We start from the raw sequence: 72,089 nt of genomic DNA on the forward strand, positions 1-72,089 counted from the left end.
GAAACTACTGCATAACCTGTTAGGTTCTGTCCTGTAGGACTCCTTTTGCATGAGCCATCCACGTAATATGTCACCTCGGCATCATCCAAGGGAACATCCGTGAGGTCTTTTCTTGGCAGTGTTTTTTGCTCAATTACCTGCAGGCAGTTATGGGGTGTGCCATCCACAGGAGTTGGGAGCAAGGTAGATGGATTCAAAGTAGTACATCGTTCAATTGTCATGTGAGGTTGGCTCAGCAATATAGTCATACAAGAAAGATGCCTAGCAGGGGAAAGATATGCTACTTTTTCTTGCAGTAAAATGATTGCGACTGCATGAGGCACTCTCAATGTGAGAGGGTGGAATAACACTACTGAGGCTGAAGCCTGCACTGCCATTGCAGCTGCAACTACTGCTTGTACACAGTGGGGTAGAGACCGTGCCACTGGGTCCAGCTCTGATGAATAATAAGCAATGGGGCGTTGTTTGTCCCCATGCTGTTGAGTCAATACTGATGTCATATAACCTTGCTTGCAATCTACAGTTTGAAAAAAACGTTTGTGATAATTTGGTAATCCTAAAACTAATGATGATGCTATCAATTGTTTCAGTTTGCAGAAAGTTAATTCTGCTTCTGGTGTCCACTGTATTAAATCTTGTGCTGACATAGGCTTCTTAAAAATCAGGTCAGTTAAAGGTGCAGATTCCAAAGGATAGTTTGGGATCCAGCTTCAACAAAAATTAGTCGTACCCAGGAAGGACATCATTTCCTTCTTGGTTGTGGGTTTTGGTGCTTGTAAGATCGCTACTTTTCTGTCCTCATCTAATGTTCTGCCATCTTTGGATATTACATATCCAAGGTATTTCACTTGTTTTCTCCAAAGCTGCAATTTATTTTTGCTTACTTTGTGTCCTTCAACTGCTAGGAATTTTAATAATGCTATAGTATCTTCCTTGCAATCTCGCTGGGTAGGGGCGGCCAGCAGAATGTCATCAACATAAAGTAAAATTTGACTACCTCTCGGTGGGATAAATCCCGCTAAATTGCTTGCCATCTCTTGTGAGAATATCATTGGGCTTTCACTATAGCCCTGTGGTAGTTGTGTATATGTATATCGCTTCCCCTGAAATGTAAATGCAAACCAATACTGGCTGTCAGGGTGTATTGGTATAGAAAAGAATGCGTTGCTGATATCTACCACAGAAAAATACTTCTGTTGAGGTTTTAAATCATTCAACAAGGTATGTGGATCTGGCACCGTAGGTGCTCTTGGTATTACTGCATCATTTACAGCTTGTAAATCTTGGACCATACGCCATTCTCTGTTTGCTTTTTTAACTGGGAATAAGGGTGCGTTACATGGCGAATCAGGAGATTCCACCAGTATTCCCTTCTTAAGTAAAGCTGCTATGATTGGTTTAATACCTGCCTCTGCATCTTTTCTCAAGGGGTACTGTCTCTTTTGTGGTCTAAATGCTGATTTTGGCGTGATAGTAACTGGTCCTGCTGTGCGAATAAGTCCTACGTCTGACTTTCCTGTTGACCAGAGAGTTTCTGGTATGTCTAACAAAGCTTTTTCTTCCTCTTCTAATAAGATGGCTTCTCAGCTGTCTTTGCTGGACTGCAAGTGTACAGCTGGATGTGTTTGTGTTATCCAGTTCAGTTTCTGTCTTTGTATTCCCTGTTCTGACAGTTCTGATTCTGTCTGTTTTTCCCATTTTGTGATTTTTTCTCCTAGGTTTATCCATTTTAAATCTTCCTCTTTAGTTAAACTAACATGCGGTAATAGATTTGATTTGTAAAGTGAAAAGAACTCCTGGGGTAATGAACAGCTAACTACACTGTTCCCTTTCATGTCCCAGTACAAATTACACAGTACTAATCTGTTTGCATGATTTCTAAACAATTCTTGTTCATATTCTTTGTCAGGTCCTGGTGTATTACAATAATACAGAGTACAGTGCAACAGGTGTTGTATGTCAATACAAAGGGAGGGGAACTTACTGATAGCTACATTCATTAACTCTTCAGTTACTGCTCCAGGGCCAGTCGTAACTAAGTCCTGGCTGTACCAGTAAAATGTCTCACCTTCCATTTGCACTGTAAAAGTATTAGTTTGTCGCTGTGCTTCCATACCCTGCATGGTTGGAACTACTGCTATGCCTAATAGTTGCATAAGATCTCTGCCCAAAAGGTTCACTGGGCATTTTGCAGAAACAACAATTTTGCTTTTCTGGGTTAATCCTGAAACAGGATCTGTTATTGTAATGTTATGGGAGAGAGGCTCCCGATACAGCTGTCCATTAGCTGCTTTTACTAGTATAAAGTCATGTGATTCTGAATTTTCTGGTAGTTTGGAGGGGTGTACCAGGGTTCGTGATGCCCCTGAATCGCACAAAAATTTGACTTCCTTCCCTTCTACCAGGAGTGTCACTTCTGGTTTTGTGGCAGCTAGATAGAGCTCTAAGCTCAGTAAGGCTAGGTCTAATATTTCGTTTTCTTCACTATCGGTAGCTTCCTGCACTTCCTCTATTATCACATTCTCTGCTCCTTCTATCACATTCTCATTTGACCTTTCTCTATTATTCCTATCTAGTGATTCCTGACTTTCATATAGTCAGTCCTCACCTTCATCGCTTTTGTCTTCATTTGCTGCCTTCTTATTTTTCCTGCAATCCCTTGCCAAGTGTCACTTTTTCCCGCATTTGAAGCACTCACCTCTTTTCTTTCCCCCTTCAAAGTCCTCTGATCGCTGATCAGATTGTTGGTTTCCCTGGGCATTCTTTTTGCCCTTTTGTCCGGACTATACTAGGTTCATAGGTTCATAGGTTTATACTAGGCTATCTGCCCTAAGGCATTTATAAGCCTAGCCCAAATTTTTGTGGCTTACGCCACCCCTTATATGAAAAAATACTGTGCCCATTAGTTTGTTGTGCCTCTGTCAGCAGTGACACAGATATGATTCCTGGGGTAAACCTACGATCTCCCATCCACAGGTCTAGATTTCTCTTGAACAGAGTCAGCGAGGTGCTCTGCCTCACATGGACCGGGATTTTATTCCACAGCATAGGGAGTCTCTGAGTGATAAATCTATCCCTCCAGCACGTCCTATTTATATCCGTGCTAAGGTTTAAGTCGCTTGCTCTAGTGGTTTTGGTGGATTTGGATTTTTTGAGGTGGAGCATGTCCATTAATTCCGGGTTGGACATGGCCTTGTATGTCAGGCACATGTCACCTCTGAGCAGGCGGTATCGACTGAATAGAGCTGGAGTTTCTTCAATCTGGCTGCATATGACAGATTTTGGAGTCCCTTTATCCTTTTGGTGAGGAACTTTTGGGGTCTCTCCAATTGCTGCAGATGTTGGGTGAGATACATCCCGAATGGGGCATTGTACTCGATCATTGGTCTGATAAGTGAAGAGTACAGGGGAACAATGACCTCACTAGATCTGGATGTGAATCCCTTCATGATCAGGTGGGCAGTGTAGAAGGTCTTTCTAACCACTTTAGCAATGTGAGTGTCAAAAGAAAGGCCACTGTTAACCTGGGTCCCCAGGTCCCTGATAACCTCTTCTGTGCTTAGTGGATTGCCACCTATATGGTAGCTTGAGGTTACCTTGTTTTTCCCAAAGGGTATGACTATACATTTTTTGGCGTTTAACTTCAGGCCATGGCTCTGGCACCAACTATCTGTTTCCGTGAGTCCCTTCTGAAGGATATCCATGTCCGATGCACTTTCCACTATGGCGCCCAGTTTGCAGTCGTCTGCAAACTTTCTCAGCAAGTCCTCCCATGTTGGCCTGTACTTCTGAAGTAGATGCCAAACAATAGCCAAGGACCGAGCCCTGTGGGACACCACTTGTGACCGGCTTGGAGTCTGACACAGCGCCAGCAACTCTAACCCTGTGGGTTCTGTCCTTAAGCCAGTTTGCAACCCATCTTGTGACATATGGGTTTACATTTAAGCTGGTAAGTTTTTCTACAATACCAGTGGGGTATTGTGTCCGCCTTTGCAAGGTCAAGGTAGGCTGTATGGACTGCCTTTCCTCATCAATGGCCTTGGTGACTGTTTGAAGAAGTCGACCAAGTTCAAAAGGCATGATCTTTCCTTGACAAAGCCAAACTGGGTCAGGTCAATGTCTGCAAGTCCCTATATCTTTGTTTATGAGCTCCATTATGATCCTCTCCATAGCTTTGCAGACTAGACTTGTTAAGCTTATGGGGCAGTAATTACCAGGGTCCGTGGAGGTGCCGCCTTTGTGGAGTGGGACCACAGTTGCCATCGCCACTCCTTGGGCACGTATCCTGTGGTAAGGCTGAGATTAAACAGCTGCCTTATGTGCGGGTTTAATTCCTCATTTAGCTCGTGTAGCACACAGCGGGGACACCATCGGTCCCATTGATGCTGTGTTTTTAGCTTTAGAGAGCAGCTTTCACCTGCGCATTTGAGATGTCCGGGAGGCTACACTCGGCTGGGATAGTTATCTCTCCTTTAGGGGAGAGGGGTGAAGTTTGCACTGAACCTGTCTGCCAGTATGTTGGCAATGTCTGTGGGTTCAGTGATTTTGTATCATTTTGGACTAATTCTGAGCATATCTGGGAGTTTCCACCCAGGTTCCTAACATAGCTGAAAAAGGCCTTATGATTGTCCTTTGAATCCATGGCAATTTTTCTCTCAAAATTGGCCTTAGTTGATTTTATGAGTGCTCGTATTTTTTTACTAATAATGATCAGGGGTGACTTCCCTTTTATGGATTTTGTTCTATCATGTAATAGCTTTCTCCTCTTATTGTAAAGTTTGTTAATGGCTGGAGTCCACCAGACTGGACGTTTGCCCTTTGTGGAAAGAGTCTTGGTTTTATTTGGGATTGCCTGATCCATGCAGTCCTGGAGGTGTTCATAGAAGGCATTTGTAAGTAATAAACTAAATAAACTTCTCCATCTTCCACAGCAAATACTTGAGCTTTCTTTTTCTTTTTGTTATTAAAATGCCTTTCGGCATGTCTAGCATATTCAAGCAGTGATTGTAATCTGCTTGTACGATGGTCTACCATATGTTTAGTAATTAAACTACTTATGGGTGCAATACAGCCTTTCAAAAATGCATTGTTTAACTGCTGCTCATATGGGGAATCTTGTGTCTGGTCTTCAGGCACCTGCATTCCACAGTGATTGTTAAAACATTCTAATAATCTGGCAAAATATCTATCAACAATTTCACTTTCTTGTTGGATGCATTGATTAATGCAAGTACAGTCTGCCCTAGGCTTCCATTTCTCAGAAATTCGGTCTGTCAGGCCTTTTACTCTGTTATCTAGTTCTGAGCTGCTATGTGGGAGGGGCCTAAGTGCAGCATCACGGGGATTCCAGTTGCCACTGATCATGTGCCAATCTGGACCTACTATTTGTCTGACTACTTTTTCTACTTCCTCTCCGTTTAAGTGATAACTTAATCTCATGCCCTGTAAGTCTTCTAAGAACTTTCTAAAATTAACTTTTGGATGGGGAATTCCCTCTGTGGCTTTCCGGATGTCTTCCGGTGTCCACAGTCTGTATACTAAGAGAGTTAGATCCTGCCCTTCTTGTCCTGCCTGAGGATTTGGTACTTCTATGAGTGGGCATATCTCTTCTTCACTCATAGCCCGTGAATTTCCATTCATTTGATATAATTCAATATCCCCTTTTAAATTACGTGTTTGAGACCTAGTCTCGATAGGATCTCTAACAAATGGTAGTGGTTTTATAGGAATAACTGGATATCGTGGAAGTGGGCCAGTTTGTTCTTTTGCTTCATAGGGAACTGGTAAGGGAACCGGAACCGGAGGGGGCGAAGGGGCCGATGTTATAACTAAGTTATTGTCCTCTTTGTCTAGAAACATTGCTTTTGAATTTTTATTCTTTTGTTCTCTTCGGTTTACTTTCTCAATCCACCTGTGTGCCTGAGGAACTCCTAATTTACGCTGTTTTTTAACCCAACCTTTAGAATCGGTTTTTAGCTGTCTAATAAGTTTGATAAGCGAGGATCTTTCTAGTTTCCCATCAAACTCATATTTATTAACCCATTTAGTATAATATCTAACGTTGTCGGCGTGTTGTGATTGCATATATTTTGCGTCTTCGGTTAACGGTTGGCTTTGGGGTCTTTTTGTTTTTGTGCACGTATTACCCATTTTGTTCTAACCTTTTAAATGTTACGTAACCCTTTTATTTTTAATGTGGTACCACCAAGTGTTTACAGTCCCTTCAGACTACCTGCCTACTTATTCTGTTTCCCTGATCTATGAAAAAGATAGCAATATTTCTGTCCCTGAATTTTAACAAAATTCTCACAGAACAAATACATTCAAGTCCCTGATCTAAAACAGAAAAAAGTAGATTCACCCTACCTGAGCCTCAGCGATTGGTCACTCACTGTTCAAACGAAACCCGCCTTCAGTCGTAGATCAGAAAAGTGGCTGGCCTCTTTTGCACGACAATTCATTCGGAGGTCTTTCAATGAAGAAGATCCAATGTGGTATCTTCCCTGTGCAGTTTCATGCCACCTGGCCCATCTTATCCCAGGCTAAATGAGGGTTTCCGTTCCGAAGGACCAAAAAATGTCAAAGAAAATACTTCAAAAGACCAAAAGCATAAGGTTCAGTTCAGGTATCTTTATTCTTGCGCAAGGAGACAAAAAATGCAGTTACAGAGTTTGTCTGACTAAAATCAGGAAGTGTCACAATTATTATACCTTTCTTTCAAGGCATTGCCCACTACAGCTGATGTAGCAGACCACCAGTTCACAATTCTGTTACTTTACAGATGTTTCTCACATTTCTAGCTGACTCTTCAAAGTTTAAAAAAGATTTTTCAGTAAACAGGATGGCCTTGACGACCACCGGTCAATTATAACTTTCTTGCTATGTGATGTTACAAGTTTAGGTATTATGGCTAATTCAAGCACAATGCAAGTACAGATTTCTGAAGCAGTTCATTGTTTATAGTATCTAACTTTCTTGCAGCTTGTGCACTTTTTCATTTGCACAAACAAAGCTTATTGCCCATAATGAATGGATCTACAGAAATTATTATTATTCTCCATTTAATTTCCTGACCTAGCAGAAAATCACCTGCTTTCCAGTACATTTCCAAAGCATAAACATGTATTTTGCTGTGCTAGCAAACTAGGTCAGAGTGCATCTTGCAGTGTCAGAAAGCACAATTTCAGAAAAGCATGTTTTCAGTTTCAAATAGAACTAATGCTGCATATAGAATAAAAACGTGTTAATCTTCCCTTATTTAAAATAAGCATTACACACATATGTTAATTACATATTTTTCTAACAATATCCTTAATGAATATGGACACATCTCCGCCTTTGGTGTTCCATTCCAGGTTACATGGCTGAAAAGTGTGGTATGAGTTATAGCCTGGTAGTGCAGGGGTGCTCTCTGGAGCCTTGAACCAGGTCTTAGTCACTGCACAGATATTGATATTCTCCATTTTAAGGAGTGCCTTGAGTGAGTGCATTTTGAGATTTAGACTTCTAGCATTGAGTAGCATTACCCTCAGTTTTTGCTTGCCTGTTCCTGTTACTGTGGTGAATTTGTCATTTGAACCTTGCCTAAAAAAGGCACTATGGGGTGGCAAGAGCCTTAGCCAGTATCTGGAATCCCAGGGGCGACAGGTGCAGGCCATCTCTGGCAAAGCATCATGGCTTGTCGACCATGTCATCCCAAGCAGACAGATACTGGATACCCCTAGAATGACACCAGAAGCTCAGCCAATTGTTGAAGTCAATCATTTTGTCCTTGTACTGCGTTATCATTCTGGGCAATGGCAGAATGCTACTCAGGGCTAGGGTCATACCTGCCTGGGCTACAAGATCGGAGAGCTCTTCCATGTCTCTTTTCATGTAGTCTAAGGAGGTACATCTCAGGTCATTCACACTAACATGGACAATGACAGAGTCATATTTGTACTTGTTGTGGAGTGACCTGAGTGTGTGGATTATGTGGCAGATCCTGGCACCCGACAGGCAGCTGATAGTAACCTTCTCCTTCTTTAGCCTGGTGAGTGAGACATCAGTGTGCCTGACTATAGTGTCACCTAAGACTAGTGTGTTGGATACATTGTTTTGCCTTATTGGCTGTGGTTGAGTGGCACACTGAGTCTGTGGGCTATTTTGGCAAAGTTCAGGATATGTATTGTAACAAGTATGTGCTAAATTCTGGCAGCTTCTAGCCATAGGAGTAGTGTGGGAACCAGACGTCATATGAGAATATGTGGGTGATGTCATTCTGCAATTCATCACTAAAAATGATATTTTAGTAGTAGGTGAGACAGAAGTCTCAAGACAGTCTGTTTTTGGGAACCTGACAGCAAATGATCCCTCGCCTACTTCATCTTGCCTTGCTCTGTTAAGTGACCAGGGAACAGTAATTCTTTAGATCACTCAGGAAAATATAGTGGGATTAGTTAAGTACTGTTTTTCTGTATGTGTGCGAAATCTATTCATCTGTGTTATCTTAATATTTCCTGTGACTGAAACTCTGGTGTTTATTATAAATAGATATTCCGTATTTTCATGTTCTTTTATTATTTATTATTAAATATATTTAAACTTTTCATTGTGGCTGGTTCTTTAGAGAATATTTTAACCTTTACGAGTACTCATATCCATTTGGTGACTCTGTGGCCACTCCTGAAAGACTTACTGCATTGGCCAAACACTATCATTTGTATTAATATTAATTTCACTCAGCATAATTGGGTACCCTTATAAGTGCCTTAGAGTAGCTTGCTTTGGAGTTTCTAGTTGCAGTAACTACCTTATAGTCCGGGCAGAAGGGGCATAGCTAGTAAATCTATGCCAGATTTCCCAGGCGCATGCGCGCGTGTGTGTGTGTGTATGCGTGAGTGCGTGCTCACGTGCATGTCAAATCTCAAACAGTGTGTGTGTCAGCTGCTTGGAGCAGGGATATGAAGCACTGGTTTCACAGAGAGAGTGGTGGAGGACTTGGCTTGGACACTCAGCTGAGGACTCAACTCTATAGCTGTGCCAGTGGGGAATCTTACTGTGGACCCAGAAGGAGACAGAGAGAGAAACCCAGACCCCGGACTGAGTGTGTTCCCTGTGTGGTCTTAAATGAAATTGTGCTTGATGCAGAGAGTTGCATCTGGAAATACTGCGTACATCCATTTTTGTTCCAAGTGAACATCCCTCTAAAATTTCAGTAGTGAGGTTTCAGGCTTCTTGATTACTGGCCCAGAGATGGGATGTCAAATATTGGTGAGCAGGGCTGTGGATATTAATTGAACTTCTGTAGCCTGTAGGCAGTTGTCACTGAAGGTGGGTGTACTCTCAAGCAGACACAAAGTAAACATTCAGAGTTTCATTCTCACAGCAGTTTTATTTATTTTTTGTTAGTTTAGTTTAGTCAGGGAAAGCAGGTAAAATATGTCAGCATAGGATTATGGCAAGCTGACAAAGAACCAGTTGGCCAAGGTGTATGAAGCCAAAGGACAGGTGCATGCCAACCTGACTAAAGAGGAAATTATTTCAGCCTTAATCGCAGCTTAGACCAGCAACCCAGAGGATAACCAGTCTGATGATGGGAAATTGCAACCCTCAGAAACAGGAAAGTTCACCTCTTCCTCAGAGAAATTAAAAGTCCATGTGGATTTAAAGAGACTTGAAATGGATGCCAAATGTTTGGAATTAGAATCAGCAGGGAAACTGCAGCATTTGGAGGTCAAAGAAAATGAGAGACTGTGGTGTTTGGAGGCTGAAGAAAATGAGAAGCAGTATCAACATGACGGAGAGATGCTGGCTCTTCATCAGGGACCTGGAGGTAAGGGGGAAGAGAATAACCAAACCCAAGAAGCAATAAAGGGCAGTAAATGTCTTCCACAATTTACAGAGGGTGATAATTTTGATAGTTTTTTTCATATATTTGAAAGAGTATGTAAACAGCATGATGTTGACCAAGGGCTCTGGGTACGGTTCCTGACCTCCTTACTCCATGATAAAGCTGTAACTGCTGTTTCTAAATTGTCTGATATTGATTGTTTAAGTTATGACAAAGTAATGTCATGTGTACTAGAATGCTTTAAGTTAACACCTGAAGCTTACAGAAAAAAAGTTTTGTGAGCAGAGAAGCAAGTCAGATGAAAGTGTGTGTGATTATATTCCTGAGTTAAGCACTTTCTTTTCATAGGTGGGTGAGTGGGTGTCAGGTCACCACTTTTGAAGGGCTGGCAGCAGACCTTTTGGTGAGGCAATAAGCCCTTTCCCAATTTGCCTGAAGACATGAATATCTGGTTGCCAGACCACAAGTGTAACTCTGCAGATGAGCTGGGGAAAAAGGGAATCTCTACTTAGCAAGCACAGGAAGGGTATACCCAGTGCTGCACATGGATATAAAAGAACCCATGGTGAGCAGCCTAAGCCACCACAACACAGTCCACCAGCAACAGAGGGATATTCCCCCTTTTGGTTGAAAATACAAGTGTACAGAATATACAATGAGAGTAGATAAGAACCTGGTAGAGCATTGCAAGATATTTCACAACTGAATAAGAGTATATAAATGTTAAGTTTTCCATATATACATTCAAGCAAATATACATGTAAGAGTAAGAGTATACATACATATATATGCATACACATATATACACATATACACATACATACACACACACACACACACACACACACATATATATATATATATATATATATACACACACACACACACACACACACACACACACACACACACACACACACACACACACACACACACACTCATATATAGGTTATTGCTCACACGTGGATAGGTATAGTTAGATGGTGTTGTTTGTATTGTCCAGGGCAGATGGGGTGTAGAAATAATAAGCGGACGAGGCTTCAGGGGGTCAATTACAGTTGCATAGATGGTTGGTGAAGAGGTATGTTTTAAGTAGGTTTTTGAAGGAGGGTGTGGAGTTTTGTAGTCTGAGGTCAGGGGGAAGGTTGTTCCATATTTTTGCTATTTCATGGGCACATAGTGATTCCCCAGAGTTGTTTTTGCATGTGATGGTTTCGATTAAGGCTTTGTTGGAGGACCAAAGTTGTCTATTTGAATTGTAGCAGTTCAGCATGCCAGTCAGGTCAGGGGGTTTCTTGGGATAGTACAGAATTAGATGAGCTAGGCTGAGTTGATGATATCTTAATAGGTTCGGAAATTCAAGGCAGTGCAAGGCTTGTAGGGAAAAGCAGTGGTGGGATCATGATTTGGCATTGGTAGCAAATCTAGCAGTTTTGTTGTAACAGATGGAAAGTTTATTAAAGTCATTTTTGTAAAGATTAGTTAGAATTGGGGATGCATAAAGTAATGTAGATAGGAGGTGGGTCCTGGCTATTGCAATTCGAGATTCAATGGTTCGATAACTTTTACAGCGATAGAGGGAACCTAGCATTTTATGGACTTTAGTGATGGTTGTTGATATGTGCTTTGTGAATTTGAGTTGCTGGTCAATGGTAACTCCTAGGAGTTTAGCCTCAGTGACGGGGTGATTTGGGTTTTGCTGGTAGAGAGTATAGAGAAGGTAAGGCTGCTCGTTTTAGTAGAGTGGAATAGCATTAGTTGTGTTTTCTTGGGATTTAGTATCAGTTGTGAGTTGTTAAGCCAGTTCTCTATTTCAGAGAAGGCTTCTTGGGCTTTTTGTTGGAGAAGTTGGATGTTGGGTGCAGAGCATATGAGAGTTGTTTCGTCAGCATATTGGACTATGTTGGCTTTCAGGTAGCTGAGTGGAGTTGGTTTGTGAAAATATTAAAAAGAAGGGGTCCTAGGATTGATCCTTGCGGCACACCTAAAAAGGTTGGGAGTGGGGGGGATAGAGAGTTATGCGATTTGATGGATTGTTGGTTACCTAAATAGCTTTTATACCAGAGGAGGGTGGGGTTGTTAAGGTTGAGGTTAGAGAGACAAGACAGTAGTTTATTATGTGAGACTGTGTTGAATGCCTTGGATAAATCTAGGAAGGTAGCTGAGACAAATTTACCTAGATTCATATCAAAGGTAGGGTATTCCAGGCCTTGGCTACAGAGCAAGAATTTAGAAGCTGTCCAGCAAACATGATTGGTTTTTATACCAGCAAAACGTGCTGATTCTCATATCTGACAGCCCTAGTTGATTGGTAGGCACTGAAAATCTGGCTGAGGGCAGAGCAATCTGATGGTTTGAAGATCATTTTGTGGGCTGTAGTCAGTTGTATGTAGTAGAGGTAGTGAGGCAGATCAAGTCAGCTGAGAGAGTACAGAGCAGTACAGTGGAGGGTAAAATCTTTGGAGATAGAGGCAAATTTAGAGACTTTGCTGTAACAAGTTTCAAGCTTAGCTTTTAGGAAGGATGAGAGATTAAGCAGAGGTGCACCATAGAGTAGAAGATAGTAGGTAAGTGGAAGTGAGAACTTGTTTTGTGGAAGCCATATGGAATTTTTGTGCCTATATAGGATCCCAAGCTTTTGGTGGGTCTTGCTGCTGCAATGGTGTATGTGTATGTGTATGTCAAATTTCAGGTGTTGTATATAATCACTCCTAGCAGTTTTGTCTGAGTAACAACCTCAATGACTGTGTTAGTTTGTGAGAGTATAGTAAACTGGTCTTTGTTAAGGGTGATAGATTTCTTGGATGTGAAGAGCATGATTTTGGTTTTGACAGGATTGAGGGAAAGGTGATTGTAATGCATCCATGTCTCAGTAGTGGTGAATGCTGACTGGGTTAGCTGTTGTAGTTTGGTTATGGAATTAATTTATTCACTCCAGAGCAGCTCAGAAAATGCTGCATGCTTACTTCCACCATAGGAACAACAGAGCAGCCTGAGATAATTTTCAGAAAATCCATTTGTAATACCATACAAAAAACAAATGTTCATAACTTTTTAACCATAAGAGCTAGACTAAAAAGGTAAACGCGGAAGTTGTTCAGCAGACACAGACTTTTCAAACAGTGTCAATGGTGATAGTGCCTTTCTAAGTCATTATTAAATATTTGCCAAGGAATGTTGATATTGTGCATATTTTTACCTTTTTGGTACAACAAATCACAATATCTTGGTGAATGTACCATTTAGACCCATACAATTTGTAATTAATTTGTTTGTATGAATGTTAGGTTTAAAATGATACCTTAACCATTACGGTGTGGTGCTCCATTATGGAAATATTCACAGAAATAAGATTAATATTATATTTTTCATAATTGATAATTAAACAAAGCATAATATCTCATCACCTTTAACAGACAGAGACTACATATCAGTATACAAGTTGCGTGGCTCAATGTCAGTTTCAAAATGATGACTCATATGTGTCATCACCATGCTCCCTTGCAAAGATATGTGCATAATAATGAGAAATATTGCAAATGTATAATTTTTATAATCCTACAAGGCTAAACAAGCTGTGATATCTGTGCATGTTTACAGCATACAGACACAGTTTTTTTACCATGTTGTAAGGAGCAATACTGTCTTCAAAATGAGGTATTACTTGGGGCATTGTCATACTCCCTTGCAAAGTTATTTACCAAAATATGTAAAAAATCATAATTTCCATAAACTAAGTCCTAAACAAACTTTGATATCTGTACATGTGTACATCATACAGGCACAGTTCATTTACCATGTTATAACTATTAATACAGTCTTCAAAAGGAGGTATTACTTAGCATACGGACATGCTCCCTTGCAAAGTTAATTACCAAAATATGAAAAAAAATCATAATTTTCATAACTTTAGTCATAAACAAACTATCTGTATATGTGTACAGCATACAGGCACAGTTATTTTCTCATGTTGTAAGGACTATCTTCAAAATGAGGTATCACTTGGCACAATTACATGTTCCCTAACAAAGTTATTTACCAAAATACGAAAAAAAGCATAATTTCCATAACATAAGTCCTAAACAAACTGTGATATCTGTACATGTGTACAGCATACAGACACAGTTATTTTATCATGTTGTAAGGACTAACACTGTCTTCAAAATGAGGTATCACTTGGCACAATTACATGTTCCCTACCAAAGTTATTTACCAAAATATGAAAAAAATCATAATTTCCATAACCAAGGTCCTAAACCAAATATATCTGTACATTTGTCCAGCATACAGTCGGAGTTCTTTTTCCATCCTGTAACTACTAATACTGCCTTCAAAATTAGGTATTACCCTGATGACATGTTCCCTGATAAATTTATTTAGCAAAATATGAAAAAATATCATAATTCTCATAACCATGTTCCCAAACAAACTGTGATAGCTGGACATGTTTACGGCATACAGATACAATTCTTTTTATATCTTGCAAGTACTAATACTGCCTTCAAAATGAGCTACTACTTAGCATACTATGGTCCCTGACAAAATTATTCGTGAAATATGAAACAATATCATAATTCTCATAACCAAAGTCTAAAACATAATGTGATATCTGTACATTTGTCCAGCATACAGAAAGTTATTTTTCCATCCTGTAACTAATAATACTGCCTTCAAAATGAGGTATTACTTACCTTGATGACATGTTCCCTGACAAAGTTATTTAGCATAATAGGAAAAGAAATCATAACTCTCATAACTATAATTGTAACCAAACTGTGATATGTGTGCAGGGTGGGTATTGACATATTCGCTTGTAAGTGGCACTCTACTCAAACAGTTGTTCTTATTCAGCATGTTCACCATCTCCCTACCACAGTTATTTGCCACACTATGAAAAATATGATAATTTACATAACAGAATTCATAAGCAAATGGTTATCTGTACCTGTGCACAGCATACAGATAGCTCTTTTACAATCTGAAAATGAAGTGTTACTCAGCATGTGTACAAGTTTCCTAGCAGTTTTGTGACTCCCCTCAGCAAATCAAAGATCTTGAGACACAGCATAAGGGTCAAAAGCATACAGTATTATTAAAGTTACATGCTTTAAAAGAATGGAAACAGATTATAAAATAAGTTGGCATATAAATGTAGGCAACATCATAGAACATGTAGAAAGTTCAGTACAGGCAAGATGTTGTTGTCTTTCGGCTTTTCCTGGTTAGGGGCTGCCACAGTGGAACTCCGGTCCACTAATGATTGGCAGTAGATTTTGACGAACACAGAGGTGCCAGCTTGACATTCAACCTTCAACGAAGGCACGCCCATTTATGCATATCTTTCGAACGCCCACCCAACCGAGGGGAGGACATGCAGACTCCACACAAAAGGCACTCCCCACACTCCAGCTGAGAATCGAATGGGAGAACCTCTTGCTGTGAGGCAACAATGCTACCGCTGCACCAGATACAAGGAGTAAAACCTGTGATTCATTATACTTAGCATCCTGTTTAGCTTTTGTCTGTTTTTTTTTTTTTTAACAAAAATGAACGCATGAGGGAGGGCGGTGTAATAATTAGTGAGCGGATTCCTTCTCTTTTTTTGGAAGCACACCTCTCAACCTCTTACCAAGAAAGCTGGTTCATTTCTAAATTTTGATGGTACAAATTTTGACAGTTGATACAATAACAAGTTTTGCCTAGTAGCACAACTACAAAGGTTTCAAGACTGCACGGAAGTAACTTTAAAAAAGCTATGGAATGAGACCATCTTACCATACTGAGGACTTAGGCAGGCTCAGTGGTGAAAATTGGCCGCTGAAGTTAGGGTTTTTTCAAGGACACACTGGGATCTCCACTGCAGCTTTTCAATAGTACCTGAATGGCATGATAAATAGAGGGATACAATAGATAATTCCACAAAATCCAGAAAAAGAAAGGGAACATCTACTGTAGGACCCCCTATTTATTTGGACAAAACAGGGGGGGGGTGTTAAGCAAGAGGTGACTCTCAATGGCTGCCACCAATTGCTTGATGAAAAGCATACTAAACTGGCTTGATGTTAAGACACAAATACAGGCTGCATTGCAAGCCGATTTTCTAATTAAAGTCAAATATGAAGACCACAAAACTCCTCGCTGAAACTTAAGTTGACAAGGTAACTGACAAATTTCAGTTATTTTTTCAACTTCATTTTCAACAGTGGAGCTATAATATGCCTGCAACGTTACTTACGCTGGGAGAAGGCACTTGGATGTAACAGGATGTAATTACTACTGTCTCACAGCATGCTCAGTGTTAAGCACAGAGGCGCCATGAGACAGTAGTTGGGGTTAATGAGGTGCATATAATTGCTGAGTCATCAGCATATTGAATAAGTGAGCACTGATCTAGAGAGGAGTGGAAACTATTACTAAAAATACTGAATAACAGGGGTCCAAGTATAGAACCTTTGGGGAACTCCAGTAAGTGTATTGAGTGACTGAGACCTGGTTCAAGGCTCTAGTGAGCACCCCTGCGTTACCAGGCTATAACTCATACCACACTTTTCGTCCATCTAACCTGGACCAGAACACCAAAGGCGGAGGTGTGTCCATATTCATTAAGGATATCCACACTGCCAGACTAGTTGTGCAGTATAATGCATCTGAGGTTATCCAAGTGCAAGTAACTCTGGGTAAAATTGCAATCCAAATTGTAGCTTGCTACAGATCCCCCACCATGCCCCAAGATTCCCACTCCTCTTTTCTTGATATACTGGAAAATATTAGGGTTCAACCAAACACCCTAATAATGGGTGATTTCAACTACCCTACCATTAACTGGGAAAACTACTCATGTACCAACGCCTTCACTCAATGCTTTTGGGAATTCATAAATTCCAATGCCCTGGATCAACTTATCCACACCCCCACCAGAGGCAACAATATCCTAGACCTAGTCATTACCAATATGAGTGACCGGTGTTCCACACCTGAAGACATCTCCTCTTTGGTCAGATCCAACCATAAGCTAACCACCCTAGATATCCACATCCCGCCCCCACCCATCATTAAGAAAACCACGGTAAAAGAATTTCTCCAAAGCTAACTTCATGCTTCTTAAGACAGAAGTGGCGAACTTCATGACACCCATGCAGATGGACAATACAGTTAAAACTGCTGAATCCTACACAAATGCACTCTATAAGCACATACACGAGTGCATGGATTGTGCTATCCCAAACAGAACCAAGATGCTATCCTCCAAAAAAAGGAAGCCAATCTGGTGATCCCCTGCCATAAACAAACTCTACAACAGAAGGAAGAAACTGTTGCAAAAGAGAGTAAAATCCCATGAATGGAGGAGCTCCCTGGTCAGCCTCAGTAAGAAGCTGAGATCTCTTATAAGATCCTCCAAAGCTAGCTACGAAAACAAAATTGCCACTAATTCTAAGAGCAACCACAAAGCATTCTATAGCTATCTCAAGAATCTCAATGGCAACACCCAGATCTGCTCTGAGTTACAACACAATGGCACAAAAATTACAGAACCAACAGATATTGCCAACATCCTGGCAGACAGGTTTGGTGCTAACTTTACCCCCCTCTCACTCCCTAAAGGGCCCATATCTATACAGGAAGAATGCAGAGTCCATCTAATCACATCTATGCAGGTAAAAGCTGCACTCTCTAAAACCATAAACACAGCATCCATGGGACCGGACAACATTCCAGGCTGTGTTTTACACTAACTTCAGAACGAACTGGCTCCCCACCTAAGCACCATGTTCAATCATAGTCTCATGTGAGGCTTTGTGCCCACTGAATAGCACACAGCAACAGTTATTCCACTCCACAAAGGGGGAGCCACCACTGATCCTGGGAACTATCGCTCTATTAGCCTGATGAGCCTGGTCTGCAAGGCCAAGGAACGTATCATCATGGAACTCATAAACAAAGACATTGGGAACCTCCACACTCTGGGGTAAGAGACAGTATCAAATGTTTTTGAAAGGTCTAGGAATACAGAGGAGACAATTTTGCCTGAGTCATGGGCTCCGTTGATTGTGTCCATGAAGGATATGAATGTGGTTGTGTTACTGTGGCCTGGTCTAAAGCCATGCTGTGTGAGAGACAGAGTTTGGTTATCAAGAAGAAAGTGCAGGATTTGAGTATGAATGCATTTTTTCTAAGATCTTAGAGACTGGAGAGAAGCTTGAGATATTAGAATTATTGCCTGCTTTATAAAGAGGAAGAATATAAGCTTTTTTCCAGATTTTAGGGACATAGCATTCTTGGACAGATCTGTTTAGAAGGATGGATATAGGGTACGCAATAGATTCTGCAGCTAATGTTAAGAATTAGTTTCCCCTCAAGTGTTTGGCAGTGTTCTGTATAGACTCAGAAACATTGAGTGACATTTTTCCTATAAAAGCACAATTTAAATTTCTCCAATACATAGTTGCACACAGGACAACTAGTTTGCAGTGACAAGCACTGTCCCCATAGTTGCAATCTGCATACTCCTGTTAGTGATTGATAATCTCACTCCAGCTGTCTAATCAATAAAAAAGCATATGTTGCCATGGCACATTTCATTCCCTTTATTTCAAAACATCCACCTTCCACCAGAAACAAATATCAAACAAAACATCCACACACACATACTAGTGATTCACCAGTCATTTGCACTCCTCACTGGGGGATTTTGCCCAACTTACCCTTATACCCACAAGCTTGACTTTAAAGTCAACATTCTTCCTTCTGTTATGGGGCTTCAGACCCACACCCCTTGCCTACAATATTAACACTCATACTCTATAAATGTATAGGAAGCATGCCATTACTTCTATATTTCAATTACTTGTGTCTCAATGGATTGCTATTAGTTTTCATTTTCAACACTTGTATACATGAAGGTGGCAGGTGTGGGTTAGAATGAATAATAATCTTCTTATCTTTCTTTTTTTTTCAAGTAATTTTTATTAGTTTTATAAACTTGAAAAAAAAATACAATTTAAATATAACAAAGAAATGAAAAAGTAACTATATACAAGAGTCCACAATAGATCGTTCATTTTTTGCCAATGTTTTTCTGGTGAGTCATATTATAAGTCTTTATGTTTAAAGTTGAAAGTTCTCTCTTGCATACACTTTTAGCTAAAATAAGAAAATCATTAAAAGACAAAGCAGTTTTACAGTTCCAATTTTTTGTAACTATTTTTCTAGCTATTGATAAAGTTGACCAAAGGAGAGGCAGGTGTGATCTGGGGACAACATCTGGTACTGGAGTGTTAAGCAAAATAAGTGAGTCAGATATATAACATTTATCAGTCCATAATGCCTGAGAAAATTTTTAAAATTCATTCCAAAAAGAAACAACCAAATTGCATTTTAATATCATATGTGACCAATCTGTTTCTGACTCAGATTCACATCTCCAGCATTAAGTTTTCTTTGCTTTAAACATCAGATCAATTTTACTGGGAATTAAAAAAGTTCATATGAATACATTTCCAACTAAATATTCCCCAGTAAAGAGAGGATGTTGTTTTTAATATCAATTTCTTGTTGTTCAATGAGAACTCTGATCCATTAATCTTTGTAGAATAATTCCAAAAGGATGAGTTCAGATTTATAGATTTGGTCCTTATAATCCTATGTATTACCAATATATACATTTTATTATGAAATGGGGTGTAATTTATATTAATTAGAAAGTCTAGTATTTCAGGGATGCCCTTTTCTTGATAGTTCATTATTTTAATTTTATCATTTACATATATTATACAACTATGAATGTTTATCCAGTTATTATTAGATAAGCAGTATTTGGAGAGAAGATATTCAGTTGTATGTAGTTTATTGCCATTTAGGGACTGATGCCAAAATAATAAGTTACTTGTCTGAAAATATGACATCTTATTTTTATTGAATGTTTCAAAAAAGCTTTTAGTGTTATGTATGGGTAATAAAAGAAAGAACAGGTCCTTAAGAATATAGTTGGTTTTGAGATATGTTTTGAAAATATGAATGACATAGTCAACTAGCGGAATGGGTAAAAATATCTGTGTGTAGTTTGTAAAGTGATATTTTAAAGTCCAATAGAATTTATTAATTCCTAGTAAATTTAGAGGAATTAAGACTATATTTATTGTTTTGGATTAATTTCTCGTGTATAGAATTCCATGCAGAATGTTGTGAAGAGTTTAATCATAAAGCTACTATGTTTATAATATTGGATTTTGCATATAGTTCAATGTTAGGAAAAGCTATCTCTCCATTTTCTCAGCTTTTAGTATGCCATTCAAAAGATATTGTCAATTTGTTAGGATATGAAGAAATTTAAGAAGGGTGGAGTTTAGTTTATTTAAAATATTTTTGTGGGAAGAAATATTAATGCCTGTATATAAAATAAGATTTTTGGAAGAATAATCATTTTTATTAAAGTAAGTCTGTCTTCTATTATAAAAAAAGATTTGTTCTATTTGTCTGTTAGACATTTAACTATATTAGTTACATTTGTGTAGTTGGTCTGAATTATATTTCTTGTTGAGGGAGTAATAACAATTCCAAGGTAATTAATATAGGTATTGTTCAAAATGAATTCAGTATGACTATGTAGGAAATCATCATTTTTTATTGATTGATAGGTTCTTGTTTTATTTTTGTTAAAGTTTAAGCCTGAGATTTTTTCAAAATGTTTTAAATAAATAATAATTTTATTTAGAGAGGACTCTATGTCTCCTGTAGTTATTAGTATATTGTCAGCAAATAGCTAAATCTTACAGCTGACTTCCTCATCAATTTGAAAACCATTGATCATACAATTAGTTGTAAGAGAATTAGCAAGAGGTTCAATAGCAATAGCGAATAATAACAGAGATAAAGGGCAACTTTGTTTTGTACCCATTCAAACTTTGAAGGATTTAGACATAAAAGAACCAATTTTAATAAATGAATGAGTTATTATATAGATTAGTGATGAAGTTAATGAATAATTCAGAAAAGTTATATTGTTTAAGTACGTTAAATAGATATGATCTGCTAATAGAATCAAAACTCTATTTAAATCTAAACTAATTATTGTTAGTTCTTTTTTGTTTTTGTTGGCTAAGTCAATTAGAGTATTTAATCTGATAATATTATCATAGACTTTCCTATTGAAAATAAAACCTGTCTGGTCTACATTAATTAATGTTGGTAATATATTATTTAGTCTTCTGGCAAGGATGGAAATAAATAATTTATAATCAACATTCAACAAGGAAGTAGGTCTGTAAAAGAAACAGAGCTTATTATCTTTATCTTTTTTACGTATGGGAGAAACAAGGGTATAACATCAGGATGGGGGAATCACTTGTGAAGTTCTGATATTTTTAAATACAATCTGTTAAAGTTTAACAATATTATCTGGTATAAGTTTATATATTTCAGGGATTAATCCATCTACACCCAGGGCTTTGTTTGTTTTAATACTTTTAATTTGATCTTTAATTTCTTTTAATAAGATAGGTTTGTCAATAATATTTACTTGTTCCCTAGTTAATCTTTGATGTACATTATCCTTCAAAAAATTCTTAGTAGCAATGTAATTATCTAAAGTTTTAAAAGCATTATTGACATTTTCATAATGATTTCTAAAACATTTGAATATTTCATTTAAATCAGTTATTTCTCTATCTTTCCCCCTTTGGTTTATTCCTATTTCTTTAATATAATTAGTGTTTTTTTCTTTGATCTTATAGCTAGCTTATGTAAACTTTTGGGGTTAACTGAATAGGAACAAATTTTCCATTTTTCTAATTGAATTGTGATTATAAGTTGCATTGTATCAAGATATTTTTGATTCAGTAATTTTAATTCAAGATTAATATTTGTATACTTTGGTTTTGCATTTGCTTTTAAATTATCTATCTTAGACTGTAAAGTTTTTAGTTCTTTCTTCCATTCTTTCCTCTTATTAAGATACCAACTTTTGATTTTCCCATACAAATAGGACTTTAAAGAATCCCAAAGCATGATGTCTGTAACTTCACCATTGTCATTTATTTCCATAAATTGATTTATTTCTGTAGTAAACCATTCCTTAAAGTCTTTTAGCTGAGTAATATATGCAGAAATTCCTGTGTTATTGATTAAATTATTAGTCTTAAAGGTGAAATTAAATGAAATAGCATTATGGTCAGATAATGGGCAGGATGTTATTAATACATTATCAGTTTTAGAGTATCAACTGTTAGAAGTGAATACTTTAACTATAGTCATTTAGGTACCAAAACAAAATTAATAATGTGTGTAGAGTAGTGAATTAGCAGATTTTGAACTATATATGTCTCTTAAATTTAAGTTATTAATAAAATTTTGAAATGCTTAGCTGAAGATGACAGTTTAACTTTTTGTTTATTAGTAGTACCAGCTTCTGACAGAACACAATTAATGTCTCCTGCTATAATTAATTCACCTTTAAGATGCAAAGTAATAGTAATAGTTTTTTGATGATTTTTGTACTTATTCCTGGGATCCAGTATGTATTAACTAGTGTATAATATCATTTATTGAGTTTGATTGTAATTATTGTTAACATACCATCCTTATCAATAAATGTGTAAATAATTTTAGGTTCAGGTATGGAACATCTCCAAAGGATCATTGTGCCTCTCTTTTTTGACTTAAAATATGAACCAGCCAGTATATAATAGTCTTTAAAGAATATTCTATTTATGTTTTCTTTAATCACATGAGTTTCTTGTAAAAAAATTATATGAGCATTGTTTAACATTAGGTATTTATTTCAACTGCTTCTTTTCATTGAATTATTTAAACCATTGATGTTTAGAGATAAACAATTATGTATGACAAAGAGAAGTATTCAAGGTTGCTTTACAGAAAATCAGAATAATTCTGCAAACTCCAACTAGTTCTGCAAAGCCTAATAGTGACTATTTTGACTGTAAAACTAGAGGGTGATTGTTCTTTACAAAAACCTACTACCCCCTTCTGATCATTATAGCTGCTTTTTGTGTATTCCAGATATCTGAATTAATTATGCAAAATGACCCATTCCAGCTTTGTTCCATGAAAACAGTATGCACTCATTAAAACATCCAAGGGTGTTTGTAAACCACAGTGATCTTGCTAAATAACAATAAAGAGCAAAGAATAGCTGTACAGAATTAATCCCATGAAATCTTATAAGGATAACAAAAAGTATATCAATTGGGTAAAGAATTGTGGTTGAGATGTCTTATCTGTTATAAATAGAAACATCTTAATATATTAAAGCACCTTGTATGCTTAGATTTGGTAAAATTACAAGATCTATTAGTAAACTCTAAATACATTAGAAAATTGACGTTTAAATAGTATATAGCTGATGCATGTACTAATCATTAGGGATACTGTTAAAGTTGTTCATTACTTAAAATATAACTAACTGCCTATGGACCTATTAGGAAGCTGAGGCTATGTTGTACTCATCATAGTATATAACCATAAATATTTTATAAATAGCAGTTTTAAATGCCCTTAGGCTAAAACTGTTGCTATATAACACAGACTTTTCAAAAAGGGTCAGGAAACTCTCATGAAATTCAAGAAAGCTGGAATGTAAACAATTAACTTCTGTTTTACTACACATTGCTGTGGGGTATCTAGAAAGTTAAGGTTGTAGTACTATGAGAAGGAATACACTGAATGCAGTCTAATACATATCTACTCACATATTTATCCCAACAAGAAATCCAAAGAATTTCTGATATGTAAAATAACCCAGTTTATTGGCAATATGTAGGGATTCATGGAAGGTAAACTAAAAAAGGAAGCTAAAAATGCACAATTCTCAGGTTGTTATGTGTGTGTGTGTGTGTGTGTGTGTGTGTGTGTGTGTGTGTGTGTGTGTGTGTGTGTGTGTGCATGTGTATACGTCCAAAAGGTACAGGTTAATTTTTATAACCACTTACACAAAAATTAAGTAATACCTTCATATTACTGAACATATTCTACATCAGGCCAGCACACATGTATACATATAGACATACATAGGGACATAATTATAAAGACAGAAAGTTTGAGGCATAGTGATGCAAGATTAACACTGTTTAATTATGAGGTGGTGTAAATTAAAAGATCAAAGTAATGCCAGCAGTATTTCTGGTGATAATGCAATTAAGAAATGTAAGGTGAAGAAAAATGTTTGTTTTACTAAAATGACTTACTTACTGTCTGTAAAAGATGCCATTCATCTTTTAATCATCCCATTTTCCTTTTTACCCTCTCTTTTAGAATTATTGGATCTGTTAATCCTTTTTATGAAAAAAGCAAGTGCGCTTTAAGTGTTATCGGAGCTAGTTTAATTAGTTGTAATAGCTCCATGAGGATGTATGCTTCAAAGTGCTCTTGTTTCCTGTATTAGTGAGGTCAAAGTTCACTAATGCTGAAAAGACAGAATCTGCACAGCTAATGTACACTAAAGCTGTCATTAGGCAGCTCGAGATGAAATCTTTTACTATTTCTTGTAATTTGAAAGTAAGGGCGGGAAAATGACTATGAAAAGAACTGAAGTGAACGTATCACACTATATCAGCTCACACTTATCAGATTGTCTCAAAGAAAGATAAGAAAAAAAACAGACTTTTTAGAAAAATATAAAAAACATACTTTTTAAAACAGAAACTTGAGGAAATGAGTGAATGGAAGTGATGTGAACATAATCTGATGGAGAAAGAAAAGAAAAAAAGGATACTTTACATAATTAAAATTTAGCACTAAGGCAATCTATGAAACTAATATGAATTGATTTGTGATTATAACTTTTTATACCCATTCCATCTAGCAGTAAGCAGATGAACACAACACAAACAAAAGGAAGATATACAAGCAATGAATAAGAAAAATGAATCATTACCATTACCATGTAACAACTAGAGTATAGCAAATATTTGCAATAAACATTGTGACACATATCTTATTGGCAATAGATTTCCTAAAGTTAAAGATGTATCATTGCAAGTATCAATTTGTGACAACTTAAAAAATGTATTAAAGGTAGAAAGATAGCAGTGTTTAGAATATATATATATATATATATATATATATATATATATACACACACACACATATATATATTTAGTTATGCATATGTTTAAAAGATTAGGATTGTAGTCTGATACCATATGTTATATATTCCCCCCTTTTCTTTTATTCTTTAGCAACATATATTTTATAAAAGGAATTAAAACTGGAAATAAGTAAAGGAAACCATGACAATAAAAGACTTTATATTATAAGGTGACAGTAGTATAGCGTCCTGTTTTCATTGCTTGACAAATGACATCAGATTAGATAAGACAAACAGAATAATATAAAATAAAGCTTTACTTCTCTTTCATCTTTTTAGTATTTTTATCCTTTGTTGTCCAATTACTTTTAGATACATGTCTCTTTAAACTTGTGTTTGCCCAGTCCATAAGCTTCTATTTTGTCAAATATTTTATTTTTCTTAGTGTATTCCATGGCTTCTTCTAGGGTGTTGAAATGTTTCTGACCATCTGGAAAGGAGATCCTTAGTTTAGCAGGAAAAACAAGTTGAGCTTTAATGTCTATTTTCTTCAGGCTTTTGATGACAGGAACAGCTTCTTTTCTTCTAGTCATAACTAATGAAGTGTAATCATTGTCAAATCTTATGACATTATCTTTTAGCTTCAAGAAGAACAGAAAGGCAAGGAGGCTAGATTCAATCCACAAAGATTTATTCACAAATTGATGTAAGCGCTTTCAGTTAACAAATATACAACCTTCCTCAGACAAATCATTCAAAAAATGATGAAAATTTAAATGTAAAAGCATGGTGACGTCATCACATCCTAATCCTGAAATTAAATCAACAGTTGCCCTACAAAATATGTTAAATATGTAAAAATATATAAATATATACCTATATAAAATATAAATACATAAAAATATATAAATTCTTATTGCCCAATATGGTGATCTCTACTCATAGAATGCATCCTACTAAGAGGTCTGCATTGGCACTATCGAACATCTCTTTAGACTCTCTGCCTGCCTCTGGAGCTATTTCCACTTCTCCACATCCTAGCAGCAATTCTAATCATGTTTTTGCGGCTTAGAATCCCCCAAATGATGTTTCTGGGACTTCTACTATACCTTCTCTTATTGAATGTCTTAATTCCTCCATTCATTTAAACTATAATGCTGTTGTTACGAACGGTGTTATGGGATCTGGTAATCCTTGAGAGTTGCATACTATTATTGACAATTTAAAGCTTTTTGACATTAAGCTTTTTAAATACAAAAAATTACAGTTGGAAATCGTTTATTTGCAAGAGTGTATTACTAGATCACGTCCCAAAGGGATTATGGCAGTGACGTTTCCCTTCAGGTTTAGTTCACAACTCACAATTTCATAAAGAACTTTTAACATTATTTGATAAGCAGGGTTGTGAATTTTTGGCACTTTTTATCAAGAATCATATACAACAAATCGAGCAACTCAAGAATGATCTATTTGATTTAGAAGTCAAAATTAAAAACGATGTTGACTTTTTGAGATATAAATACGATTTTATTTGTATTTTCAATAGCACAGAACAGGCTATTGAAAAGATGAAATTCAATAAAAACAAAAAACTTGAATGAGATCAGAAGGATTACACCAGTGGGACTGCCTATCCCCCTCCCCCTATGGTTGAGTCCACTGTCGTTTTTACTTCACCTGGTACAATTTCACACATAGTAAGTGAAGGAGGAAGGGCTGATAACATCAACACAGAATTACCAGGTACCAGTGGTACTAATGATGGCAATGAACTTAATGTCCAACAATTTGAATCCCCTAGGCATAGTCAACGGCTTAAAGATCAACAAGCCAATAGGAACCAAGGTGTTAATCATGTGGGTTTTTGGAATGGCTCAACACTTCAGAATTCTACATTGAGAGTGAGCAATGGCAATCCAAAACCACGTTGGAACAAGAACAACTATCGACGGAGATAATATTGGACATTATTTTAAGCAATGTAAACACCCCTCGTGCAGATCCATACCCACGGATTTTATATAACACATCAGGTGACTTTAAAATATATAATTTTACTGATATAGTTGCTCCTGATGAGCTGGTTAATTTGTTGTCAAGGGGGTTATCTTTTGTACCGTATGAATCTAGTTGACACATTGCTAGACTTGAAAATATTCATTTGTAAGCTTAATTTACACTGTCTACTTGGGTATTTGCCTGCCATTAACAATGAATGTCGTATTGCTAGTGTTTTTAACCCTCCTTTGCATTTTTCTCTTAATTGTTTTGAAAAATTATATGAGATTGATTTGAGAAATTTAGTTAAAACTAGGAGTTGTTCAAAATTTACGAACAAGGTTAACATGTCTGATAGATTGATGCTTTGAATTTTTTGAAAATACAAGACATTCGTGTTTTAAAGACAGATAAAGGTGGCGGCTTAGTTCTAATGTGTGAAACTGCCTATCATGAAAAAATATTGAGTTTATTATTGACTGACAATTATGTGAAAGCATTCCTTAACACCTTGAATGGTGCGTATCAACATGTTAGAAGTTTATTGAATGATTTATTTATTGATGGAATGGTAGATTTAGATATGTTTAATTATTTAACAATCCCTTCTCTGGTTACACCAACGATGTTTGGGTTCCCCAAATTGCATAAGAACTTGAGCAACCCCCCCATTCTGCCCCATTGTTGACGGCCATAATAGCATTACCTATGGGTGTGCCAAGGTAGTCAACAGTAAATTGCGGAAACATCTGGCTGGTCAGGTTCAGATTTGCCATAACTCTTGTCATTTTTTGGAGTCTGTTAACAAGTTAGACTATCGTAATGATGTACATTTTTTAACAGTTGATGTGTGTGATTTGTACACCATTATTCCCCAAAACATAGGGGTGTCTTGGGTGAGGGAATTTTTATATATGAACAGTGTAAGGGGAGATGAAATTGATTTAATTGAATATCTTTTGATATTGTTTTAACAAACAATTATATTATGTTTGGTGGAGATATCTTCAGAAATTTGGTATTGCAATGGGCTGTCCATGTGGGGGGAGCTTTGCCAACTGCATCATGTTGTAATGGGAGATCATGATGCTTTTTAAGCATGACATCTTTAAAAAGCATGTAATTTGATATACACGTTACCTTGATGATATTTTTATATTATTCCAAGGTAACCATGATGTAGCCGCCCATTTTGTTGAAGTAATCTCTGATCTTACTACATTTTTAAAATTCACATACGAATTTAAAACTGATTACATTAACTTTTTGGATGTTTTGTTGAATAAAGATATCAGCAGTAATTGTTATATAGCTAAAATCTACCGAAAACCAACTTATTCTAACAGCTTCTTACATTTCAAAAGCTCCCATCCATTTTTCCAGAAACGGTCTGTTGTAAAGGGGCAGTTAGTGAGAGCTGCCCATATGACAACCTTGGATTATGAATTTCAGATTGAATGCGACACCCTTATAAGGATGTTTGCTGCACGAGGGTACCCCTCTGATTTGATTGAGGGACTAATAGATAAAGTTACCCGAAAATGGAATTCTGGCTGGTTTAAGCCTATATTAAATAATCATATCAGCCCATCAGGAACAACATTAGGTGGTCTCATGCAGGACAAGAATGGCTTGGAAGAGAATATGGTTACAAATGTTTCTCTATCCTTTATTACCACCTTCTCTCTGGACGCCCATGGAGTGCGATCTATTATATGTAAAAATTGGGCTTTTCTAATGGATGATGGTAGTCTGAGAAATAAGATACTGGATTTTCCTAAAATTGTTTATAAAAGGGGAGTTAACCTCAAGAATATGGTTGAGAGAAAACACCCTTTTACCTCTAGACCAGGAGGGATGTTTAAATGTGGGTGCTGTCCCCAGTGCAAGCATGTTAAGGTTTCAAACAGGTTTTCCATTAGGTCTACTACTTATTCTATAAACGATAGATATAATTGTAACAACATTGGGGTTGTATATTTAGCTGAATGTCAACGTTGTCCCCAATTTTACATTGGTAAGACTGAGCGCCACATGAAACAGAGAATTTATGAACATCAGTACTGTATTTCTAGGAATGATTGTACAAATGCTTTGGCCAGGCACATTTACCAATATAATGACCATTTTTTTCTATTTCTAGTCATCGAGCAGGTTAAGATTAACCCTAGGGGTGGACCTTGGTCTTTAACGCTTGTACATAGGGAGCTTTGGTGGCAATTATTAACGAATGCCCACATGTTTCCTGGACTTAATGAAATGTGCTCCTTGAAATGTTTGCTTAAGCTTAAATCTTTGGAGAGACGTTAATGTAAATATTATATATATATTTATAGATTTTTAAATATAGTAAAAGGTGTTACATCTAACATGTTTTAAACAGATTTATTTTGATAAATGGTATTAATTTGTTGTAATGTGTTGTATTCATTATATATTTTTATGTATTTATATTTTATATAGGTATAGATTTATATATTTTTTACATATTTAACATATCTTATAGGACGACTGTTGCTTTAATTTCAGGATTAGGATGTGATTATGTCACCATGCTTTTGCATTTAAATTCTCATCATTTTTTGAATGATTTGTCTGAGGAAGGTTGTATATTTGTCAACCGAAAGTGCTTACATCAATTCGTGAATAAATCTCCGTGGATTGAATCTAGCCTCCTTGCCTTTCTGTTCTTTTTGAAGTTTGATTTTTTTATATTATCTTTTAGCTTAATTGGTGTGTTAGCCCAGGCTGTCTTTAAAATTAAGTCCTTGTCTTGACTGGACAGAAGATTAACAATTATGGATCTAGGGACTGGAGGGTTCTTCTTTAAGAAAGATGAGGAAAGGGACCTGTGAGCCTTTTCAATGCCAAATGAAAGAGCTTCTGGCAAGTTGAGAGCTTTAGGCAACCAGTTGTTTAAAAAAAGTATCAGATTGTCCCCTTATTCTTTCTCTGGGATTCCATAGATCCTGATATTATTTCCACGGGACCTGCTTTCTAAATCTACTATCTTCACTAGTAACAAAGTGCTTTGCCTTAGTGAAAATTCTGTATGGCTTTCAGTTTCTGTCAGTCTTCCATCCAAATCTGTCACTGCATCTTCAATTGAAGAAATCTGAGTAGATTGTTGTTTTAACACTTCATTAAGAAAGTCCATTTGTTTTTTGCAGTCTTCTTTGATAAAATCCATTTTTGTTTCCAGTTTGTCTAGTTTTATAGTAAGGTCTTGGATACTCCCAATAATAGACTGAAGTTCCTTTTTTATGAAATTTTCTTGTGAGTTCACTTTTGAGTGACTTGTTAGATGAACAGTCAAAAAGTACACTGACAGGAAAAATTAAAATGTTGCTTCCAAATTAAATTTTTTTCTCTCAGAAAGGTATCTATACTAGTTTAAGTAAGTAATTATATTAAAATAAATCAATATTCTGTTGAGAAAAAATAATAAAATCCTGTCAGAAAAATAAGAAGCAGAGCAAAAGCTTTGCGCTGCCAGTTAGCCATCATCTTGTCCACGCCTCCACCTTCTTATCTTTCTGATAGACTGTTGAACCACAGACACTGAATGGTTCAAACCACTTCCCTAATATGTATCAAAAGTAGTCTGCCAGTCCTACATTAAAATGGCAAAAAAATGACAGAAGGCCATGAAACACAGATTTTATGTGGGCGTGGGTGTGGGGGGAGGGAGTTGCATGTGTGCATGTGCATGTGTGTATCATACAATTTATCACTTGTTCAGTTCACTTAGTGCCTTGTGAGATATCAGAATTGGTTGAGTGTGCTCATTCTCCAGTACAAAAAGCTACAAAGCATGAACACTTTCAATGCTGTAGTACGGAATGATATATAAAGTAAACTGGATTTGGTCTGATTTTGTGTGTATGTGGATACGTGTGTGTGCATGAGTATTTGTTCATTTGTGGTACAGGAAGGAATAGGGAAGAGGATAGATTTAGTGTTATGTTTGTGTACTGATATGTGTGTGTGTGTGTGTGTGTGTGTGTGTGTGTGTGTGTGTGTGTGTGTGTGTGTGTGTGTGTGTGTGTGTGTGTGTGTGTGTGTGTTTTGCTTTATTGGTACTGTTAGGGAAAGGGTGCCTATTAACATGATGTGTAAGGTTGTGGTTAGGGCCAACTACAGGATTAGGGTTAGCACACATGAGTATGGTGGTGCCATATTATTCAGGATTTATTTCTAGGTAGGAAAACAAAAAAAGCTGTAACTAAATCTCTCTCTCTCTCTGTCATAGCAGTGGAAAAGATCATTACCAACTTCCCAATAAGTTTCTATTATTGTCCTCTTGACCCAGACCTGACTATAATATCAGCAAGAATATTTAACCTTCCCAGCATATAACTTAATATGATAGAAGTTCTTATACATTGCTGAATTCTGAATGATCTTCACTGCATATGTGGGGAGAGATGGTTCTTATTGGGTCATTTCATGAACTATTATGCAAGGGTTTGACTGAATTCATAGTATCCCAGGCAACGCACATATCTGAAAGTTTGAAGAGAATGCAGACCCACTTTTCTGCTTCCAGCTGATTTATAGGTAAAGAGTTTTCCTCTTAACACCAAAGCCACTGACACTGGAACAATTCAGATGCATAGCTCATTTCTTAAATGGGTATCAACAGCAGGATTTCATCAAGGAGTTAAGACTTTGTGCAAATTAAGTTAGGGCAAGTGTCTTATCTTCAAAGGTCTCTTGTTACAGAACTTTTTTTTATATTACCAAACTTTTCCAGCTTTAGTAAAGAACCCAGCTATGCATGCCAGCATTATATATTGTACAGATGCCTTGAATGCTAGATTTTGTAATTGTTTGTTTCATTAAAGGCCCATCTTGTACAGGGCAATGTAATAAACTGCACAAATGCAATGAATCATACAAGTTTCTAACAGCCACCATTACACATATATTCTTAATGCTGTAGTTCAGCACCTGAAAGGACTAGTGAAGCTGTCTTATTATAAAGATAGCTCTTAGGGAGATGACTATATAATACCTCCGTAATGATAATGATGACCCAGTACCCCTGATGACAGATTGAAAAAGTAGTGATTATTTCTAAACAAAATATCCACTGTGTACAATAAATAGTCTTTGCAGCAACAGTTGATTACAATGGGCCTTTCTTGTAATTTTATTCCAGCTGTATATACACAAATACGAGTGTCCTAGTAATAAATCAGTTCTTAGAACCATTTCACCAGATGTGGAAAGGCATAATAATTTTCTCTTTCAAGAAATTCTACCATTGCCATCTGCTGTTTTATAAAGATCTCAGAAGGTGAGGCTTCTTGTAAAAGAAAATCCTAAAATGAAATGCTGGGACTTAATCTGGAATCTGCATTTTGAATGGAGACTACTGTGACTAGAATAAAACAAGTGATAGCAGCAGAGTTTTGTAAGTAAATTTACCATAACAGCAGATGTTTGATTCAATACTTTTGCAGTAGCTTAAGCTTTATGGGATATCCTGCCAAGGATCAGACAAGCTGACCAGCTTCCATAGCTTAAGAGTACATTCCCCATGCTCTAGTCACTGTACTGAAGAATGGTATTACTGGGAAATTTGTCAGAGTACCTGGATGGGGGAATAGAGCCCACAGCCTTCTGATCTTCAAACACAAAGACAAGTGTGCTGCCTGTAGAGCCACTGACACTGTAATCTATGCTGTACTGCTTGGTAAGGGGGTTTACAAGTGGCCAAGTTGCATCCTCTGGTATATTTCTAAAGTACACCCCGTTCCAAAAAGCCAGAGAAGTAGTCAGAGCCAGGGTAGAGTGGACTCTGACCATGCCTTTAGGTCTCATCATTGTGGGAATAACAAAAACTAATAGCATGTTACAACCATTTAGAAATTGTCTGTTCTGATACCGATTGAACATTTTTTTTACCTTCATAGGGTATAATCAGCTGATCAGACATCCTGAAGGTTTTTTGTCCTCTCAATGTAGTATGTGATTTGCCTGTGAATATCTAGGGTGTGTAAAATTCTTTCTCATTTTTTTTTTTTTTTGTGTGGAAAACTGAGATGAATTGCTTAGCTCAATGTAAACTCTGAAGCAAGCTTAGGTATAAGGGAAGGATACATTCCCAGTGTTACCAAATCTCTTTGAAAGATGATACAAGGATGACTAACCATAACAGCTTGTAACTCAGATACTCATGCTGCAGAAGTCAGAATAATGAGTAACACTATTTTCTAAATGAGAACTACAAACAGCCTCATGAGCTGGTTCAAAAGGAAACAATGTTAGCTTTTCCAGTATGAAAATAAGATCCCAAGAAGGAGACACCTACCTTCTAGATCGATAGATATTTAAAACCCCTTTCAGAAACTTTTTCACTTGAGGTAGGGTAGAAAGAGGGGCGTCTAAGGACAGGCAAGCAGAGATAGGCCAATGGTGAGTCTTGATGTAAGAGTTAGACAGACCAGAGGATAATCACTCTTGAAAATCACGCTCACAAATACTGCAAAAGCAAGGAGTCTAAGGCTTGAAAGGGTCCTGATTCTTGTCATGGCACAAACTAGGAAATCTTTTCCAGCTACCATGTATTATTTTCCACTAGCAAGTTTATTTTGACTCCTTAAATACCTATTGACATTCTCAGAAATAAAGGTGCCTAAAATGTACTAAAATGTCATCCAGACAGTCACATGAAGAAGGTGAATATTGGGGTGCATCAAAACCCTTGTCCTGTGCATGTAAGTCCATTGTATAAGGAGGTTTCTGGTAATTGTCCATTGCAGCACTGTTCAATCTCAGCCTCCATACAGGTTTTCTGCCAACCAAATGGAGAATGGCTACAGTCATTCCTCTGCATAAGAGAGGATCCACCACACATTGTTTTTGAAAAGGTCATCAAAGCAAATAATGAAAGCAAAATGGTACACACCACATACCTCGACCTGGCCAAAGTTTTCAACACAATCCCCCACTCAGGCATAGTAAAAAAAAAGTTAAATAAACTGGGAATAAACCCATGCATCACTCAGTAGATTGCCAACTGGCTCACAGATAGGACACAGATAATCAAAATAGGTGCAATTACCTCCACAAAAACCCCAGTCACCAGTGGAGTCCCCCAGTGTTCTGTGCTGGGATCTCTATTGTTTGGCATCTACTTTTCTGAAGTAAAAGCCAATACCCAAGGACTCTGGCTGACTAAGTTTGCAAAGGACTGCAACAAGTAGCAGTCATAAAATGCCCAAATTACTTAGCCATCCTGCAGGAAAATTTGTCCAAAATAAAGACCTGGTGCCGAAACCATGGAGTGAAACTGAATGCCATAAAAAATGCATTATTGTATTCTTTGGGAAGGCATCTACCCCAGGGAGCTACCACACTGACAATATGCCCCTAAGAGTTGACCCACTTGTTTGGGATTTGGGAATTTATGTGACATAACTTTTGACCAACGTGTCTACTGTTGTAAGAAAGTCCTTCTAGATTGCATAGCTTATGATATAAACAAAGGGATTGTATCTAGACCTAGGGATTTCATTGCCACCTTTACTCAAACCTCATTAGGCCAGTCATTGAATATAATGTCCCCTTTTGCATGTATCTGTCCAGACACATGCACCAGCTGGAATCCCCACAGAGATAACTTACTAAAAGAATACAAGGCTTAAACAACATGTCCGACATAAACCAACTCTAAGCCCTGCCACTATACTCAGTATCCTACTGACTCCTAAGAGTTGACCTGTGTTTGACATGCAAGGCATCCTCCAACTCATTACTGATGGATTTGCTGCATATCAATAAGTCAAATGGCATTGGATATACTCAGCCTAGGAATATAAACCTCTTCTGCAACATTAAGAGAATGATTTGGAGAGACAGGTACATCTCAAAGAGGATACTGCTGCTGCAAAAAAGACTCCCTATCCGCATAAAACAAAATTCATGCTTGCCTATATTCACGTGTAACTTAGATCTATGGATATGAAACAGAAAAGTTACCCCAAGACTGCCTCCTGTACTACTAATGGAAAGAGGCCACTCCTAAATGCTTTATCCCATGCATAGGTTCCCTCAAATTATCTATGGTATGATCCCAAAAGAGAACATTTGCTAGGCTTAAAATGGTCTGCAAGAGCAGCTAGCCTAGTACTTATCTATGAATCTGTGAACCTATTAAAAACGGAGAATCACAGATGCCTGGCCAAAAGGTGTCACAACAATTATCCTTGGGGAGTTCTTCTGCACTTTTAGAAGAACCATGGTTATTATAGAAAAGTGTGGAAAGGCATACAGGATCATTCCCAACCATGGGAATCATGGGAATGAAAGGAATTCTTTTCCAGGCCTGTATGCAAGGAGCCTTAGAACAGAGATTCTTTAACTGGAGGCAAATACATCTACTTGAGGAGTTCTCCCCAGATGGACCAATTCCTGGAAGACTCTCAGTGCAACGTTTATACAAGAAGGTTTATACTTGTTCTGTTCAGCTTGTTTGTAACATGTTTTGCTCTTATGAAATACAGGTTGCATGGAGGGATAGACTGAACTGAGTCTCTAATTCCAAGGCTACCATAGTTATTTTGCAAAAGGGAGTAGGAACTGATTCCCTCTTGTTTGTTTATGTATGCCATCACTGTGGTGTTGTCTGTGATAACTAGCAGAAGGCCTGGAGGCAAACGATTATTCAGAGATTTGAGAAAAATTGTTAGAGCCATCATTTCTTTGACATTTGTGTACTTTAATTTGTCTTGTTTGTTCCAGAGGCTGTAAACTTTCATCCCCTTGAACACAGCTCCCCAAGCAATGTCTGCTGCATCTACAGTTACAGATTGAGAAGGGACTGGAAGGGAAAAAAGAGAGACCTGGGTTGAGAAACAACTGATGCCTCTGCCTGAGTAACTGCTTTGTCACAAATCCCAATGCTGGAATTTGAAATTAAATGTGGTGTTGATGTTGGGTCCAAAGTGATTTGACTAGCCATTGAAAATTCCTCATGTGAAGTCTGACCAAAGGAATCATAATAATAGCAGAGGCCATGAAACCTAGAATTCTAGGATATTCCCTGGTAGATGCCAAAGTCTAGCTGAAAAATATCAGAAACTGCTCCCAGTAACATTCCACTCTCTCTCACGATGAAGAAAAAACATCAAGAAGATGTGTCCAGTAAACATCCTAGAAACACTATCCTGTGAGTCATGAGAGAAGATTTCTTTATGTTCTCCTGAAGACTCAGGCTCAGATTTTTTTTTTTACCAAGGGAAGAGATTTTTGACATTTTGTGAAAGAATCTGCAAAAATAAGGCATTTCTTCTAATTATGAAAAAATGAAGAGAATGCAGCAGAACTCTTGGAGAGAAATGGATAGAAAAAGTATAATAAGAGGGAAACAAATATGAAGCCTTGGAAGATGACACATCTCGATAAAATAACTGACCAGAACACTGCCAGGAAGTGAGTCATAGAGCTTTATCACCCACATAATTCTGTAGCTGTTTAGTGACTTTTCTGAAAGAAAAATGTATATTGATATACTACTATTTTACAGCCACTTACGTTACTTAAAAGAGCACTAATGGGCGATAAAAGCCCGTCCTGTCCATATACCTACTATTTCTAAAAACTGTTTATCACATTTAGTTTTAATATATTACACACACACACACACACACACACACACACACACACACACACACACACACACACACACACACCATAATTTAATACTCCTGTTCTGTTCATCTGAACTCACTCACTTCAGTAATGTCATCATTACTAAAGATTGACAGGCCTCTCTTCAACAATGAAAAAATGCAAACAAGAAAGGTGTCTATCTCTGGAGCATAGAGGGATGAAGGCTCAGACGGTACTTTTCCATTCTCAGGGCAACACGCATTACACTAACGTTCCATTTCTTTGCCTCATTTCCTACACATGAATGACATCGTTCTGTTAGCAAGCGTTAACTGTAGCATACTTTCCAAAGGATGCAGGGTGAAATGGGTATGACAAAACATGAAAATCTGCCTACCCAGACCATTTATGCATCGAAAACCCACACCCCAGCCACACCTCTGGGAGTCTGTGTGGGATAAACCTTGCGACACCTCTAATTTCTGAAGGATGATCCCAGGAAAACCCCGGGAGTTTACGAGGATCGTAGGGCTGGTTGTAGGCATGTGATACTGCTTATTCACAGACCTCTGAAGTATACTTCATTTCCAATCTCCTGTGGGCCCTTAAACAGTTCATATTGCTCAAAATGTTAACTATTGTGTGCTCTTAAATGATGCGTATCACCATAAATATTGGCATTCTACATGCATTTTGGTAAGCAATCAGCATACCTGTCAACTGTCCAAATTTTCACAGCATGTCCATGTTATTTTGAACAATATTTGGGTCCATTCCTCATAAAGTTTGAGGATTTCTGTAGCAATGAGTTAGGATTCCAGTGAAGGGTGTACCTACATCAGTGGCATCAGTGCACGACTGCGTGCTAACATTCCAAGTGCTCCTTAGACGTGTTGCCCCGATAACGGAAAAGTACCGCTCAGACAAGTCAAATAAAATAACTCAGTGAACACAAACTATGAGGACACTTCAATGGGCTAGGCTTGTAAAGGCTCCAGGGTCATTAGCTTAGTACGCACCTATGAACCTATAACACACACACACACACACACACACACACACACACACACACACACACACACACACACACACACACACACACACATACACATATACCACTCAGTAAATAGCAGACAAAATCACTTTTTGTACTTTCATCTTATGCATTAATTTAAGAGACTTCTGCAGCACAAAGGGAAAAATGCAATACCGCCTTATATAACATAGTTAGAATGTTACGTGATTAAAAAGCAGACAATAACCCTTGTGGAAATCTATTTTGTAAATATAGCTAGAATGTTAAAACATGTCTAAAGTATTTTCTAGATAACAGAAAGATAACACTGTATAACAATAGTAATCATCCATAAACAGTGGTGGAATAACGAAGTATTGTGTTTATACTGATAAAAAACAGATGTCCTTATGGAAAATGCTGTGAAAGCATAGGTTAAGTCTTATCCACTGAACAAAAAGACTACTTGCAAACCCCATTACAGTATACATTTACAACCTTTGGAAAAGCATGTGAAGCAGTTATTAGAGAAGTAATTAATAAACAAGCTAGAAAAGCATTCATCAACGTGAAGAAAATAGAGAAATTTTACTTTGAGACACCCACCCCCAAGAAAAGGCCGTAGGCGTGAAGTAAACAAAGGCTGATAACAGAGGAGACTAATTATAGACAACATTGCCTACAATATATATATATATATATATATATATATATATATATATATATATATATATATATATATATATATATTTTTTTTTTATAAGAAATTTTAACTTGCACCAAGAAATTATCAGTCATATCATCATAGTCAAAGCATCACAAATAACTTTTTTCAAAAGTTATTAAACAAAACCAACATCTTAGTTATCTTTTTATCAGATACTGCTGTGAAGAAATAATATGCTTCCTAGAAATACCCTAGGTTTTTGCCTTCTTTTTTGTCAAAACCTTACCTCCTTTCTTTTAATCACTTCTGTACCCCTCTTTCTTTCCCCATCTATGAGGGCCTTTCTACTAGGGAGTAAATATACTACAGAGCAATTTCTGAAGTGTTAAATACCTTTAGTGTTTTACATTAGTCAGCATGGATAAAGGTATGGCCATAATCCATCTTGGCTGTTTAGTGACTGCTGGACCACAGAATACTCTCACCCCGGAGAAAGGGGAATAAATGGGCAGGAGCAGTACCTCAAAGGTCAGCAAGTGTAATGGTCAGAAAATCTGTCTTAAAAAATGCAAACCAATAAAATGAAAATGGAAACTTGCTATACTGCTTTCAAAGTGGTTTTGCAAGCAATGCTTGTTTATTTAGTTGAATGGGCATCTAGTGGGAGCAGCTGTAAAACATTTTGTTTGGGTTTAGCCTGCTCCAGGGTAATCCTTGAAGCATGCATGGTATGTGTCAATGTCAACCAAACTGCTGTCAACATTGCACAGCCTATTCTGTGTGCCCTCTGTATTTAGCCCCATATGGTGTTTTGTGTAGAGCTAATCTTTTTATCCATTTTTTAGCTGGAAAAGAATTTGATTAAGATGTGTAATGGCCAACTGCTTTGCACTTCCCCAAAGTGGTCTGGTAGTTGGTTTTGGCATTATGGTAAAGCAGAGAATGTGCTCTGCAAAGACATATACAGTGTACTCTGGTAGCTGGTTTTGGCATCATGGTAAGGCACAGAATGTGCTCTGCAGGGACATATACAATGTGATCTGGTAACTGGTTTTGGTATCATGGTAAGGCAAGGAGTGTGCTCTGCAGAGACATATACAGTATGATCTGGTAGCTGGTTTTGGCATCATGGTAAGGCACAGAGTGTGCTCTGCAGAGACATACACAATGTGATCTGGTAGCTGTTTTTGGCATCATGGTAAGGCAAGGAGTGTGCTCTGCAGAGACATTTACAATGTGATCTGGTAGCTATTTTTGGCATCATGGTAAGGCACGGAGTCTGCTCTGCAGTGACTTATACAATGTGGACTTACGTTGAGAATAATAAGAAAGTGGGTATAAAGGAAGAGCTCAAAACTCTGCAACAAGAACTTGAGAGAAAATAATGAATATGCTACCAGCTGCATTTTCAGATAATAAGGAAATTATCCAGCATTCAGGTATTTAGGAAACTGCTCTAAAAACATTGTCAGAAAATTGGGTTGGCTCAGAGTAGTTATGGATACTTATAAACGGTTTGTTCATGAGCAGTACCATCAAAGTTAGTCTTTGGAAGAACAGGTAGATAACACTGACCATCAAGGAAGATGAGCACAAGAGTCGGTTAGGCTGTTCCAGTCTGCATTTTATGGGTCTGTTTAAGGGGCTAGATAATCTTAACCCTGTAATATTTGTAGTTGCTATGTATAAGGACTATGATGCCCCTGCACTGGCCCAGTAATCAAAGAGCCTCAATCCTCATCACTAGCTTCAGTGAGGGATGTGCACATTGGGAGGATGATAAGTACACACACACAGTAAAGTACAATTCAGTCTGGGTCTGGTTTCCTCCTCTCTCTCCAGTTCCTCAATAAGACTCCTCACTGGCACGGCTATAGGGTTAAGATCTCAGCCGAGTGGTCAAGCCAAAACCTCCAGCACCCTCTCTGTCCCACCAGTGCTTTGTATCCCTGCCCAAGTAGCTCATACACACACACACACACACACACACACACACACACACACACACACACACACACACTTTGAAATTTGATTTATATACAAACACTCCCAGGGAAGACTGGCACAGGTTCACTAGCTATGCTCCCTTCTGCCTAGACTATAAGGTAGTACCAGCTGCCACCAACCACTCTTATCAGCTATTATAAGGATCTTACAAAGGGTGACCAATTCTACTGTGTAATGTTACTATTATCCAAATGGTGTGTCCAAGACTAAGGCTATTTAGGAGTGGCCTATACAGTGTCACCAAATACATATGCAAGTACTCTAAGAGCTTAAATATCTCTAAACAAACAATTAAAAGGTTTAAATATATTTAATAATAAATAATAAAAGCACAAGACAATACTCATTAACTCAACGCAGTGACAACAGAGTTCAGAAATATTTTAAAACAACATTGCAAGAGAGTCCCACATAACTACAGAAAACATCTAAACTAATCTTACTAAATTCCTATCTCTAAGATAAATCACTGTAATCTAAGTCTTACTTACAGAGCAAAGCAAATGCAGGTGAGAACTAGGTGCTGAAGATGGATGTTTCAGGTCCAAAGACAAGATACAAAATGCACAGACTTTCTCTTTGAGATTGTTCTTAAATTACTATTAAATGTTTCTGCTGGGTTATCTCAGATTACATCATTCTTTGTCACCTCTGCCTTCAGTTCCCAGGCTAACAAAAACTTAAAATTTAGCACCTCTGTGTCAAAAATACTTATCTCTCAGTGGTTTGCATGGAACTCTAAGTCGTAAAACAGTTAAATACTTTTACCTTTGAAACCTGTAATTATTTCTGTTTCCAGACAATAGAAAGAATTTCTAGCTGCAGACATTCTGTCTCCTAGCTGAGATAAATATCATCATAAACAATTCACTTATTTTCTTAGTCTGCAAGTTAACTCTGTTCTTTCCAGTAGGGTACACTGTGGTTACATTCTTGAAGCTCAGCACATAACATACAGTTTAACATACACTTCTGTACCAGCAGTTTAATACACACATAACATATAGTTATCTTACATTTGCAAGCCAAGCCTATGGATCATATTACTATTCACAAATTATAAAATGATTTACAAACTACTAGTTAGCTGGGCTGGCAGCCACACAAGGACTTTCTAGAAAACCATTGAATGTTATTATAAAAGGTGTACATAGGTTTCCTCTATGAAGACAGATGGGTGATTCATACAAAAAAATATCCCACACATTTTAATGGTGAAATTCTTGAACTGCTGGGACACAATGACCATATATTTACAGATTAGTTGTCAAAAAAGGGGTTAATGGTAAACAACAAGCAAGTGAGAACAATCCCTGATTAATCATCAAACCTATATTAACAGTGCAAAAAAGTCATTCACACCATTAAAAGAGCATGGAATTTGGGGTGATTGACTTGATTATTTATTTTTTCATTTTTGATTTAAATATTTTTTTTAATTCTAATTGACATAGAATGGAAAATATTGGAGCAGATTAACAGCTTCAAGTATTTGGGAGAGGTGGTTGTGGAGACAGGAGATCTGAATGAGGATGTCAAAGCTAGAACCAAAGGGGCTGCAGCCAACTGGAGCCAAAGAAGCTAAAATATGAAGTATACAAAACAGTACTTATGTGTGGTACAGAAACTTGGGCTGTGAAAAAGCAGTTGAAGAAGCCTGAGTTTGTGGTGATTAGGAGCCTGAGATGGCTGGTAGGATGCACAGTGTGGGACAGATGAAGAAATTATGATATCAGACTAGATGGCATCACAGCAGAAGCCAAAGTGGATCCAACTGCTGCAGAGGAGGCCAAAGAGAAAAGATTAGAGTGGTTTTGGCACATATTCAGGAAAGTAGAAGTTGATTTAGTGCATAAAATTTGGGAGAAACAGGAAGAAGGCAAGAGGAAATGAGGATGTTGAGCAAACAGAATAAGGAATTGAGTTTGAGAAGACATGTGACAGTTAGGCACAACTATTGAAGAAGGTAAGGGAGTGGCACTGAATTGGGAAAAGTTGTGACAGTTGATGCAAAACCCTGATCTCATGTAGAAAATGATATAATGGGGGTTGATAATGACGATGATGATGATGACGATAATTAATAACAGAAAGGAAAACAATAAAAAAGTGAACAATATTTAGTTAGCTCCTACATTAAAAGCATCTCCAGTTACTTAGTCAAATATTACATTCAAAAAGATGGCTAAAGATACCATATCACTGGTAACAAATAGCCTCTACATATGTATTCCTTTATATGTGCATTTACTTGTATCGATTGCATTCTTCTATCATGTAATATGAAAATGACAGGATTCTTTCTACCAACATGCTTTGAGTCTCGCGAGTGACATTATCTTGTAGAGTTTTACTACTCTGCTTAACATCTTCAAGTGTTGATTATACAGTAATTTCAGGATGTTGTTTACAGAATAATTTTCCATTCTTTAGCTACTATATGTTTTGGTATAAAAGCTAAAATTGTTTTTGCTTGGTTTTCTTCTTTTACACACCTGCCTCCTTCTACTCCCACGCCACAAAGTTCCCAGGTCTATATGATATCCTTTTGAGTTATGCTTTCACTCTTTGAACATTGTTTCCATCTATCATGAGCCCTTTTATACTCTCCAAAACATATATTGATCTGTATTTATCCACTCTACATGCTGTGAGTTGTTATAAAACATATGCTGATTGACCACTACCTCGTGACAACACCTCCAACAGTTTGTGTTTGCCAGTCTGCCTTCTGGAAGCAGTCTGACTGGAGTTAGGTACCACTGATGCAACATTCTCATCTGTTGATCTCATATATATGAGAGAGAGAGAGAGAGAGACATGTTTAAGAGAAAAGAGTGCTCCCCATATCATTTGACTTTAGTCTACATTCAGTCTTACCCCCCCCCCCCCACCTAACCATTTTTTCTATCTTCTGGCTACCTCTACCATCTTTAAAAAAACTCATATATTGATCCTCCATCTCCCTTTCCTTATGCTGGACCAATTAAGGTGCCACTTTTGTTATTATTTTTCTTTCCTGTCTTTCTAAATCCTTATAAACTGAGCATAGTTGTGTAAGTCAACCACTGCCATTTCAGGCAATGAAAAATGCTATCAATCAACTGGCATTGTTTGAACTTTTTGTCTCCATATCTTAGATTGTTACATGTCTATTCTAAAATTTGCTCATAGTAAACTCTTCCTATTTCCTTCCATATTTCTTTATCTTGGTCCAAAATAGCTTCTACTACTTTCCAAATACTCCATAGTGACTGATATCCCTTCTCGCCCCATCATCTGAGTCCTCCCCAAAGTTTGTAGCCTCTTTTTCTAGTTCTCTCTCCATGCATCCAAAATGACATTTTGTTCTATTCTGTTATTTCTCTACAGTTTCACTGATCCCCTGAATCCCTGTTCTTAACCATGAAGCTATATTGAATGCATGCACATGAGTCAGTATAGATATTTTCGACCCACCCTGCTTGCTCTGTTAGTGTCATTAATGATTTATCGATCCCATATTCTTGTAAGCCTTTGACATAGTTTTTTCTCAATCTGTATTTTTTGTAACTGAGTGACCTCAAGATATTGGGATATGTTTTAGTAAATGGGATATCAGCAGAGAAACTGTGATTTTTATTACATTGTTTCTCCCTATTACTGAGTTATCTTGACTACCCCGTTTTAATAGTGGCATTGTATTTTAGTTAGCATCTCTAAATCATATTTATTTTTCTCTCTAAAGTATTACTTATGCCTTTACATGTTCTTTTGCATCTAGTCTCTCCAATAGGAAGCAATAGAGATTTGTGCTTCTTACAACTCAGTCCTAATATTTGACTGAATTACCTAATTTGTTAGTGTTATAGATGTAATTATATCTGTCTTTCCACCATTAATATGCAGTCATCAGCAACATGTCTAAACCATGCTGTTCTCCTTACATGCTTTTGTAGTGTTATCAGTTCTCATCTCATCTTGGCAGCCATTTCGTCTATAACCAGCAAGAATAATCCTGGAGATAAGGTGAAGCCTTGCCTCATGCTCCCAAAATTTTGTCCCAGGAATGAGATGTTTCTGATAAAATACCAAACTTTGGGCCCTTGTAGAGAAATTTTATGCATCTGCAAAAGGTGTCACCAAAATCTGCTTATATTCAGCACTTCAGATAGAAACAATATCAACTATTTACCTAAAATCAGAAAGTACCATACCTGCTTCTCTTATATTTCCTTCATTACCTTCATAAAGCTGTGCATGAACTATCAATTCTCAATCATTTGTCTGTGCTGGGTAAAATCACTTTGGCCTTTTAATGCAAAATGAATGATCTATCCTACTACCTTGTTGTTTAATATTTCTAGAAAATGTAAATTGTTCATCCTTTCCATGTAGCCATATATCCAACTCCATATGTAGCACCATCCTTCTTTATCTATTTCCTCTATTAGTTTTAATATGATTAGTGAATACCTCCCACCCTCCAATCCCTGTTTTGATGATGAGTGGGGAAGTGTTTCTGTAGACTGGGTAGTGCATGGGCCCAGGCACTAAGGGAAAAGGGAAACATGTAAGGGTAATATGAGTGGGGAAGTGAATTCTTACATTAAAATGGCATCCTTCACTCTTATAGCATGTGTTGCTCTTTATCATAACACTTAAGGTTTCACCTTGTTAGGCAGGTTGGGCTCTGATGTGGCTCAGTTGCAAGAAATAAAATGGCAGCAGAATGAAACCCATAAACTAGTTACTAGATAAGAATGGAGAAACCAGGCATTCTTATGTCCACTTAGTGAATACTGGCCTCCTAGACCAGGATTTGTAATAGGGGATGGATACCAGATAAGAATAAGTGGTGACATGTAGCACTTATAAAGTCACACATGGTAGATGTGCATTTAATAAAGCATATGTACTAAATAAAGATATCCCAAACTACTTCAATTAATAACTAGTCAAGGATACAATTCATCTTCCCTCCAAGATACACATGCAATATGTTAAGAATTTCAGTCTCATCCTAAATGTAAATATGAAAGAGTGGTAAGTTATAAAGAAACCCAAGGGTTTGTGCAACTATTTAATGGATAGTACCTTATTAGAAGACATATGGAGGGAACACCATAGTTGAAAAAGATAATATACATATTGGTTGGTGAATTCACCTTTAGAAATTTGCTTTGATTTCTTCTCTATTTCTCTTCTTTTGTGTCCATATCTTTAGACACTAAACTTGAACCCGTTTTTTTATGTCTGGCCATTCTCCATTGTTTATGTTATTCTGTAAGAGTAGGGAATTAGATGGTGGCTACAGGAAGTGGCAATGTGTATCCATGTTACTTCTGGATTCAAGGATGGTACAGAGAAATTGAGGGTAGTGGTGAGACAGTACATAGAAAACATTCTAAGGGATAATGTATCTGCTGAAACCACGTATGCAACATCTGAGGCTGTAGTAAACAGGACACTGACTACTGTTTTATCAGCCATGATGAGACAGTGAATAGGTGAGATCATGAAGACAAAAAAGAGCTGTGCTTTTTAAAAATGCACCAAATCACAGTGTAATGTGCAACAGGTAGCCTGGTAGTATAAAGCATGTAAAGGATAACATTAAGGTTTATAAGCTGGAAATGTTGGGATATTTGTTTACCCTGTACCATTTGAGAGGTAAGATCCAAGCAATGTTGCTTTAAAAACAGTTAGATCTTGGCCCATTATCTAGAGAAGTCTACAGATAGCTCATATTTGTGAATCTGTATACCAGATGAGTTCCTAGTACATGACCCTTCGATTATCAGTGATTCATAAATGTATAGGTTTTACAAAGTCACAATCTTATGACCATTTACACCTTTGCCAGTACCCTCTCTCAGGCTGCACTTCCTTTCTGCAGGAGGGCCATATCGATCAATCCTGAAGCAAATTTGTAGATACCCAAAATGCCATTGGAGACTTTTTGGAGTCTGTGTAAAGTTATATGCAAAAGGGCAGGAAAGAGGCTCACTAACAGAAGAACAGATGTTTTCTGTAAAGTTATATGCAAAAGGACGGGAAGGAGGCTCACATCTCTTCAGAGAAAGAGATGCTAGGATTGCTCATTTGGTATTTCATATGTCCAAAATTACTTGATAGCAACAAGAGGTACTGGAATTACTATCCTCTATCATGGAAATCCATGAACTGCCTCAAATATAATAAAATGCCTAGATTAGATAGGGCATCCTTGGATTCTACAAGGTTTGTTAGATGAGACCAAGGAAAGTCTGATGGGCTTTTATGTGAAGGTAGCTGAGAACTATTGATTCAATGAGACATTCTTGGAGATGCTGATTGCAATACTTCCTAAGCCTAGGAATGTTACCATGCAGGCAAGTAATTACTGCTCTGCGTAATTGACAAATTACAGTATTAAGGTTACAGCACAGATACTACCAGTCAGGCTGAAATCTTTATTGCCAGGTTTGACAGGACAGAAATACCTGTACTTAGTTTGTCATTTATTGAAGTTATGTCAAATCAAATTTACTACCATTCATGATAGGTGTGCTGCTTTTACATTTTGACAATGCATTTTACAATATGATGTCAGCTTGTCTGAGGTTGTGTGGAAGATGGATTTTTGTCCTCAGTTTTGCTGCTGGTAAGTATTAACTTGTAAGCCAAGGTGTATGTGAGGCAAGAGCCAGTCTATATCCTTGCCCTTTACTTGGAAGAGGGACATGAAATGGGCATACACATTACAAACAACTGTAAACTAAACTAAACTACACTAAACTAAAATAAAATAAAATAAAATTTCCCAGGACTGTCTCACTTAATCACTGGAGAGCCTAAGGTCCATTTAGGAAAAAAACTTGTTCTGATGATGGTGTGGTACTTATCCAAGAATTTGGTAACTCTTTGCCAAAGTGAACAAGACCTTGAATAAGATCCACATGATAACAGGACTAAATATAAGCTGGGCCAAGTCTATTTTTTATGCTATAGAGTGGTGATCACATTGCTGCACTGGGTAGTGGATCAAGTAGTGTCTGTAGGAGCTGGGATGTACAGGACTCCTACCCTTACACTCAGGGTCATAGCTCTGATGTTTTAGTGGCTGGTGGGCTTGTCCTAACTTGACTGTCCCTGGAAAAGTGACAATAATGAAGGGGGTAGCACTACCACATATTATTAACAATTCCAACATATTACAAAAATCTGTTCAGAATGGAAACTTAAGTGGAACAAGTTTCTGGGTGGGAAAAGGGATTCATGATGCATTCATCTTTAATACATCTTGGGCAGTAAGACAGATTGTAGATTTGCCTCATGTGAGCTGCTATAAGCTAGTGTTTTCAGTGAAAAAGTGATCTTTAGGGGAGTGAAGTGTGTCTGAGGTCTAGACATGGCATACTCAGTGCTTTGGCATACTCTAGTCTGGCACTGTGAAAAGACATGAGAGGTGTAGAATAAGTGGGAGGCCTCGGTCGCTGGTGAAATACCACTACTCTTATTGTTTTTTCACTTACCCAGTGAGGCAGGGGGTGAGCCCCACAGGGGCTTTCACTTCTGGCTCCAAGCGCCCAGGCATCTGTGTGTGACCCCCTCCGGGGACAGTGTCAGATGAGGAGTTAAGAGTTTGACTGGGGAAGTACACCTGTCAAAGAGTAATGCAGGTGTCCTATGGTGAGCTCAGGGAAGACAGAAACCTCCCATGGAGCAGAAGGGGAAAAGCTTGCTTGATCTTGATATTCAATATAAATACAGACCGTGAAAGTGGGGACTCATGATCCTTCTGGCTTTTTGGGTTTTAAGCAGGAGGTGTCATAAATGTTACTACAGCGATACCTGGCTTGTGGCGGCCAAGGGTTCATAGTGATGTCGCTTTTTGATCCTTCGATGTCAGCTCTTCCTATCATTGTGAAGAAGAATTCATAGGTTCATAGGTTCATAGGTTCATACTAGGCTATCTGCCCTAGGGCATTTATAAGCCTAGCCAGAGTGTGTTTGGCTTTCTCCACCCATTTTAAATTAATTTTGCTATGCCCTTTTTCGAGGTTAGTATACTGTGCCTCTGTCTAACAGTGACACAGAAGTGATACCTGGGGTAAACCTATGATCTCCCATCCACTCATCAAGATTCCTCTTGAAGAGAGTCAATGAGGGACTCTGCCTAACCTGGACTGGGATTTTATTCCAGAGTGAAGGGAGCCTCTGGGTTATGAATCTGTCCCTCCAGCATGTCCTATTTATTTCAGTGCTGAGGTTCAAGTCTCTCGAGCACGTAGCTCGATGGGATTTGGATTTTCTGAGGTGCAGCATGTCCATTAATTACGGGTTGGACATGGCTTTGTCGTCAGGCACAGATCGCCTCTGAGCAGGCGGTATGCCACTGAGTAGAGCTGGAGTTTCTTTAACTGGGCAGCATATGGCATCTGTTTGAGCCCTTTGATCCTCTTGGTGAGGTACATTTGGGGTCTTTCCAGTTGATGCAGGTGTCTGGTAAGGTACATCCCAAAAGGGGCATTGTACTCAATTATGGGCCTGATGAAGGATGAGTAAAGAGGCACGATGACCTCCACTGATCTAGATGTGAATCCCTTCATGATTAGGTGGGCTATATAAAATGTTTTTCTAACCACTTTGGCCATGTGGTTGTCAAATGAGAGATTGCTATCAACTTGGGTCCCCAGGTCCCTAATTACTTCTTCTGTACTTAATGGATTACCACCTATGTGGTAATTTGTGGGCACTTTGTTTTTGCCAAAGGGGATGACTATACACTTTTTAGCGTTTAGCTTGAGGCCATGGCTCTGGCACCAGTTGTCTGTTTCTATGAGGCCCTTTTGGAGGATGCTTGTGTCGGCTGGAGAGTCGATTATGGCACCCAGTTTGCAGTCATCTGTGAACTTGGTCAGCCACAGTCCTTCCATGTTGGCCTGTACCTCAGTGAAATATATACCGAACAAGAGAGGTCCCAGGACTGAGCCTTGTGGGATGCCACTTGTAACTGGTTTGGAGTCTGACATGGCTCCAGCAATTCTAACCATGTGGGTTCTGTCCTTGAGCCAGTTTGCAACCCATCTAGTGACATAGGAGTTTATATTTAAGCTGGTGAGCTTATCTATAATGCCCAAGTGGGGTATTGTATCGAAGGCTTTTGCAAGGTTCAGGTAGGCTGTGTGAACCACCTTCCCCTTGTCAATGGCCTTGGTGACTGTTTCAAAGAAATTGACCAGGTTTAAGAGGCAGGATCTGCCCTTAACAAAGCCGAACTGGGGAGGATCCAGTGTCTGTAGGTCCCCAATATCTTTATTTATGAGGTCCATGATGATCCTTTCCATAGCTTTGCAGACCAAGCTAGTCAGGCTTATGGGACGATAGTTTCCAGGATCCGTTGAGGCACCATCTTTGTTGAGAGGGACCACTGTTGCTGTAAACCACTCTTTGGGTACATATCCTGTAGTAAGGCTGAGATTGAACAGTAGTTTTAATTTTAGGTTTAGCTCTTCTTGGAGTTCATGTAGGATGCAGTCCGGGACACCGTTTGGTCCCATTGATGCTGTTTTTTTGTTTTGGAGAGGGCGGCTCTTACCTGAGCATCTGAGATGTCAGGGGGGCAGCACTCTGCTGGGATAGATATTTGCCCTTTTGGTGGGGAGGAGGGAGAGAAGTTTGTGCTGAACCTGTCAGCTAGGATGTTGGCAATGTCTATGGGTTCGGTGTATTTGTTGTCATTTTGGACTAATTCTGGGCATATCTGGGAATTCCCACCCAGGTTCCTAACATAACTAAAGAAAGCCTTGTGATTATCCTTAGTGTCCTGTGCAATTTTTCTGTCGAAGCTGGCCTTAGACAATTTTATGAGTGCCCATAGTTTTTTGCTAATACTGATCAGAGATGCCTTCCCTTTTTGGGATTTTGCTCTATCATGTAGTAGCTTCCTCCTTCTATTGTATAGTTTGTTTATGGCTGGGGTCCACCAGACAGGACGCCTGCCTTTGGAGGATTGGGTCTTGGTTTTATTTGGGATTGCATGATCCATGCATTCCTGAAGGTGTTCATAGAATGCATTTATAAAGGATTCTGCGGTCTGGGCCGTATTTTCCACAGGCCCGGGGCTTTGAAGGATTCCACCTCGGTTTTGAGGAGTGTGAAATTTGCTTTAGAGAAGTTTTTACTGTGGTTTTCTGGGCAGGGGGTGGGGTCGGGATGTGAATATCCAGTGAGATTAGTTTATGGTCTGATCTTACCAGTGAGGGATACACTTCTGGTCTGGAGCATAGAGTCCCCATGTTGGTGATGATCAGGTCCAGTATGTTTTCCCCTCTTGTGGGAGTGGTAACAAGTTATTCCATAGCATTTGAGTTTAGAAATTCTAGGAACCTTTGAGCTAGGGTGTTAGAGCTAGAGTAATGCTCCCAGTCTATGTTTGGGTAGTTGAAGTCGCCCAATATAATGGTGTTTGGAGAGACCTTCATATTTTCCAGTGTTCTCAGGAAGGCCGAGTGTGGTTCCTGGGTTTAGGAGGGTGGTCTGTAGCAGGCTATAAACTGGAAGACAGTTTTACCCACTGTTAGTTGCACATGGATAGTCTCTGATGCTTCGTGCTGTGCCACCGACCTGGAGGTGTGGGTATCTTTGATGAATATTGATACTCCCCCTCCTTTTGTGGTTCAGTCCACATTTTGGGGCCGAAAAGCATGGTATGAGGTATAACCTGGTAGTGCTGGGGTGCTCTCGGGAGCCTTGAACCAGGTTTCTGTTACTGCACAGATATCGATGTTCTCCATGCTAAGGGGAGTTTTGAGTACATGCATCTTGAGGTTTAGACTTCTGGCGTTGAGTAGCATTACTCTTAGTTTCTTATCCCTTGTGATACCTATGGAGGTGGGTTTGTCTTTTGAGCCTTGCCTAAAAAAGGCACTATGGGGGTAGCAAGAGCCTTTGCCAATATCCGAAAGCCCAGGGGTGACAGGTCCCTAGCGAAGCATCATGGTTTGTCGAGCATGTCATCCCAGGCTGACAGGCATTGGATCCCCCTTGAATGACACCAATACTTAAGCCAATTGTTGAAATTGATCATCTTGTCTTCATATTTTGGTATCATTCTTGGTGAGGGTAAGATGCTACTCAAAGTCAGGGTCATACCGGCCTGGGTTACATGCTCAGAGAGCTCCTCTATGTCTCTTTTTATGTAGTCCAGGGAGGTACATCTCAGGTCATTCACACCAGCATGGACAATGACAGAGTCATATTTGTACTTGCCTTGGAATGACCTGAGTGCTTGTGTTATGTGGCCGATCCTAGCACCTGACAGGCAGCTCACCGTGACCTTCTCCTTGTTCAGCCTGGTGAGTGGGACGTCAGTGTGCCTGACGATAGAGTCACCTATTACAAGTGTATCAGGTGTGTTGTTTAGCCTTAAGGGCTGTGACTGTTCGGCACACTGGCTTTCTGAGCTATGTGTTGCACGTGTTTTGTTTTGGGGTAGCAGTTGCTTGGGTGTCTGCTTTGGAAGTCTCTGCTGCTTAGGCAGATTTTTATTTAGAGCCTCCGAGTATGCACCAAGTGTTGGATTGTTCACCCACTAATAGGAAACGTGATCTGAGATTAGACCATCATGAGACAAGTTAGTATTACCCTACTGATGATGTGTTGTTGTGAGAGTAATCCTGCTCAGTACAAGAAGAATTGCAGGTTCAAACATTTGGTGACATTTTCAGTGAAACGTGGTTCTTTAGAGGTTTGAAGTGTGTCTGAGGTTCTGAGGTCTAGCGATAGTATACTTAGTGCTGCACTATCTGAAGGAATCCGATTTTCATTCCCAATTCTATATGGTCACTGGAAGAATGGATACAAGGTGGGGCCTTAACTGGATGGTAGCTAAAAAGGCTGATAGAGCTCAGTTTATGGAACACCAAGGAAGTGCATATAGACAACCATGCTGCTTATTGGGACAGCTAAAGTATTTGGCTAGTAGGGGGCATCATGAAGCTGGGTAGCTAACTCTGGTGGTACTTGCTTCATTGCATGAAAACAATTTTTATCTTAGGCTGCCTGCTAGAAATACTGTCAGCTCAAGCATGTGAATAAAGCATGGTGGAAAGACATATGTGCATCTCTGGGTTATAATGTCTTACCATTGTATCCCATGGAGGAGAGATAGGGTTTCCTCAAATCTCTGCAGAGAACTCCTTTGAAGCATTTTTGTTGATCCCTTGCAAGGGGTGTTTGAAAGTAGGTGGAAAGGTGAAGAAGTGTCAATGGTGCAAAAGTTAGTACACTCACCGTTGGTGAAGAAGGCTGTGGGTTCTATTCCTACACCAGGTGATTGGACTGCTGACACTGTAGTGCTGCATTACTGAGTGTGTTGTCCTTCCAATGAGACATTAAACTGAGGTGCTTTGAATAAGAGATTAAATCGATGTCCCATATGCTTAAGTTGGAGGTAGCTCAGGTGGATGTAAAAGAACCCACAGCACCTATTGGAAAGAGTAAGGGGAGTTCCCTATTTCCCCTGGCCAAATTTCTTTGTAGTAGTAGTGTAAATACCACTTCAGGTCTCTCCCAAAGAGAGGCCACTAGTCTAGTGGGACTAACCCAGTCAGCAAAAAAGAAATAAATGAGATAAAAATATATTGTACACCTTCTTGTCTGTTTCCAGTAAGTCATGGGAAGAATTTGATCCTGCATTACTAATATTAGCATTGTTTGTTAAACTTTAGAAGTCAGTTGTCAAGTGCCAATGGACATCAAAGTGTCTGAGTTATACGTAGATGGCAGACCAGTTAAGTGGGTAGAGATATGGGTGTGAGCAGGGAAAGAACTATGGTTTTACCTTCCAGCAAGTGGTGTCATTTTATGCAGTGATGGGTGAGTTCTTATTGCAGAATTCTCAACTTCCTTTCATTTGGATCTTGTGAGATCCATCCTTGTGACAGGATGACTCAAGCTTTGAGTAAGAGGAAAGGGTCACATTCCAGATGGCTATATTGGCTATAAAATTTAATGTTGCCCAACAATGGAAAACTTAAAAGCCTCCAAGGATATAGTAAGATCATTGTTTACTGATCTTGCCCATAAACTATAATGCTGTAGTTGACTATAGTGATATCTATTTTTCAGTTTTGAAACATATATAAGGTATGTCAAACAATAATACTGGTTTTGTGTCAAAATGTGTAATAAAAAGGTTTAAAATAAGTTTTTGGGTACTTCCCCAAAGGGAAGCAGAAGTCACAAACATAATGATACATATGGTGCACCTTTTCAGGGGAATGGATTTCTGAATTTAAGTATTTTCCATATATCTTATAAAATATATTCAAAAGGAGAAATCACCTAGGTTTCCCCATCAGCCTACTCCATATATGCACCAAAACATTTCTGAGAAAAATACAAAGACATTCAGGTCAGGTAAAAGGTATGCTTAATTCTTTTAAGTGTTTTCCTAGAAAAATGACTGTTTTGAATGAGAGGTATGGAAAGGATATACAGAAAGAGGAGGACCACTCCAGTCCTAGCTAGTTACTGACTGAAGAATTTTCAAAATCTACCAGCTCTATCATCATCATCATCATAAAATATCCCACTGGCAAAAAGAGAAAACTTCTTTCTGATAGACTTCCTGAGTGGAGAATGCTTGCCAGTATAGTCACCAGAGCAGATGGAAGAGAGGACAGTGATGTTTACCCATGGGCACTTGGGGACTATGCATCAAATTCAGCATAAACTAGTAAAATGCTAGCACTGTAGCCTGCAATGGCAAGAACAGAAGAAAGTTCAAAAACATTGAGGTAATGTGATGTCCTCTGTCACCTTCCTTAAGGCAGCAGGTTCATTTTTATTAAAATGTATGGTTGTTAGAGAGCTCAAAAGATGATCCAGTTTTCCATCAAGCAGCAAATCTATTTTCAAAATGTATGGGGGGGGGTAAAAGCACTTATTTATTTATTTACTGTTTGTTAACTGCCTAAATAGATAGATCCAGAAAAGGATCTTTTTCAGGCATGATCTAGGAAAAACACACATGAAGACAAAAATATTTATCATACAGAACAACAGAACGATATTAAATACAATAAACAGAAAAGAGAGGATTATGAGTGGTACTCCAGCTGTAAACACGGCATTGTGTTCGAGACACAGATGCCACAAAATTCATCGCCAGACAGAAGCTCTTGGAGTGAACCTTGGCATTCATGTCAAGGACACATAATACAGGGTTACAGTCACTGACCCGATCTTAATTCTTTGTAGCTCATGTAGCTTCAGCTGCTCCATGTAATACTAGTTACAAAAAAAAGCATTAAGTGTTTTACTGGCTTTCATATCCATAAAGCACTTAGGAAGCCCTGCCAAAAGACATCATGACACATTGTCTGACATAAGAGCAAAAAATCAAGGAAAATTATTGGCAGATATACCAGGTAGGAAGAAATCTGTGTTTAATTCTGCCACTGCTACTTGTTGGTCACTGCTGGCAGGTTTACTGCCTGGCACTTTACCTAATCTTAACAACTTAACTAGAGGTGCTGAACAATTGTTAAGATTGGGTCTCACACCACAGAAGCTCTTTTTGCCTTTTTCACAATATTGGAGTGTAATCACGGCACACCAGACATGACAAGATGCATGCAGTGCATGAACACCATGCACTATAATATGGTTACATACTTATACCATGACGGAAACAATCCAAACAGCCAGAAGACAAGAAAAATTATCATCCAGCCACACAAGCAAGCTACAGAACAACTGCCCATTATTATACACATTAAAAATCATTACATGTCAAAAAATAACTAAAACATAAATCAATTCAAAGCAAAACTTAAAAAAAGAGCATCAGCTTAAATGATAAAGAAATCTTGTCTTTGTTTATTACTAAGCAAACTTTCAGTACTCCAGATTTACAACAATTTCTAGCCAGTTATGTGGCACAGAGAGATAAAGACCTGACTATTGAGCAGGTGACCCAAGCTCATCTAATGGTTCGAGTGCCTATAGAAACTGGCTAGGAAGGAATGGAGTGAGCAGCTATTGCCAGCATGCACATCCTTTTAGGAGGGAAGGGGTCTGGCTATCTACATAGAGTATAACATTTAGGTGCATTAAGTGTTGTCCAAGTAGAGTTCTGAGCCAGCCAAGCTCATGCTATCATAGTGCATTGGCAATAAGTTGCCACGAGGAAACTCCATGCAGAGGCATGCTTCCCCTTAAAAGGTACTGGTTTACCTTTATATCACTGCAAAGCAAAGCTCAAGAAGGGAAACTTGACATCCATGTCGGAACACAGATAAAACTTATAATAATTAGTGAGACGCATCATAATACTTTCTTTTACATAGAGCTTTATGCATGAAGTCTTTCTGTTCCATGTACTACTAGTCACATAAAAAAGTGTAGGAGTGCAATGTGTTTTACAACTTTGAAAGCTGCAGTACTGCTACCCACAGATAGTGGCAGAAGCAAAGTGTCCCTCAAAGGAGTTAATAGATTTAAAAGCTGTTAGACAGTCACTTTGACACACTTTCTGTTTTAAAAGTGTGGCAAAGTGAAGTATCTAACAGCTTTTAAAGATTTTTTACCTTCTACTGTACTTCGATTGTGGATGGCACTGGCCAATGTTATGCTGTTTGACATGACTAAAGTATAACCTATAATAGGAAATTCACCCCAGGGATCACTTCTGTGGTTCTGCTTGACAGGGGCACAGGAAAATAAGTTTCTTGGGTGGCGAAAGCCAGGGTACCTTTTTGGCTAGGCTTGTAGGGCCAAAAGCTTAGTACCTACCTATGAACCTATGAACCTATGAACAATGCTTGTTATGCAGCTTTCTAATGTCAGAAAGGTGAATTACAAGCCTGACCATTTCTCAATTTCAGAGTCTACATAACTTTATTTAATATTCCAATATATTGTAAGGCCACTTTAAAAGCAAAAACTTAAAAATAAATAGAACACCACTATAATTAAAAAAAAAATATGCATTTTTTTCAATAAAAGACAACTACCAAATACAGAACTACTTTTCAGTTCAAAATTAAATCACATAAAAGATAGTAAAATAAAAGCATTCTCAAAATAAAAGGTATTACATTATATATGTATTAAGCATAATATGACCAAAGGTTTTTGCACAAACTGTATTTTTTTCCATTTTAGGCCACTGTGCTCAAGCTCTACAAAGAACACATTTATTGTTCAAGTCTTTCTATGAAAACCTACAGTGTGCTGCAACTTTTCCTAACAAGAGTTCTAGTGTGTCTGAAGCACTTTTCCAGTGGCTGCTTTAACAAAGATAAAAAAAAAAAAACTAAACCTCTTTGAAACAGTTCATGTGGAAAAGAACAAGCATGAAAGCATAAATTCAGCAGTAATAAACATGTTTGAAAATCACTGGATATGTGTAATGAAACTAAACTTACAGAAAAAAAAAAAAACAAACATGTTTTTTGTTATTTATATTGCTGTATAAATGAACAGTTAATTCGTTCTTTTGTCTATAAAATATTCACTTACTTAAAATCCAACATATTTTAACCATTTTGAAAATAACAAAATGCTGAAAATAAAACTGTAGCATACTTCAAGAAATAATACATTTTTGCATGTACAATAGATTGAATACAGAACTGAACTGCATTGTAAAACAAAGCCACACAACTCATTAAAAATACATCTACAAAATAAAATTGCTAATGACATAAGTAATAGACACAAAAACATCTTATAAGGGAAAATATTTTTAAAACAGTGTTACACCACACAATTTACCCATCTAGCAGTTAAAAAGTACCCCAAACATTATATGTGAAGGTATCAGTCCTGGGATGTCGGTTACTCTCAAAAACTACACAGACTACACCTTTGTAGTTTAACAGTGGCAGTCCTGGGTAAATACTAGAGAGATCTAATAACCACCTGCCATTTTGTGAATAATACTTGAAGGGGCCCATCCTTTGTTGTTTATGTATTGTACTGGGTAGCACAGTGGCTCAACGGTTAAGGCTTTTGTCATAGAACTCCAAAATCTGGGATTCATTTCTGACCTCCATTTATTGTCTGTATGGAATCTGTGTATTTACCTTATGTCTGCAAAGGATTCCTCTGGGTACTCCAGTTTCTTCCTACCTCACAAAAACAGTGTTCAATCGGCTACTGTAAAAGTGCTCAAAAGTATTGCATTTGCTCTTGCCCTTGCAGCTGAGAAACATCTCTGGTAGATCAGTTGATTTACCCAGTTAAAAACTGCAAACAAATAAAATGCTATTAGCTGAATGATAATATCTGTTCAAATCTAGTTGAAAGACATGTTGGCTCCATGTTGCAGATGTTCGTGACTTGAATTGAATGAGATAAGAGTGTTTGCCCATCCCAAGCATTTTGGCAGTCCTTTTGCAGTACCACCACATGGGGAAGACCGAGAATTGCAGCTCTACTACAGAGGGGCTCAGAGAAAATTAAGCCCACCAAAGAGCACTTCAGTACTCCAGCCATCTACATTAACATGTGGAAATGTGAATTCACAAGGGACATTGCACTGTGATAGCTGATCAACAGGGGAAGGAGTTAAAGGCAGAAACAAAAATCCAAGCCATCACAGATGACGTCCTACCATGTCACTACTCTGCTTTTACTCCTACTGCCAACTGTTGACATGTGGAATCAGAAAAGCAAATCTTCCTCAGAAAGGCAACTCCTCCTACTGGTAAGGTACTAGATTGTCTAGGAAAGGGGAGCACATGGGTCAGTACTGTGAAGAACGAGGCTTGTAAAGAGAAAAAGAAACTACTCAAAGTAGAAATAATTCATTAATCAAGCTGATTCAGTCTCCCTCAAGATATACATATTCATGTGCTCACAAGCATACACACACACACACACACACACACACACACACACACACACACGCGCGCGCGCACACACACACACACACACACACACACACACACACACACACACACACACACACACCAAGATCAGGATTATCCTCTTATATTTTTTTCTCTTTCCTACCTGTTGGGAGTGCACAAAGTTGTGAAGGGCGGGTTTTGTTGTTAGTGTTTAATCATAATATCCCTTGAAAGCAAACAATCTTTTTAAACCCTTAGTTTGTTGAAGAAAACTATTGCACATAAAGAATTCAAGTACACATTTGATGTGTACACCTGAATATAAAAAAGTATGTATGTCAATCCATAAGATTATTTTTCTCTGAAGTGAAGTAACAAAGTACTGTTTGATCTACAGACTTTCTAAATGCAGCAAACAACATATTAGATTGAGACAGAATTTTTTTTTGTTAGCTGATTGCATTAAAAAGGTGGGGGATAACGTAGTTGGAAAACTCTCATATATCTATATATATATATATATACTGCTAAGGAGAATCCAACAATGGTGCAGCATGGACAAATGCATAATTGTCTTTTGACTATATTACAGTTTTGGTTTGACTGCTATTATGAAAAATAATTAGGGAATGCATGGAAGTGCACTACAAACCCTTAGCGCTAGCTTCCATAACAGAAGGAAAGCAGTAATCCTAGTACTCTGTACTTGAAAAGAGAAAGGACATGAGAACTCAGTGAGGCTTTGAAGTGGAGCAGTGATACAGTCTAACATTAGTGGTACAGATATACAGGATGGCAGTTAAACTGATTTCAACATTTTCAAGCTGGTGCCTGAAATTTACACAGAGAGTCACTGCTGTTGTTAGAGCTGATAAGTGCGCAGCAAGAAAGATACACGCCACAGAAAGTGAGGAAACCAGCAGGAAAATGTAGCTGGGCATAAACTACTTCACCAGATACGTCTGAAAAAATTCTGGCAGTTATGGGAAGGAGATGAAATGCTTGGAGAAAAGGTAAAAGACAGTGTTTCATACTTAGTTAGATCTCAATATAATTGATGTACATGAGAAATCTTAACTACTGCTTTAAAGTTTTCCCATTACTTCAACTATTTTTCAAGTGTCTTGCATGTTTCTGTGCTGAAGTTTCACTAAGTTAAGTTTGCTCATAATTAAAACTATAGCACCATACAAAATATACCACCTGACAGGGTCACCACCTACTTCACAGACAGACAAAAATAATGTATTGCCTAAAGAAAACTCTTGCTGTGCTGAGACTTCTCCCATTTTACATTTTTACAAGACTATACTGCACATGTTCTGTTAATACAGAAAACAAAAAGTACCAGACAAAAATGTTAGTAGAAAGGGCTACCTATTCATTGATTCATGCTTAGAATTCACTTTGTTAATGCAGGAACTGGTATAAAAGGATCTGAACCATGATTGTAATACACTAATTCATCAAAGCTTATTTTAACAAAAAACTCCTTTACAGAATTCCATTCCTTGGCCCACCAAATAAACAGAAGCAGACAGAGAAAAGAGCTTGCTGCAAGATAGAACGTATTAAACAGAACCTCTAATTTGAATGGCACTACAGAATTAGTCTAGACAGGCAAATAAAATTTCAGCACTCTCTAATAAAGGCAACAATGCAATGTTTTATCCAGCATCAATGCCTCTCACACATCTGACAAAGAAAGTAATATTTACTCAAAAGGTCACATAACAGCTTGGGCAGGTTTATTTTCAAAGCTGGGAAAGAAGGTGGTACAAGGCTTTGAAAGCCTCCAAGGTCACTTTAAGGACAGTAGCAATCTTGCATTTATGTTACAACTGGAGTTCATTAATCAGTATTACTGTACTCTACTGAATTCAATGTTTATTAGCTATTCTGTTGTATAAAACTCCAATAAAATACATACCACAAATTAGCTAAGGTCTTGAAAAAATTACCTACCACAAGCTACCATGCTTGAGTAAATCCTTAGTAAATAACTCTATTCACACAGCTGGAATTTAATCTCATTTTCTGGTCAGATTAGGTCCCATACAGTTTTTAATTATGCAAATCGTATTAAACAGGGAATAATGTGTCTTCATTTGAAAATGAAACTATGATAAAGGAAGTATAGTTTTATATTAAAATAGCTTTTAATTCTCCTGTTCTGCCTTGTTTAGTCATGTTGACCATTAAAGTATTAATGTTGTCAATTTTATCTATGATCATATTACCATGTGAACATATGCATGTGTATATATCCATCACAAATTTTTGTATTCCAAGCATTTAGAACCTATAAAGTTACTATTAACCTATACTGCAGTATACTGCAACTTCAAAAATGAGACTTCATGTTTGATATGCCTTCTTATGCATGCTCAAATAGTTATGTTTTACTAGGAAAAAATTTAATTTCCATATGGTTCCCTATTTCTTATACTGCCATCTGCACTGTGTGATATCTTTGGTACAAAAGTACTTTTGTTCCATTTTACATTGAAAGAAAGCTTACAGTGCTGAATGTCTATTTTTTGTACTGAAGACTAAGATGGATGATCACACACCTTTTTTGTGGAAGAGCAGTCTGCTAACATTACCTGTAAATTTAGTAGCTTATGTACTTGCACATTAGTGCAGTAGTTTAGTTTCCATATTCAGCACAGTGGTTGCTACATAAACAGATGTTGGCATTAGAGGGCCACAGAGCAAGACAACACAACCTTGCACTGCTTCAATATCCCTTTGAAGATTCTGTCATCCCCTCTCTGGGCCAGTAATCAAGGAGCCTTAATCCTCACCACTGACACTGCAGAGGGACATTCACTTGGAACAAAAATGTATACACAGAGTATTTCTAGATGCAGCTTTCAGCATCAAGCACAATTTCCCTTAAGAGCACACAGGGAACACACTCAGTCCAGGGGCTGGTTTCCCCTTCTCTCTCCTAATCCCCAATAAGACTCCCAACTGGCACAGCTATAGAGTTGAGTCTTCAGCCAAGTGTTTAAGCCAAGTCCTCCACCACTCTCTCTCTGTGAAACTAATGCTTTGTGTCCCTGCTCCAAGCAGCTAACACACACACACACACACACACACACACACACACACACACACACACACACACACACACACATACACACACATACACACACACACACACACACACACACACACACACACACACACACACACACATGGGAAAGGCAGGCACAAATTTAATAGCTATGCTCCTTTCTGCCCAGACTATAAAGTAGTTACTGCCACCAGACACTCCAAAGCCAGCTACTCTAAGGCTCTTACAATGGTACCCAATTATGCTGAGTGAAATTAATATTAACACAAATGGTAGTGTTTTGACCAATGCAGTAAGGCTTTCAGGAGTGGCCACAGAGTTACCAAATACATATAAGTACTCTCAAAGGTTAAAATGTTCTCTAAAGGACCAGCCACAACATAAAGTTTAAATACATTTAATAATAAATAATAAAATAATATTAAAATATGGAATATCTATTTACAATAAACCCAAGAGTTTCAATCACAGGAAATATTAAAATAACACAGATGAATAGATTCACACAGGTACAGAGAAAACATACTTAACTAATCTCACTATATTTTACTGACTGATCTAAAGAATTACTATTCCCTGGTTCACTTACTAGAGCAAGGCAAGATGAAGGGAGTGAGAGATCCTTCCATGTCAGGTTCTAAGAAACAGACTGCCTCGAGACTTCAGTCTCATCTACTATTAAAAAAACATAATTTCAGTGATGGATTACAGAATGACATCACATACATCTAGTCATCTGACTTCTGGTTCCCATGCTACCCCCTTGGCTAGAATCTGCTAGGATTTAGCACATAGGTGTCAATAATACACGTACATCTTTACCAAGGTCTGTTGCAGCTTCTGGAAATCATAAAACAATTTCAAATGTTTACCCTTCCAGAATAGCAATTAGTTCACTACTAAAGGCAATACAGAAGGCATCCTAGTACTTTTTTTCACAGACATTTTATCTCTGGCTGCAATCAGAACTGTAAGATACAATCTTTATGGCCTAAATTAAGTAATTTAATTTCTTACTATTTTTCATAGTTGGCTGGACTGAAATTAACCTCTTCTCTTCCAGTAACCTTTGTTAAAACATATACATTTAATCAGTTACAATACATTCAGGACCCACTGTTGGTATATTTTTAACACAACCAGCTTTATAAATACATTTTTCAAGACAAGCATCTATACAAATCAGTTTCCCATATAAATGACATATAAGTCTTTACAAAATTCCAACTAGCTGTGCTAGCATATGTTCCACATCCACTGCCCTACTTCTCCTTGCATAGCTGGCACATCTTCACATAATCACCCCCCCCCCTTTGAAGACTCAAGCTAGTTTTTTAAGTGCCCCTTGAGAAATGTTGCTTGAGAGGAATGAGCCTGTCTGGGAATACCCTGTCTTGAGAACTCATCTGCATTGGCTTTGCTGACCCTACTACACTGCTGCACTGTCATGTCATATGCCTGCAACCCTAGGCTCCATCTTAGTAACTTGGCATTTTGCTGGCTGGCTTGATGTAGCCAAAGATCCCGCTCAGACTTCTCCTGTCACCTACTGCAAAAAATTAGCACTAGGGCCTCCCTAACATGGCAAGGTTTCATCGTGTTAACATGGTATAATGTGTGCCCCTACTTCCTGCCTATCAGGTCTACCATGTAGTTAACATCACTGACCTTCCTTACCATTTTGAAGGGTCCCTCCCAAGCTGCCTGCAGCTTATTGTGTCTGACAGGAATAAGAACCATAACCTGCTGCCCTACAGCATACTCTCGGGTTAGAGCATTCCTGTCATACCAGACATTTTTCTGCTGTTTGGCTCCTGCTAGGTTCTCCTGGGCCAAGCCCATCAGCTCCCTAAGCCTTGTCCTGAGGTTTAGGATATATGCCACAACTCCTTGTGGGATTCACACTCACCCTCCCACTCATCACAAATCAAATCTAAAGGCCCCCTACCCTATATCCATAGAGTAACTCAAAGGGTAAAAAAAATGTGGATTCCTGGGGTATCTCACTGTATGCAAGCAGCAGGTGGGGCAAATATTTGTCACACTCTCTCTTAAACTGGTCTGCAAATGCCCATAGCATGGTCTTTAGTGTAGAGTTTAACCTCTCCACAAGGCCATTAAGCTGAGGATGGTAGGGAGTGGTCTTTAGGTGGGTCAACCCATAAGCACTTCCACAGACAAGCCAGCAGGTCTGACATGAAATTGGCACCTCTGCCAGTCAGCATTTCTCTTGGGAACCCTATCCTGGTGAAAATATCTAACAAAGCATTTGCCACCTTCTCTGCCTCGATGCAGGACAGAGCCACTGCCTCAGGGTATCTAGTATCTACTACCATCAGGATATACTTCTTCCCTGTGGAACATGGGGTACTTAGAAGCCCCACAATGTCCATAGCTACCCTCTGAAACAGCTCCTCAATCACAGGCAAAGGCATCGAAGGAGCTTTGACCTTGTCTCCTGCCTTGCCAATTTTCTGGCACTGCTCACAGGTCCTGCAGTACCCTGTTACACCCCTTGCAATCCCAGGCCAGTAAAAGTTCTGCATAATACATCTCTTGGTACATTTTATGCCCATATGACCTGCAAAGGGAATGTCATGGGCTATGACTGGACATCGTCACAAGGACAATGACTTATACACTGTTAGCTGACCTCTGGCAGAGGCAAACATATGGGACACATCTCAACATACAGATATGATGTTGTCATCTTTCTAACTGGTATCTCTCCGTTCCTCCATGTCATTAACGTGGTAAGAAATGTCCTTCAGGAGGTAGCTATGAAAGTTTACTGACTCATCAACTGTACAGGTCTCATTCTCGGCATTAAGATTAAAAGAAAAATCTCCTCCTGGGACTGAAAGAAACCATGGTCTGAGAAACACTGCACTCACAACAGAATATATATCAGCGTCTCTAACTGACATCACAACAACATTTAAGCCATCCAGGAAGGGGACATTATGACACTCAAGACTATGCCAGACATGATGAACTATTCAATGAAAGAAGCCTAAAAGCTAAACAAAACAAACCGTGCACAGGAAGGACACAAGCACTGTTGAAGTCATCAGACTTGTACCTTGTATATCTACCTTCCTTCTCTAGGATACCAACAAAAAGCCCATCCTCTTTATTTTTGCAGATTTTATTTCCCATTCACCCTAATCATTTTAGGAGCCCTCACTGCATAATCTTGTTAACTCTCCAGATAATGTTGTAATCACTTTCAGTACTTCACGGATAACATAGAAGAAATAGTCCCCATAAAATGCTCATATTACTCAGTGTAGGTTATCCAGTCAGTTCCTCATTACATAACAAGTTCTACAATTTAGGTATGCAGCATTTGTGATGACTGCAATCAAAACCTGTATATGCAGAGAGGGGAAAATAGTAAACTGGGGAGCTTCTTCCTCCATTACGCTGCAAGAGATGGACAGTTGTCAAAGTGCATCAAGACAGAAACAGTTAAAATAATAAATATTAATAATGCTTTATGTAAACATTCACTTGCGTGTAAAGGTTTCAGTAAGTTTGAAACTGGCATGCTCGAAAATATATACTCAAGCATTAGAGGGGAGATAGTGGGAGAATAGAACAGAATATTGTGAACTTGGCTGGTAAATCAGACTAGATGCCACCATTCCACCCAGCCTAAACAAGCGTATTTCTATTCAACCTGTCCTAAAAATCAGGGCTGCTAAACTTTTGATTTTTTTGTCCCTCTTCCCCTTGAGCACAGAACTGTTATAACAGTGTACTATAACTGGACCACTTAGTTTTAACTTATTTTTACAATGTAAAAGATATTTTTCAATACTTCTTCAATTTTTTTTAAATCTGTGTAAAGTGTTATTTTATTATACTGAAAGAAATTTATGTTTGATTTTATCTAGTTTCATAATTTAATTGAGTAATTAATTAGTTGATGGATTGATTGGGTTTGTTAAATATTTTTGTATTGGGGACCGAAGAACTTATCATTTTTAAGAATAAAAAAAGTTGATTTCTTGATGGATTTGGAGTTTGAGATTAATTCCTTCAACACATCTCGTTCAATGCCCATTTGTTTCCTAGGTCTACATGGACCTTTTTCTGAGGTTACTGTTTAATTGATTCCCACTGGATAGGCCAGTAGGGCCATATGATTAGCTACAGGTCACTTAAGCGTGAACTATAGCAAAAAAAAAATTCCCCACCTCCTCCTGGTATCCTTTCCTAAAATGTCTCATTCAACCTGCCTTATACTAGTTTTGCCCTAGTCTTTTGTACACTACACTTCCTCTGCATGGTTGATATAACTAATCCTACTTATTTACTTTCAAAATACTTATTTATTTATTGACATTTGTTTAATGGGGAAGTCCATCTGGACATAGATGCCTTTTTTCAGGAGAAGCAAGGGAGAAAAGCTCCAAGGTAACAAATTTAATGCAATCAATATTTACAATAACAAATTTTATAATGCACTTTCAGTGAATACATAGCATAGGAGTCAGTATAATAAAACTTGTAATGAAATTCACAAACAAGCCTTGTATTGAGACTTTACAGACAGAAGAGTGGTGTATAAGATAGGTGGGAGTAAATTAAAAAATGCATTGGGGTGTGGTATTAGAGGGGATAAGTATGTTTAAGTGTCAATAGAGAAGAAGCAATGAACAGGTAATATGGATGTGCTAAACTAGAAGAAGGTATTGCAGTTTAAGTACTACCATAAAGTAAAGTATTACACAGACATAAGCAGGTTAAGTGATTTAGTGCTTTAAAGGGAGGTACACGAAGGTGATGAAGGATGTTAAAAGAAGCTATGCCCCAGATAAACAGCAAGGACAAAGCCAGGAGGCAGAAGAAAGTCTTTTAATAATGGTTTGAAAAGGTGAAGGTATGAAATAGACCTGATTGGTATAGGATTTTTTTTCAAGTTCCAGCTACATTAATGGAATTGTGGTTTGTAGATGGTAAGCAGATGTTTATCATTTGATCAAATGGGACAGTTTGGTAGACATAATTGGATTATGGGGTTAATTGTTGGGCAGGTAAATGGGGTATAGATGATTTTGTGGAGTAAGATGAGCTGGGTATAAGATAGGTTGTGACTAAGTTCGTGTCAGTAAAGTATTTTTAGTGCTAAACAGTGGTGGATCTGGTAAGGTGTTTTGCAAGCAAATATGGCCACCTTGTTGTAGTTTAAAACTAAGTGAGGCTTGTTGGTTGGTCATGACAGGGTCTCCATATAGGAGAGAGGGTAAAAGGTAAGTGGTAGCTAGAGTTACTTTGGGGGAGTTTTCTTTACTCTAAGAAGGGTACCTAGTTTTTGGTGGGTTTTCTGGATGCTATTGTGCATAAGATGTATGATGTTGTTTGAAGTGCATAACAGGGTAGAATCATCAGCATATTGTATGAGGGAAGCTTGCTGGGATGATTAATTTAGATTGCTAGTGAATATATAAAAGAGCAGAGGCTGAGATTGGAGCCCTGTAGCATGCCAATATTGACAGGAAGAAGGAAGGGAGAAAGGTGGAGAGTCATTTAACAGACTGGTATCTATCGGTTAAGTAGTTTTTAAACCATAGTAGTGTGGATTGTGATAGCCTTAAGGAAGATAGTTGATGAAAGACTTTTTGTTGAGAGACTAGATCAAAGGCTTTAGAAAGATCAAGGAGTACAGAGGAAATGAGATTGCCTTTGTCTCTGAAAATGTTAATAGTATCTGTGAAGGTTAATAAGGCCATAGTAGTGCTATGGGTATGTCTAAAGCCATGCTGTGTGTTGGTCAGGAGCTTCTCCTGAAGGATGTGTTCAAGTAATCGTTTGTGAATGCACTTCTCTACAAGTTTTGACAAAGGGGATAATATGGTAATAGGTCTGAAACTGATTATATTAGAAGAGGTTCCTCCTTTATGAAGATGGGTGATGAAGAATTTTTCCATATAGAAGGAATGTATGATTCCTTGAGAGATCAATTAATTAGGACAGACACAGGATAGACTATGGAACTGGCAGCTAGCTTGAGGTATTCTGTTGGGAGATTATCTGCTGAAGGAGAATAGGGTTGCAGCTTAAGGAGTAGCAATTTGATGTAGGATGTCTGAATGGGCTGTAGGGTGAAACAGGGAGTGTTTGTTGTCTGAGAAGAGGGTATGTCAGGATTATTAGGTAGAAAATCTTTAGCAAGGGCTTTAATACTTTCTATACATGTGTGTTAAATGCAGCAGCTATTTCAGAGGGAAAGTTATTTGGGGCAGGATTAGAAGTGGTGGTTGTTCCAGAATGTATATTATTATTCACGGAAGACCAGAATGTTTTAGGGTCAGAATATTGATTTCGTAAGGAATTACTGTAGTACATTTTCTTGTCTGTGTTAATCCATCTTTTAGTACAGTTACATAATTCTTTAAAGTGTTGTAGATTTTGGAGAGTTATAACATAAATCTGACATTTGCTTTCTCCTGTGACAGTATAAACGTGTGCTATCCTTTAACTCTTATGACGCAACTACAGTACTTATTCTGCTGTACTACAATCATTGTACTGACAGCAGTTAGACATTATCTAATGGACATAAAACACTTCACATTAAAAAACATACTTTCATCTAAGTGGACATCTGTGGTGACAGTCATATTAACACAGGACCTACACAGAATTCAGCTATCACCAGTTCCACGGGATGAGCAATGTACATCCTAACACAAAAACAGTCAAGGAAGCCCATGTTAAAGGAATGTTCTAATGGGGCAGCCAGTGTATATATTGCAATGCAAATTACATGAAGAAAATCCATAAATATTTGTATATATCTAAATATAGCAAACAAGTGCTTAGGTACATTTTCTACTTGAGTATCATGTCATATTTCCTTGAAAAAATCTCAAATGGTTTCATATGTGTGGTTCTGTACTGTTAAATATGACAAGTAATTCTACATAAACACAGTAAACAGCATAGTTAGGGTGGGGCAAAGGGGGTAGCTGTCCTAGGTGCAGGTTGTAATGGGGTACAATTTGTACAGCAGAAGAGTTGGCAGGTGGGTACATGCACAGTGCTGTGGCATGCATGTAATTAACCATGACTGGTATTGTGGCTGCCTAATCTAATATTAAATGCTAGTAATTGCACTTGCTATAATTATTAGTTATTTATTTTATTTTATTTTGTTGGTCCTCAACTTGCAAAGAAAAGCTTTTTTTGCCCTCATCTCTAAGGATGACATCAATCTGGAAACTGCCTGGGGTACTAATTGAGTTGGTTATGGATCTACAAAAACATTAAGTTGCTCAGTTTTTGCCATTTGTTTCACATGCATTGTATGTGGCAAACTCCATAAAAATCAGAATCACAATTTTAATTTCTTGTTATGACATCAAAACTAAAAATAATGCTTCTCAGAAAAAAATGAATGCAGTCATTCACTAATTACAGCAAAAGAAAAGTTTTACAAGTGCAGGCTGACATCCACATGTTCAGGATGTTGCTCTCTCTTTACCTATTAGCTCATGCAATTCACTGTACACATTTGAGCATGTTCTGAAGATTTTATAAGAAAATCTGAAAACAATACAAAAATATTGGCATTTGTTGGTAGAGTCAAATTAAGGTTAAATGGCCATTAGAAAATGGCAAACTACATAATTTCCAGAGGATTTATTTGAAAAAAGTAGTAATCATTTACCCATGTATAAAATCTGTTTTGTGCTTACTAGTTCTTTGGCACAGTATCTACCCCCTGCATTCTTTTGCCTTACTATCTCACATTTAAGTGTTTCTGGACCCATTAGTGTTGTGGCACCTGTGTGAATCATGTGCCATCTTTGTCTATGCTGGTACCTGGACAACTCTTGAATTGTTGTATGGTGCTCCCTAATCTAATGGTACCCATGTCGGTATCTTGCAGACCTCCACCAATGTGCATTATCATGCCTTGTGTAGAATATCTGCTTATGCCTTATTTTGCATTTTCATTTTAGTTACTGGGGAAGATTATTGACCACAGCATGAGCAACTGCAGGTTCAGTCTGGGTTGCATTCAAAATACTAGTAACAAAAATGTAACAAACGCAGCCAAGTGGAACACAAAGATAATCCCAACTGATTACAAAAAAGAGTGATACACCAAACAAATTTTACATCGTGTTGAGGTGTACATTTTACAAATAGAATCAGAGGAATAACAAGAAAAGAATGGGAAGCAGGATTAGTCGAAAGTAACACCTGTTTAGAAGATAAAGCAAGAAATAAGTAACGGTAAAGATACGGAATCTAAGTACACATAGCGATTGTAAAAGATAAATGTTGTAAGATAACAGCAACCAAGGAGAAAGAAAAGCTATATATATATATATATATATATATATATATATATATATATATATATATACATATATATATATATATACAGGAAGCAGATACACAGTGGTAACTGATAGAGTAATGGCACAAACGGGTGACATGTGAGGTAATTAGCCTAATGCATACTAGGATTTATTAAGTAATATGTCTTACATTCTGACATGCGTATTTGTAGTGGTTAAACAGTTACTGTTTGTGTCAGGGCATGAACATAATGTAGTTATGCTCAGTGCATTGGCAGATTAAGGTACCTTGGGTCCCAAGTTGTTTTCAAACCATGGGTTCCCCAAACACATTTTTAGGACCAGGACCATGCATAAATACATATGTCCTTTAATTCACCATACAAATTGTTTTAAATTATATTTCTTGTTTAATACAGCAACATTAGTTAGAGTACTTTTAAATTTATAGTTTTGAATATTTTCCAGTCAATACTGAAAAAAAATTATAAATCAATAATGAAAAAATAGCCATTTCCAAAGATTTCAACCATAATAGGCTGCTCAAACTGCTGTCATTATAATCCATCAATATCTATACTCAACAGTTACAGACGCTTTATCAACTAGTGTACATATCACATGTCTGACTGAGATAAAAATTACCTTAGTAAAGTATTTCAATTTATATTACACAAATGCACACTAGTCTTGCAAAGACAGAATAATAATGTTTAACTTTATCAGCTAAGCAAGGTCAGTCATTCTTATCCACAAACATCCCACAAAACCCTATAATTATAGCTACAGTGTTGACTGCATCCTTCATAGATGTCTGTGTCAAAAATTAATAACAGTACTACTAACAAAAGTCACATATTTCAAATTTGTTTTGCACAAACACACAGCAGCAAAATTCACACACTCAGCCATGAGTAGCACAGTTTAAATAGAAGACTGTTTATGACAGCATAATAAATATTAACCACTTGACAACATAAGCTAAATCAATATGCACAATCTCTGCAATAGTAAAAGTCATACAATAATTAATTACACATTAAAGAGAACAATGTTTCATCTACAAATGCAGTGCCTGCTGCCTTGAAGAACAAATTCTCTATATTGCAAAAATTGGTGTGCTGATGATATTGTCATAACATTTCCTCAGCTGGATCAGCTTTGCTGTAAGGAATGGCTAGCAAACAACAGCAACACATTCACAATTATTAGGCATACAGTCCAGAAAACCATTAAGGATCCTATCCCAAATTCCCCAAGTGCTCCATAGCACTGTCTGGTTAAGTGACTTGCTTAATGTCACACAGTAAGTAAATGAAGGTAGAAAGATTCAAACCCTGCACCCTTGCCACAGGAAGCAGCTCATTATTAAATTGGAATTTTAGTGCCCTGCACTGCGAGAGTAACAGTTTTTAACTTAATATGGAAATCCTTTACCATACAATCTTGAAGACTATATCATAGAAATATGCAACAATGACCATGCAATGGATGGTAAAAAGATCAGACAGTTCTGATCATCACTCCTAATAATACAGACTATATGACCTAACAAATATCAACCCCTTTGCAGTTGCTGGAAGCTGTAAGGAATGTACTGGAGAAATATTTCACTAAAATGCAACATCTTTAGATTATATTACACAATCCAGGCCTGTTATTGAAGCAGATTTTGTTCAACAACCTACAAGTCATACAAAAATCAGAACTATTACTACATACAACATGCTTCTTTTGCTTGCAGAACTCCCACATCTCATTTTTGACTTTCCTATATCTTCACTGTCATCAAGAATAGCTATCCCCCCTGAGATCATTCAATTCAGGTCTGACCTACCTGAATGGCTGATAATGCTGTAATGCAACATACCCCATCACAGTCAACAGAGGTAGATCATGGACAAATGGGGCCCTAAATAGGATAATGAATCAGGCCCCCGCCAGCCCGGTATCCTATTACTTGGCTGTCTCTTCTCAGTTACAATAAAAACTGTTCAAACTTGTCAGTGTACATTCTATTTTCTTCTTTACTTTTACAATTATCAAAGAGATTCATATTTCATTTAAAACTTTTATTTCAATTTTTTCAGAAAAAACACTGACAGACACTTTCTAAACAAAAAAAAAAAACACTCTCACATTGAAATCAGACAACATGAGATGCAGTAAACTGCTCTCCCCTTAAAACTTACATTTAGTGAAAATGCATATGGCAAGCCATTAAACTACAAGAGACTTGCTGGGATTCAAATTCAAATAGTATATACTGAAGTACAAATTACTGGCCATTTGTAAGGTGCAGGAATTCAAAAGACAAATGTGTAATGCACATTATGCTGTCAGATTTATTCACAGCTAAATAGTAAACACACTGTCAATATTTAACAGTACAAGGAAACCATGGATCATATCCAACAAACTTGGCTCATATTTTGATATTCCTGTTTACTACAATCAATTTCCTTCCTTTATACCATAACTACTCTGGTTCTTAGATAATTACTAGGCTTGCAGTCCAGGGGACCATTGAGAAGCCTAGCCTGAATTTCAAGTTGCCCTAAAGCACTGTCTGGTTAAGTGACTTACCCACGGACACAGCATAAATATAAGGCAAAAAGAAGAGATGTTCTGCAAAAGTGGAGACACGTAAGAGCAGACTACCTGAAATTACTGAAAAATTA

This window comes from Protopterus annectens, chromosome 3.part1 (genome assembly GCF_019279795.1).
Source record: "Protopterus annectens isolate FY-2018-M chromosome 3.part1, PAN1.0, whole genome shotgun sequence".
Lineage (NCBI taxonomy): Eukaryota > Metazoa > Chordata > Ceratodontiformes > Protopteridae > Protopterus > Protopterus annectens.